The sequence below is a fragment of the Battus philenor genome, unplaced genomic scaffold (genome assembly GCF_028537555.1).
Source record: "Battus philenor isolate CCGP_79_NKW_IND1 unplaced genomic scaffold, ilBatPhil1.0.hap1 SCAF_29, whole genome shotgun sequence".
Lineage (NCBI taxonomy): Eukaryota > Metazoa > Arthropoda > Insecta > Lepidoptera > Papilionidae > Battus > Battus philenor.
In genome coordinates this window covers 7,184,755-7,249,684 of record NW_027181692.1, presented here as the reverse complement: position 1 = coordinate 7,249,684, position 64,930 = coordinate 7,184,755, and the positions used below count along the sequence as shown (strand labels likewise).

The 64,930-nt window shown below is 34.2% G+C and overlaps 3 protein-coding genes across 5 annotated transcripts; all 3 read right to left on the bottom strand.

Annotated features, from left to right (window-relative positions):
• Nucleotides 1-9,783: 9,783 nt before the first annotated feature.
• On the bottom strand, nucleotides 9,784-25,442 carry LOC137926137 (uncharacterized). Its single transcript, XM_068769666.1, has 11 exons — nucleotides 24,774-25,442; nucleotides 23,372-23,591; nucleotides 22,931-23,108; nucleotides 20,016-20,924; nucleotides 18,322-18,484; nucleotides 16,709-16,861; nucleotides 15,114-15,591; nucleotides 14,123-14,255; nucleotides 13,244-13,365; nucleotides 12,647-12,771; nucleotides 9,784-9,908 (listed from the first exon to the last, which is right to left on the bottom strand). Exons 1-11 carry the CDS (start codon nucleotides 25,440-25,442, stop codon nucleotides 9,804-9,806), a joined length of 3,255 nt encoding a protein of 1,084 aa, XP_068625767.1. The 3' UTR covers nucleotides 9,784-9,803.
• Nucleotides 25,443-30,053: 4,611 nt separating this feature from the next.
• On the bottom strand, nucleotides 30,054-35,927 carry LOC137926178 (dihydrolipoyllysine-residue succinyltransferase component of 2-oxoglutarate dehydrogenase complex, mitochondrial-like). Of its 2 annotated transcripts, none has more exons than XM_068769738.1 (2): nucleotides 35,799-35,927; nucleotides 30,054-31,539 (listed from the first exon to the last, which is right to left on the bottom strand). In XM_068769738.1, the coding sequence occupies exon 2, from the start codon at nucleotides 31,514-31,516 to the stop codon at nucleotides 30,128-30,130; it is 1,389 nt and encodes a 462-aa protein (XP_068625839.1). In that variant the 5' UTR covers nucleotides 31,517-31,539; nucleotides 35,799-35,927; the 3' UTR covers nucleotides 30,054-30,127. The 2 variants fall into 2 exon arrangements, with proteins under 2 accessions (XP_068625839.1, XP_068625840.1); XM_068769739.1 differs by lacking the exon at nucleotides 35,799-35,927 and adding an exon at nucleotides 35,603-35,784.
• Nucleotides 35,928-40,059: 4,132 nt separating this feature from the next.
• LOC137926305 (glycerophosphodiester phosphodiesterase 1) lies at nucleotides 40,060-64,201 on the bottom strand. 2 transcript variants are annotated; one of them, XM_068769905.1, is made up of 12 exons: nucleotides 64,119-64,201; nucleotides 62,588-62,683; nucleotides 61,196-61,286; nucleotides 59,731-59,925; nucleotides 52,434-52,648; nucleotides 50,043-50,221; nucleotides 48,577-48,682; nucleotides 48,010-48,102; nucleotides 46,774-46,874; nucleotides 44,170-44,298; nucleotides 42,187-42,322; nucleotides 40,060-40,446 (listed from the first exon to the last, which is right to left on the bottom strand). In XM_068769905.1, the coding sequence occupies exons 1-12, from the start codon at nucleotides 64,149-64,151 to the stop codon at nucleotides 40,396-40,398; spliced, it is 1,425 nt and encodes a 474-aa protein (XP_068626006.1). In that variant the 5' UTR covers nucleotides 64,152-64,201; the 3' UTR covers nucleotides 40,060-40,395. The 2 variants fall into 2 exon arrangements, with proteins under 2 accessions (XP_068626006.1, XP_068626007.1); XM_068769906.1 differs by lacking the exons at nucleotides 62,588-62,683; nucleotides 64,119-64,201 and having other exon boundaries at nucleotides 59,731-59,881; nucleotides 61,196-61,278.
• Between the last annotated feature and the right edge of the window lie 729 nt (nucleotides 64,202-64,930).

Below are 64,930 nucleotides of genomic sequence, written 5' to 3'. Positions count from 1 at the left end.
TGTTTCCCTCAAATATATCTATCGAGATATATACCATATGCGACGCATGGCAACAGGTTTTTTTTTTTGCCACCACTATTGGGTACTTCAGGAACAGGGATTGTATTTTTCTTTATTAAGTTATTCATTTTCCTGTTTTTATTTACATTCTCTTCTATCATACATCACATGGTGTGTCTATTTGTTCTTTTATACCACATTTTTTATATTTCTCTTCTATTCTATACATCCATCCAATAACTGCAGTTAGGTTTATTTATTTACATATTTAATGGAATCAGGCGTTATTTTGCGGAAGTCCATCCTAAGTAAGAAAAGGACCAATATTTAGCCACTTCCGCATATGAAGTGGTAGCCGTGCAACAAAGTGCGCATGCGGCAAATAATGCGAATCACACAACTGCCACCGTTAAATCACACAACTCGTGTTTCACCCCTCCACGGGGCATCCTCAGGAGTTATGTTACACCGATTAGTGCCAAACACAGACTCTGTGCGCATGCGCATTTATTAGTGGGCTGGCGGGCGGTGCATTTTGTTGCACGACTACCACTGCATGTGCGGAAGTGGCTAAATATTGGTCCTTTTCGTACTTATTTATTTATAATACATCAATGATTTTATTTTCACTTACTTATTTCTTTTTATTGTTACTTTTATTACCTTTCTGCAGCATCTGTGGAAGGATTCACTTTCTTACTTTTCTGTCATGGAGCAATCAGCTGTCAATCCTTTTGGCAGGCAGGTTGACAATCGCAGTGATGAAGATCACCTCTTGAAACTTGTTTGTGAACAGTGCCAATAAAATATCTGAACATGAAGTACGTGGACCCTCTTCCTCCGCACTCACACGAGGAGGAACCCTTTAGTCGAAATCAATGCTTTTTCGAAACCTTATTAAAGTCCACTACGGCTAAGATACCGTTATACAAAATTCTTGGGCGTTCGAATTTTGAATTCAATTACGACGCCATTACTGATGTGTTCGCTGCCGTTGCGCTACTACTACTACTACTCCGCTAGCTCAGTGACCCAATGTGGGTCTTGGCCTCCGAAGCGAGAGACTTCCACTTTCCTCTATCTTGCGCCATCGTCTGCCATTGGCTGACATTCAATTCGCGCAAGTCTGCCTCAACGCGATCGATCCAGCGATACCTGGGTCTACCCACTGGTCTTCGACCCCTCGGTTTTTCCAGGTACGCTACGCCGTTGCGCTAGTCTTGTAAATTGTAAATACACCTTCTTCACCTTCAGTTTCCCCGACGAATAGCCATCACCGCCACGTAAGCATCTTGGAGTTTTTAGACAGACTTGTCATCAGCTGTATTGCCTATCTAAATATCTCCGCCATTAAATTCAACATTGCGCATGACGTGTGATTATATTTCCTCCCTCAATACTTTAAGGGGGATTCATCACTATGTGGGGGGGAGGTGTAGTGTTCATTTAAGCTTCGTATAACTGGCCACTGCAGCCAAAACGCTTTTTTAAAAAAGATTATTGTGCGTTCGAATCTATTTGGAAAGAGGATTTGAATTTGTCGTATAATGATTAGTAGCGTGTAGTAATAAGAAGCATGAAAGTTTTACATCTTATTGCTTTTATTAATAAAGTTTCTAATTGATAAAACAGGATATATGTCGATTCATATGGTTGTGAATATAAAAGGTGGTGCATAAGTAATGTCATAATTTGAACATGCCTTAATTTTTACAAACGGCAACACAAAATCTATTGCTTATTGTCAACTAATTCTCTATATATTTAAATCATAACTGTCAAAGTGCATTGACATTTGGCGCCATTTTGTAAAAATTATGATGCGTTCACATTATGATATCACTTATGCGCCACATATTGTTAGTTTAATTATTACTAATTTTGATATCGTTGTTATATCAAGATGTTTAACAAATTATTTATATATTTACGTTAAAAATGTCGAAATAGAGTAACATTTGGCGACATTTTGTAAAAGTAAAGATACGTTTATATAATGATATTACTTTCGCGCCACCTATAATAAACAATACGTCAAATAATATTCAAATGGAGTCTTATTTACATGCAATGCTTGTACAAGGACAGTATATTGTTACGTTTTAATGTGTCATATGTAGTATTGGCTTCGGTTATTTTAATGTACATTGAAATGTGTTTTAGTGCGATTTTAAATTATACTAAACATGTATCTAATTTAGTACATCTGGTATGAACTCATTTATAATAGTCGTCGCTAAAATAACACAGACTACTAGTTAATATAAATAAAATGTAAAGTAACCAGTGCGAGATATGTTGAAATGACGAAATCAATATTGAACCTGTTTACCGCAAAAGTACTCGTGTTTTTAACTGCTTCGATTATTGTCGATCTTTCATTTACATGTGTTATTATTGGGAAAATATTTCATTTAACATTTTTATTTTCACTTTCTCTATCTCATCTTTCTAAATTTCCCTTTCTTCCTTATTCTTTCACATTTTCTATACACCTATCCCCCGATTTACACGGTACTTGTTTTACACGTTTTCGCTTTTACACGGTTTTCCAAATAAGTTTGTTTTTTGTTTTAATAACCGATTTTATTACTATCTCTCATAATGTAAATATTTCTGCTTCAAACATCGAATCGGCACAAATAACTTCGAGTGATGAAAGTGATTTCGAACCTTCGATTCCGAAAAAAAGTAATTTCTGATAAAGGATAATAAAACACCTTTGGTTTTATTTTTTGTTCTTCTGTTTAATGTATTGTAATTAAATAAAAAAATTAAATATTTTAACTTGCATTTTATTTTTATTTCTGTGTACACCTAAAAATTTTATTTTCATAAAATCACAACTGTTAAATAGCAAAATTATACATTTTATGTAGGTTTTTCTATTTACACGTTTTTCTCAGGAACGTATCTACCGTGTAAATCGGGGAATATGTGTAATTTTAGCATTTATTAACATTACATTCATTCATCGCCTCCCATCCGCTACGTTTTAAATTGTTATTATTCCCATTTTTTATTTGTGTTATTAAAATACCTGTATTGCCAGAATATAAATGAAAAAATTATATATGTTTTTGTATTTTTTATTGTTTATGAAAACTTCTTTCAATACAGACTCCTAGTCTCCTTGTGTTTTTTAATGCATTTTATTTTGTATGTTTATTTATATAATAATATTATTGCAATTGTCTAGTATTGACGCGTTTCCTTGTTGTATAAAGTACTCGAGTATCATGTATATTGCGATAATGATTATCTATTAAAGTTTTGCAAGATGTGTAAAGTGCAGACAAACATTGCACTTGTAATATACGTAAAAAACACTTATCACGCTAAACCTATATGGAATGATTTGTTACGGTATATTATTAAACGGTTTTATTTAGTTCGACCCGTACGGAATTTATTTGGATCAAAATTAGAAATTGAAATTTAAGCACCTTCCCATTGTCAGATTGATCTGAAATTTGGTACGCACATTTAATTTAGATGACGATACAATATAAAAAAATCAATAACATTATAAATCTAAGATGGCCGCCGATACAAAATGGCGGATTACATATTTTTCCTTAACCCCCTCAATATGGATATCAAATGAAAGGGCTGCACTAGTAAAACACGATGATTATGTCAAAATTTAAAATTCAAGATGGACGCCGTTCCAATATGGCGGACTAGATACATATTTTTCCACAACCACCACAACATGGGTATCAAAAAACCGTTTAACTTAAAAGTTTTTAAATGTATTTTATATTATTATAATTTCAACAATTGGACATATATTGCTTGTCAAAGGACTCTCCCATAAATTCCTAACCTTTATCAAACGTATGCCCATTTTATAAATTTAGTCAATCCCACTAGTGGACGAACGTCTCACATTGCCTGTCCCTGGTATTCTCTCCACTTTAAGACTAAAGCGACTATTTATTTTCCGAGCTATTTTGACTGCCAAATGCCACTACAACCTAATTTCAGGCTATGCGGTTCCATTACGTAGAGAAATGTCTAGAATAGCCCTCTCATAGTTCGTTAAGAAGCATTCTAGTTTCTTTCTTATATATCATTTTAAAGCCCAACCGAAAACTTAATTGAGACCACGTAAATGGAATTAATTTATGTATTTAACACTAATCATACCAACACTTATTAAGTACTTATTCCTACCATAATAGGTCAAATGACCCGACTTTGTCTCCTGCTTGAATGTATGAAATAAATTTTTAGGAAGAAAATTAAAAATAAATTTAATAAGTGTAATAGCTGTAGATTGATTAGTAACAAAAAGTCGTGATATCAAAATTTGCAAACTCAATAAGATGAACCCAAATGGGTCATTTTGACCCATAACGGTATATTTAGTGTTAAATCTTTCAAAAGCCGACTCCATAGTTTGTTAAGAAGCATTCTAGTTTCTTTCTTACCCGTGATCATTTTAAAGCCCATTCGAAATTGAGATTACGTAAATTAAATTAATTAATTTATGTATATAAATCTTTCAAAAGCCGTCTCCATAGTTTGTTAAGAAACATTCTAGTTTCTTTCTTACCCGTGATCATTTTAGAGCCCAATTGAAAACCTAATTGAGATTATGTTAATTAAATTTATTAATTTATATATTTAAATCTTTCAAAAGCCGACTCCATAGTTTGTTAAGAAACATACTAGTTTCTTTCTTATGTATCATTTTAAAGCCCATCCGAAAACTTAATTGAGATCACGTAAATGGAATTAATTTATGTATTTAAATCTTTCGAAAGCCGACTCCATAGTTTGTTAGCGTATAAACTAGATAATTATACATTCCAATATCCGATGTCGGCGCAAACAATTGATTGTAATTAGATACCGATTTGATATAGCTATGCCTACTTTAAATATATGTCAATGTGTTCAATGAATTTTTTTATCTAATAAATTATTTTACATAGTATATATATATATATATATATATATATATATGTATGTGTGTGTGTGTATATGTGTACCATAATCGTAACGCTCAAAAGGCGGGTTGGCGATTGGCAGTGGGGTATTATGGTACGAAGAGGACGATTTTTTGTTATGGACCCCACTATTGGGGGCCTCTCGTACCCCTATCTTTAGTGGGACAGGGACTATATGGGCAATTTTATTTATTCACATAATTATTTTTTTACTTTCATTCTCTACTTTCATACTTCACATAATCTTTCATTCTATTCTTTTATGCAACAATTCTGCTTTCTTTCCCTTTTGCTCTGTTTACCTTTCTTTCATCATCTTTTCATTTAACATTTTCTTAATTTCTATTTTTATTGTATCACATTTTTATCTATTCTATAACACAGTTTTATATTATTTTATTTTTTTAACTTGCCTTGTTAGTTTTTATTTGTTGTCTATGCCTAACTTTTATTTCTTTCTATTGCATATTGTGTGATTATTTTGCAATAAGAGAGGAATTCTTCCCTGGTATCCTTTCCGCTTATCAGGGAGGCTAGTGGAGAGCAGTGTGAATGATATAAGAATTATTTAATGGAATCAGGCGTTATTTTGCGGAAGTCCATTCTAAGTAAGAAAAGGACCAATATTTAGCAACTTCCGCACATGCAGTGGTAGTCGTAGATTTATTTAATATATGTATATTATAAATCTTATTATCGCATTCAATAGTATTCAGTTGATATAAATCTGTATAACTTTGTTTGTTGGTTCATTCACATGGTTGATATAATAATGTACACATCAAATATAATTAAATTTCATTTTAAAAAAACAACTGTTGAATTTATTCGGATCTTTTCAACAGACCAACGTTCCGAGTGGTACCTTCAATATCGCATATGTATGTGTAGACATATTATTTGTTGAATAAACATATTTTGAATTAATATGATGTAATAATATATTACATCCGGTTTCGTCATATAGTATGACTAGTAAAAAGATGGCGGTGTTATTTAAGATATATGATTACCAGTTGCGTCTGAACTGAACAAAAAACGAACTGTAATTTTATATGACCTTCAGTTTGTTTGCATCGAGTTTTAGTCGCTTTGTATATTTATCATACTATAACATATATGGTCAATAACCTTACTTCAATTTATATATATAAGGTATGTGTGTGTGCGTGTGTGTAGAATTGTGAAAAAATAAAAGCGTCAGCCCACAAGTATTTATTTTATTAAACGGTTTTATTTAGTTCGACCCGTACGGAATTTATTTGGATCAAAATTAGAAATTGAAATTTAAGCTCCTTCCCGTTGTCAGATTGATCTGAAATTTGGTACACACATTTAATTTAGATGACAATACAATATAATAAAATCAATAACATTATAAATATAAGATGGCCGCCGATACAAAATGGCGGATTACATATTTTTCCTTAACCCCCTCAATATGGGTATCAAATGAAAGGGCTACACTAGTAAAACACGATGATTATGTCAAAATTTAAAATTCAAGATGGACGCCGTTCCAATATGGCGGACTAGGTACATATTTTTCCACAACCACCACTATATGGGTATCAAAAAACCGTTTAACTTAAAAGTTTTTTAAATGTATTTATATTTAGCACCATATCAATCCTTTCAACCTATATTTCTTGTGACATTACATAGAGTTGAAGGTTAAACCTAAATAAACTAAAACAGATTAATAATGTACGTATTTAAAGTTATAAGTATTAAGTAGTACATATATATATATATATATATATATATATATATATATATATATATATATATATATAGATATGTAGATATATAGATATAGATATAGATATATATATATATATATATAGATAAATGTCGGTGTATGTATAATAAAAGTAATTAAATATATGTCATGCTCTTTTTACTTTTTTTTTCGATTCAAAATTATCAAAAAGGTTTTAATCCAAAATGTCTAGACAGTACAATAATGAATAAACAAAACATTTTAAATATTTACACGTATCTTGTGATAAACAGAAGTACAAAGATAATATATATCAGTGAGAAGTGGTGCAATCTTTCTTAATGTTACGTGCAACCTGAATAGTTTATGATTTATCATGAATTATTTAGATTTTGTTAATTCACTATGACTTACAAATTATTTTTATTGACAGCACGTAATCTGACGAGACAGATAATAAAAAAAATCACATCGATTTTTTACAACAGATAAAAAAGTCATCTCAAAACATTGACATATATTCAATATGGATATGGCTAATCCGTTAAACAGAGATATATTTATAATCAGTTTATTTTTAATCGAAGACATATGATATTGTATATTAGAAACTATGGAGAAGGCTTTATTTTCAGGTAATAAACGTGCACTGCAAGATATGGACCTCTCGTAAATATCGCTAGAATAGCTAGTTTTGCTCGTCAGTCTTGTCAATCTATCTGATGGTGAACCTGCATTTGCCTAGTCTACCACTGCCACTTCAGACGACACTGCCACTTCAGACAGGACTACAACTTCAGACGACACCGTTACTTCAGACAAGACTGCCACCTCAAACAAGACTACAACTTCAGACGACACCGCCACTTCAGACGACACCACCACTCCAGAGAAGACTGCCACTTCAGACACGACTGCACCTCAGACAAGACCGCTACTTCAGACAAGACTGCTACTTTATATGATACCGCCACTTCAGACAAGACTGCCACCTCAAACAAGACTACAACTTCAGACGACACCGCCACTTCAGACGACACCACCACTCCAGAGAAGACTGCCACTTCAGACACGACTGCACCTCAGACAAGACTGCCACTTTATATGATACCGCCACTTCAGACTAGACTACCACTACAGACGTACAATTCTTCGAATTATGTCAGTAACCTTGGTTCTTCGGAGCATTTCAGATTCGATCTCTCAGCGAAACACATAGTTCTCTCTGTTGCAGCGCTCGTGACCATGAGCGTTCTTATAACGCACCACCATGATCGACGGTGGATACCGCTTTCACCAGGTCTTGTTGGAAATCTACAAGGGAGTTTAGTCCAACAGTGGACGCTACAGCTAAAATAATGAAAGATAACGATATATACAATACCCGGCGACAAATATTGCACATCGACTTTTAGAAAGAGACAATCGGCTAATTTCAGTTTAGTAGAGCGTTATCTCTGCCGCACAAAATACGACTGACAAAATGTATATGTATATAAATGTGTGTATATAAATGTATATATATAAATGTATATAGTGTGAGATAGAGATAGTGCTCTAGGAAGCCGAAATTAGCCGGGTATTATAGATTGACAATTTAAAAAAAGTATTCAAAAGTAGGTATACAACACTCAGAAAATAGATATCGAACTATTTTTAAATTAAAACACAAAGCAGTTAAATATCTTTATTGACTTAACAAAGTAAACATGAGGGATTCTTCTTAAATGACAGTATGTCTTTACGTGTATTAAAAATATTGAAACAACCTTATTGTAATCTTATACAAATATCTATATTAGTATTTTTTATTAGTAATAATAGGTATTTTATTGCTTTTATACTAAAAATCATACTTATTTAAACATTTTATTTAAACAGTGTGAAATTCCCGCCAATACACAATTAAATATGGCGGCAATTTTAACATTTTAAAATTTGTCGACTTTTATTATACCTACTAATAGATAGGTTATAAATTTATAAATTTGATTAATAATTTATTGCTTTCATACCAAGAAAAGTTACATCTATTTAAAATTTTCATTTAGACAGTATACAAATTCGCGTCAAAACGGAATTAAATATGGCGGCAATTTCAACATAGGTGTCAATTTTAGCGTGTTTGAATTTTATCACACCTACTAACAGATAAGTGATTGTTTTTTCTTTGGTTTTACACAGAAAAAAAATATTCCTATTTGAAATTCTCATATAAACGATGGTTTAATTAAAAAAAAAACAAGTTGTCAAAGATGGCGGCTAATTTGACATTTTAGTTTGTGAATTATTGAGTAAAAATTTGGTGACTTTTAATATACCTACTAATAGATAAGAGATTATAAATGTATAAAAATGATTGGTAAATTATTGGTTTTATATAAAAAAGTTATATCTTTTTTATTTTAAATTTTCATTTAGACAGTGTAAAAATTTCCTTCAAAATATGTCACAAAATGGCGGCAAATTTGACGTTTTGAATTTTTGTATATAATTTAACCACCTTTTACATACTTTCTAAAAGATGAGTGATTATAAATATATATAAATGATTGGTAATCAATCGGTTTAATACAGAATAAAATTAACTATTTTTAATGTTCTTCTAAACAATGTTAAAATTCTCACCAATACGTCAAAAATGGCGGCAAATTTAACGTTCAATTGTTTAGACTTTTTAGTTAAATTTGACGACTCTTAAAACACTCACTAATAGATAAGTGATATTGAATTTATAAATTTTATCGTTTTTGTAATAGATTTATACAAAAAAAATAAGTGTATTTAAAATTCATTCGATCAGTTTTAAAATTCTCACCAAAATTTGTCTAAAAATGGCGGCAAATTTAACGTTCAATTGTTTGAACATTTTAGTTAAATTTGACGACTCTTAAAACACCTACTAATAGATAAGTGATAATGAATTTATAAATATTATCGTTTTTTTAATAGACTTATACAAAAAAATAAGTGTATTTTAAAACTTCATTCAAACAGAGTTAAAATTCCCACCAAAATACGTCAAAAAATGGTGGTAAATTTGACGTTTAATATTTGGAATTTTTCGGTGTATATGATTGATGATTTTTAGTTAACCTACTAATAGATAGGTGATATTTAATTTATAAAAGTGATATGTACTTCTGGAATAACTCTAAACTATTTTTCTCCTGCTTGTCGTTAGATAATCTGTGGACTTGTACTTCGTTCTGTGACGTCACGAGAGCCTGTACAAATAAAAAATTTTAACTTATCCTATTATTTATTACCTTTATTTTTTAGAAATTGATATTACTGACACATGTAACGTACGAAACATAGTTTTATGTAGCTTATTTTCGCTCGTTTCTTCTGCCAGTTCTATTCCAGTGCTGCCATGTTAAATAATTTATCTTATAGAGTTAATATGGTAAGACCGTCGTAAATGTTTCAAATATAGAACGTCCACTACTGTATATAGCCCCCCCCCCCCCCCCCGTTAAATAAATAATGCCAAAAAATGGGATTCACACTTTGTAAGCGGCATGTAAATTTATCTGCTATGGATAGAAATAACTTAAATTTTGACTTGACTTCACCTACCAATGCTGATATTTAAACATTTGCGAGTGTTTTTCAAACTAACATATTCCATATTAAGTTTCATGCAAATTTCTATAGTTAGATTTATTGTTTATATCGATTTTTGTCGAGTTTTGAAAACCAGATAAGTTTTGGAAGTGTAAAAGATATTAATAATCTAAACAAAATCGAAGTGATCGCATCTAAGAGAAATATTTAGCTTACATTTATACATTTAGTATCCAAGTGTTTAAAAATACTCAAATACTTCAGATGTTAATAATGCATTTTCCTCACCACAGCATCCAAATATCCAACGAACGTGGAGGCGTCCAAATGTACAGTGCGTGAACCCATGTCTCCATCAGACAGTCGCCAGGCGCGAACATCACCATCTCCCACCACCGCCAGCAGGTCCAGGGGGTTGCTGTGACACCACATCATCCACCTGACAGCCATCTAGAGCAGAACGAACATCATCAACTAAAAATTGATACACAAAGTCTATATATACAGATTTTGTACTGCTAAAAGTTACTGGCCTGTAGCATTAAAACAAAAAAATGTAAATTAATGTAATATATCTCGTAGTCGAATATAAATCAAATGAATATATATTTAATAGAATATATAGAAAATAAATACGAAGAAAAAAATACAAAATCTAAAAAATATAGTGATATACAAATAAGACAAAAGAAAATAAAAAACGGAAAATATAGAACAGTGTTACTGGTGATGTATGAAGGAAGTAAAAAATAAAAAAGTAAGAAAGAAAATATGATGAAAGACAGACGTAAGAGAGCGAAAGAAAATGTGATATAAGAAGGAGATGAATTAAACAAAAGAAATAGCTAAAAAAAAATTAAATATGTAAAACAGAGTCCCTGTACTTTTTAAGATAAGGGTAGATGAGAGGCGCCTATATCAGGGAGCATCAAAAAAAAGCAATTACTTTATAAAAGGTGATGCAAAAGTAATGTCATAATGTGAACGCGATCATTTTTTACAAATGGCAACACAAAATCCATTTTTTATTGTCAACTAATTCTCTATATATCTATGTCATAACTGTCAAAGCGCAATGACATTTGGCGCCATTTTGTACAAAATTAAGCAGCATTCACATTATGACATTACTTTAGCGCCAACTGTTATGTATATATATGTGTGTGTGTATGTATATATAAGGTTATATATATATATATATATATATATATATATATATATATATATATATTAACAACTATTTATCTATATATTTATATCCTAACTTTTAAAGCGCAGTGACATTTGGCGCCATTTTGTATAAATTATGTCGCGTTCACACTATGACATTACGTTTGCGCCACCTGTTATATATATATGTATATATATCATTTATTGACTGCTAATTCTTTACATATCTACAACATAAATGAAAAACAAGGTGACATTTGCCGCCATTTTGTAAAGATTAAGTCGCGTTCACATTATGACATTACTTTTGCGCCACCTGTTAAAAGATGATTATAATTAGGTGTAAAAACTTTTTTTTCTTTTTCCGACATACGAGCAATATTAAACACATTTATCTTTATAAATTTTACACCTATATACAATCACCCTATATTATAGTGATTAACGGTATGACTATATAGTTATTTTACCTTCTTCTCCATTTGAAAAGAGAAGGAGTCGGAAGGCGAGACCGTTGACGTACTGCCCAAGTAGCGTCCTTTGTGATCTGCTTTGTATTTCTCAGACGTTACTGGAAGCTTGCTTCTGCAATCAAAAACATATCTTTAATCACACAACAAAAAGAACAAACAAACGAAACTTACTGCTTTGTTTCTTATCAGTAATATTAATAACATCTAGGGATTCTTTCTTAGTCCAGTAAATCTTAGAGATGACAATATGAAGTTAAAAGTAGAAGTGTGTTTATTGACTATGCAATAGGTTTCAAGTTATTTTAGCCATTTTGGTTTTAGCTTCATTGTTTTTGACCTCGCGGAAACAGAAGGTCCGTGAGTCAAAAAGCTATTCTGGAAGAAAAAACCCCAGTTAAATCGAAGACATCTAATGGATTCAGGCGTTACTTTACGGATGTCCATCCTAAGTAAGAAAAGGACTAATATATAGCTACTTCCGCACATGCAGTAGTAGTCGTGCAATAAAGTGCTGCTACATAGCGGAAGTAGCTATATATTAGTCCTTTTCTTACTTAAATCGAAGACGTTTGCAAAAAGAGGAACTACATCCGTGTAGGTGTATAGTGTAAGTTTGCGAAGCGAGGACTACTAGGCGGTCAGGTGATGCAGACCATTTTTTTATACTCGTGGGTAAATTCAACGCTATTTGTTAAAACTACGCAGTTACAACGGTGGCCCAGTGTCTCGACTCTTTACTTGCGGCGAATCACCCGGACTCCGTCGCCAAGGCCATGATAAGTGAGTTGAAGAAAGGCGCGGTATAACACCCTCTGATATCCAGGTCTCTTGCGGATGAGGAGTTCAGACGTTCTCTCTCTCTCTCTCTCGGCAGCCTCTGTCGACATCACTTTTTCGCAGATTATACCGGCGCTTCATGACTGCTCGTTCTGTACCATCGCCTTAACAAAGCCTGATAATGAGAGGTCATTCGCCACAGTATCGATGACTTCCTGGCGCAGCTTTTCACAAGCTGTACACTCCTCAAGCGTCTGCTGTACAATGGCTGAGCACAGAGTGTTTGGCACTAATCGGTGTAACATAACTCCTGAAGATGCCCCGTGGAGGAGTGAAACACGTGTTGAGTAATTTGACGGTGGCGGTTGTGTGATTCGCATTGTTTGCCGCATACGCATTTATCAGCGGGCTGGCGGGCGGTGCACTTTATTGCACGACTACCACTGCATGTGCGGAAGTGGCTAAATATTGGTCCTTATCTTACTTAGGATGGAATTCCGCGGGGTAACGCCTGATTCCATTAAATACAGTGGCATATCGTTGACGGAACCCTGCCTATGCGACACAGGTACTTGCTAAAGCATCAAAGAAAGCACCTGCATCATCCGGAATGTTAGAGTTCCGTATCGCCTGTTTGTCCAGTTCTCTAGGTTCTGATGAAAAACCAGGATATGCAGACCACATCTGACCCTTGCTTGAAGGCGCCGGTATTATCAGTACAAGTGCAATGCATGAGATGTATATTGATCAAGTTAAGTCCTTATTTATATCAATTCTTAAAAGTTAAATTCAATTTATTTTCTTTCAAGTAGGCATTTACACATTTATAAATCGACGATTATCTTAAATAACAAACAGACTGAAATTCAACAGTTTTATATATACATAAAAAAGTAACATATAGTTCCACGCATTTCGATCAACTAAACACTCTTGAATGCTATAATATACTTTTAATTTTTAGTTCTAAAATCAAGAAAAGGAAGGTCTAAGACAAAGTTCTCCAAACTTTTTCGTGTCGTAGACCCCTTGCCATGTTTTTCCGTGTTGGGTAGACCCCCTACTTACCCGATATTGATTTCCTGTAAATTTCTAACTGTAGTGAAGTTTAGTATTAAAAACTTAAAGTAAAAACACATGTTATTAATTGAATTTAAATTAAAACTACTCAAAATAAAATTTTGTATCTGTTATGTAAAATATACGTAACATATGCTGTGTTGATATTATAAGATAGTATGATGTAAGTAAATAGGTACTATCAGTGTATGTGTTGAGATCCACTATTGTGGACCTCCATTTTCATTTCATGGACCCCTAAATTTTATTTCGCTGACGTAGACCCCTTGCAGGTTGTCATAGACCCCTAGGGGTCGACATAGACCACTTTGGGAATCACTGGTCTAAGATATCTTATGGAGGTTTAATATGCGAACAGTAAAATTACTTACCCACAATCCAGCGTAAGCAGGACCCTAGAGTCATAAATGGAGCAAATATTAAGGGTCCCAGACTCGGTGGCCGCTAGCACGTACGGCAAACAGTTTTTCGTTATTTCCAAACCAACTATAGATGACGCGTCGTCTGTTAAAAAATAAATAAATTTTATTTCTCTTATATATATTTACGTTTACATTTTACAAATGCAAATCTATTTCCCACAAACGAAACTTAATATTAATCGCGTAGACATTAACACAATTTTTAAATATATAATTTTTATTGCACATCGACCTTTAGAAAGAGACAATCGGCTAATTTCGGCTTCGTAGAGCGTTATCTCTGTCGCACGAAATACAAAGAGTCCGGTATCTATTAGGAGCTGTTACAACAAGTATCATTTGCTTCTTTTGATAATTATTTTTGGTGGCTTTAGGTTGGGGTAAATTTAAATTAAAAAAATATTCACATATCGCCGGGGACTGTAATAATATATAGTCTGGCAATGTATATTGTTATAATTAAAAATAAACAAAATATTATTTTTGAATTTGGAATCTGTCATTTAAATTTTCGCGCCAATACATAGTAAAATATTTCGTGACATTAAAACGGAGTAGGGTGACAAAGAAAACCGAGTCGCTGCGACTGCATTACATGCAGTAGGTATGGCGTAAAATGCAGTTTTTATAATCCTCCACACGCTTGATCTTAGTCAAATGTTTGTGTGCCTGGTTAAGGATAGGTGCAATGAAACCTCCTTTGTTTGTGACAGAAAAAGATCTGGCCGTCCACGTGGTGTTCAAACGAAAAAGGCGATCAAATTAAGGTAAATAGTTCAAAGAAATCTTGTCCGAAAGCAAAACATTTTATCTCGGTAAATGTGTACAAATATAATCGTAAATTCAAATTATTAAACAAATTTACATTCAATTGAATTTTTTTATATGTGTGAAAGAGAGAAAATATGGATAAATGTGCGACAAGTGTAGTATAACTTACTGACAACACAAATTCTGTTGACTTCGAAAACGCCTGCCCGTTTTTTGCAGCAAAGTATTTCGCCGAGATTTTTTGCTATTATATAATTATCTGAATATTCCAATCGCATGACTCTTAAATCGTTACAAACTATACCATTTTCCCAGATATTTTCAGAATGAACTGGCAACATTTTTATATTATTCGCACTGGCAACACGGGTTTTCATGTCAGATGATTTTACGCGCGAATTTTGTCTCGATTTGCCCGCTTTTCGTCTATTTGTGATTCTCGTTTTAGCGGCATTCAAATTGAATTTCTCACATCGATCCGTTGCATTCTTTATATGGTTGTCCAAATAATCCGTTAAATGTATCGTTTGAAATTTTTCCATTGCGAGTTTAGACCAGAAAGCTTTTCCGATGTCGCTGCGTGTTTTATCCTTTTGTTGTATTATTGACCATAAGGTCAATATACCGATCCTTTGTAATGAACACATCTGAGAAATATAAGATGAACGATAGTAGTTCCATTCATTAAATATGAAAGATTGCTAAGACTAGATATACTAAACTAGAATAAATAGCTTTATGAATGACAAGCGCCATCCCCTGCGTACCATAATACTACACACCCATCACTAACCTGTCAACCCTGGTGATGAAGGTATAACCTCCTCGAAGATATCTTTGGGTAATACCTATGCCCTGCAGTGGGCATCTATGGGCTGAAATGGCGACGATATAATTTAATGTACACCAATACCTCGCTATGCGTCGTTTCGTTTTGCGTTTTTTTCGAAGTTGCGTCGCTGCTTAATTAGTACTAATTTTCACTGTGCGTCGTTAGATTTTTGAATTTGCATCGCTTTGAGTTAGTGTTTAAATGTTTTAAAATTTTTTCTTTTCTTTTTGTAAGATTTTTTTTTAATTATGTATATCTGTTTGTTTTATCTGTTCACACATCTGACAATAAACTAGCTATAAATTAAACCCTTTAAAGATTTTAACAAGAATATCGAATTCTAATAAGATGATTAAAATAAAATATGTTACATTTATTCACGATTTATTTTGGAATCTGAAATGTCAATAGCTACTGACAGAAAGCAAGGACAAATGTAATACTGCTATCACAAAGTAAAGTAAATATGTTTGTAAAATGAAAATTCCTCATTTATTCTTTCAAATCAATTTCATCATCGCTAAAGTAATCACCGTTAGATGTAATTCAATTTGCGAACGTTTTTTCCCTCCAAGCAGTCGGAATAGTATTTTTTTAATTTTTTGGGTAAACAGACGCTTGGCAAATGTTACGTAAGAAAAAAATCACCTGTCATTATACAACTACCATCGTGAGTGATTTAACGGTAGTAGTTGTATATCGCATTGTTTGCCGCATGTGCATTTATCAGCGGGCTGGCGGGCAGTGCACTTTATTGCACGACTACCGCTGCATAGCGGAAGTAGCTATATATTAGTGCTCTTCTGACTTACTTTTTGATATCACAGCAGTATACCATATTTACAATTTTAAATCATTATTTTTATTAATCAATCCATATGTAATAGAGGTGTATAAAATAATAATATCAATAAAATTAGCATGAAATATACCTGAGCGATAACTCTCCGGCCGCCATCTTGACTTGCATTGGCACGGGAATCCCCCGTAAACTCCAAGCCCGTTATGCAATCGTACACGTCTCCATTTGCAACGCTAATCCCACTGCTGGTGTACGCACTCGAATGCATCGGACAATGCTCCGTCTAGAGTTAAAAAAAAGGTTTAGTTTGAGACCTGCGCGCTACAACACTACAGTATCCAGCGATAAATATTGCACATCGCTTCGGAAAGAGACAATCGGCTAATTTCGGCTTCGTAGAGCGTTATCTCTGTCGCACGAAATACAAACAGTTCGATATATATTAGGAGCTGTTACAACAAATATCATTTGCTTTTTTTGATAATTATTTTTATCCTTTGTATAAAATACACCAATTTTTAAACGGTTTTATTTAGTTCGACCCGTACGGAATTAATTTGTTTATTTATTTGGGTCAAAATTAGAAATTGAAATTTAAATACAATATTAATTTAGATGACAATACAATATAATAAAATCAATAACATTATAAATCTAAGATGGTCGCCGATACAAAATGGCGTATTACGTATTTTTCCTTAACCCCCTCAATATGGGTATCAAATGAAAGGGCTACACTAGTAAAACACGATGATTATATCGAAATTTAAAATTCAAGATGGACGCCGTTTCAATATGGCGGACTAGGTACATATTTTTCCACAACCACCACAATATGGGTATCAAAAAACCGCTTAACTTAAAAGTTTTTAAATGTATTTATTCTATAAGTGGTGGCTTTAGGTTGGGATTCATTTTAATACAAACATGCAATAGCTGCCCGTCTCTCGCTTTTACTTGTAAATTGCTACATAAGTCCATCTCTTTCTAACTCTGAGCCGTCACTCGACACGCAAATTGAGTCTTAATTATAAAGGCATAGAGATACAATTGCAACGCGCTGGAGAGTGATTATATCTTTTGCAAAGATATATATCTTTCTTTTCTCTAGCTCGCGAGCTACCCATCACAACGAAACTCATACGAAGTTCCTCTGTCCCCCACTAGATGGCGTTAGTTGTATCGTTGCCGTTTAGTTAAACAACTTAAACAAATATAGATTTTTACATTAATAAGGACATTTAGCTGAATTAGTGATTCATGTTCATCTTATCTTTGTTTTTACACACTAATAGTACTATATAAATCACCATAGTGTTTCAAATTGGTAATAGTATATCTCCTCACGCCGTTACCCACCCCTTATAGTTCTGTTGCTCACGGCACAGTAAAGCTACCGGTTCAACCAACAGCAAAAATGATAGTACAACAACTGTCAATAAATATTGCACATCGACCTTTGGAAAGAGACAATCGGCTAATTTCGACTTTGTAGACCGTTATCTCTGTCGCACGAAATACAAAACGTCACACAGGTAGTGTGGGACAGAGATAACGCTATACAAAGCCTAGTCGAAACCTCTGGCGAATCAAATATCCATTTTTACCAAGAATAAAACATGTATGTAAAATTTCAGTTTTAAATCATTTAAGAGAATTGTATCGAATTAAATGTATGTAATTATATATTGGTTATACAAGATTCATTGGTTTCAAATATAAAAAAACAAATTCAACATATACCTTCTCGAAACCCATGTGGCTATTCTTCAAATTCCACTCCCTGTCTAGTTCGGTTTGCGTCAAACGTTCCGTGACAAATTCTACCAAATTGGTAGGTTTCTCATTTATGGTATCATCTTGTATCCACGTCGCTTCTTCAGATAAATCCCACAGATGTATCGTTCTGTAAACAAATATATATATATATATATATATAATCTCTTTAATACGTTTTCATTTCATCATCGTTTAAATCAGAGTTCCCCAAACTTTTTTGTGTCGTAGACCCCTTGCCATATTTTTCCGTGATGGGTAGACCCCCTACTTACCTGATATCGATTTCCTGTAAATTTCTAACTGTAATGAAGTTTAGTGTTTAAAACTTAAAGTAAAAACACATGTTATGTTATTAAAATGTATTGCGACCACAAAGCGAATACCAACATCCTACAACTTACACAATTTTATAAAGATATATAATAATTCTTTTACTTCATAGGTACTTTTATAAATAACGTAAATGTTTTGATATTATAAGATAGTATGATGTAAGTAAATAGGTAATATCAGTGTATGTGTTGAGATCCACTATCGTGGACCACCATTTTCATTTTATGGATCCCCAAGTTTTTTTTCGCTGACGTAGACCCCTTGTAGGTTGTCAGAGACCCTTATGGGTCGATATAGACCACTTTGGGAATCACTGGTTTAAATCATAAGACGTCAACTGTTGAATATAGTCTCCACAACCTCAGAGATTTCCAATAGTAACAGTAAAAATCAGCCAGCACCAAGTGACTTTCAAAGACAAGATCGTCTGTCCAGCTTATAGGTGGACATCGTACACTGCTTGCCAGTTCGTGGTCTCCATTCCAGGACCTTGAAGTCCTAGTGGAGAAGAACTAAACCCTTTGAAGATTGAACCACCGAAATAATGTTACAAAGCACTATTCACAGAACCCTATAAACAATAAACACGGGACCCTAGAATCAAGGACTATCGTAAACACGCGTAACCTTGAAGTTATTTATAGATTTTTGTGTACGGTTCTCGGAAATTCTCACCGAGTACTATCTCGAACTTACTAGAACCTTATCCGTAGTATAAATAGGTGTACTTCCCATGTCGACAGTTCAGTGTTGTTTTTCGAGTTATAAAATTAAGATCTACGATCAGTGATACAAAGTGAGTATTCGGCAAGTTATTTGTACAGTGATTTCTTGAGCGATTTGGAAGCGAAGTTTGGACTAAGCGAAAGTATACTTTGTGTTAAAGTAGGGTGACCATCTGATTTGTGAATAAAGGACTCCTTGTGAACCAGTGGTGTTTCATTTCAAGTCACAACCCACAGTACGTAAGAATATGTTTTTATTTCAAGTTTATTTGTATAAGTTTTAAATGTATATGTATGTACACAATTTAAATATCAATACATTTTAATTTAATAATGGGTAAATTAATATGTTGATGTTGGTATGAAATGAATACGAAATGAAACACCATTTCGTGTACCAACAGTACGTAACAATACCATAAAACTCAAATTAAACCATGCCCAAGACATTTGTATGCATTTGTAATGTTATCTCTTATATATAATAAGACGTTAACAACAATTTTTAAAAGGGCTCAACTGTTTAAACAAAAGACTGCTTGGCTTACAAAATACTTAATAATAGAATAAAGAATATTCTAGAAGATTCTAGGATCTTACCCGTCGTTCAAAGCAGCAATAACAATGCCATCGTATCCGCCTCTAAACCTACCAATGGTGACATCATCTGTAGCTACCAATATCCTTAAAGATTCCTGAAGAGCATTCATATCCCATAAACATAAAAAGCATTTGATCAAAACACTCGATTTCTCATGAACTGTTACAATTAAATTGCATTTACTCTCCGAGAATATTACATTAGTAACTTTTAAATTTCGCACCAATGACGTTTTGATATTTTTAGTAGGAATGGTTACATAGCCTTTGCTGAAAGGGAATTTAGTGTTCTTTTTTAAATCGCACATATCGGTGTTGCCAGAGTTTATGCTTAGAATACTGCTGATTCTATTTTCAACTTTTTTTAAAAACTTTTTTAATCTGTTAACATTGAATTGTGATTGTTTTAATTTAGTCTCGTATGCCTCCTTTGGTAATATTTTATCACATCCTACGCCATCTTTCTGTTCTAAGTATATCCTTAAAGGATTATTATTGTATTCTTCATCATTATTTTCAATGTGATCAACTCCTTGATCGACTAACACTGTGAATCTCTTCAGGAAATCATCATCTATTTTGCGGACAATTTCGTGGTTAATATGAACATCATGGTTAGAGAAATCCACAGGGAATTGGGTCCATTTATTTGCATTAATTATATCATCAGTTTGAATTTCGACACTAACGCCATCTTCGAAAGTCTGCACCGATACTTGAGTGTAATTACTTCTGCCGAATGTTGCCATATACAAGTCGTACGGTATCGGATTCATTTCAAACAGCATATACGTCATCTCGTGCAATGTTACCATACTCAAAATTTCTCTAGCTCTATTCTCTAACTGTTGGAATATGCGACGTTTCCTTCTGTTTCTCTTAGACACTGTAAAATCTATAAATAGTGGCCTGAAAAAATGTACACACGTTTTATTATATACTGCTACTTGAAAATACAAGTGATCAATTGTTTCTTGGTGTTATTCTTCCAGAACTCCTTTATAATAGCATCCGTATCTTAACCCTTTCATTACCGCAGTACGTTCCGCCGAAGTGACGCTATTGAACATAGCAGCGCGTCGCAAACTGTGCACATTGCATGGCGGTAGGCTGATATTCGAATTTTCTCATTTGTGTTATATATTTAAATATTTTACTGGTATATTAATTAAAAATATAATTTAGTATATTTCTTAGTAATTTATTTGGCTGTGATAAATCTTAAAACAGAGATCTAAATATAAGTATATTACAAGATGGATGCCGACCAACTCCGGCGCTGGTAACGAAAGGGTTAAATCTACGAGAGTGCCAAACACACCCTGATTTGAGAAGACCTTATAACAAACTTAAACGGATTTTCTGTGATCACTTTTACAAAATTCAAAATACAGTGGTAGAGTCAATTGATTTCGACACAATATATTTTTTATCGATTATTAAACGGTTTTATTTCGTTCGACCCGTACGGAATTTATTTATTTGGGTCAAAATTAGAAATTGAAATTTAAGCACATTCCCGCTGTCAGATTGATCTGAAATTTGGTACACACATTTAATTTAGATGACAATACAATATAATAAAATCAATAACATTATAAATCTAAGATGGCCGCCGTTACAAAATGGCGGATTACATATTTTTCCTTAACCCCGTCAATATGGGTATCAATTGAAAGGGCTACACTAGTAAAACACGATGATTATGTCAAAATTTAAAATTCAAGATCGACGCCGTTCCAATATGGCGGACTAGGTACATATTTTTCCACAACCACCACAATATGGGTATCAAAAAACCGTTTAACTTAAAAGTTTTTTAAATGTATTTCTAGATAAAGCATTTGACCTCTGTTTCGCCTGATTTTAAGCGAAGATTAAGTTTACAATGTTACATGCTTTCCTAGAAGATACCTATTTAGTCTCAACTTGAAGGCTTCCAAGTTATATCTAGCAGGAAACAGCGACATCGGTAGGTTGTGTCATACCTTGGCTGTTCACTATAAAAGTGGTATCAAAAACTGAGGGTTGAAGGGATTTCAATAGTGTTTAGATGTCCTGAATCCACGGAGATAAAAAAATCTTTCTAAAAGGATGTTTTTTTATATATATGTAGAGATATATAAGAGAAATTACACAGATACAGATGTATCATAGTACACCAATAACTCGCTTTGCGTCGTTTCCTTTTGCGTGTTTTTTTGGAAGTTGCGTCGCTGCTTAATTAGTACTAATTTTACACTGTGCGTCGTTTGATTTTTGAGGTTGCGTTGTTTTGGGTTCGAGTCTTTAATTTTTTTTTCTTTTTTTTCTAAAAGATGGCAACACTTTTGTTTCTAATTGCGCCATGCCATCAAAACTCGGGGATTCTCTGTCTAACTAAAAATCAACGCAACTTGAATACAGTTTTATTTTCACTTTGTTTTGCTAATTTTAGAGTTCAGTTTCAATAACGTAGTGTGTTGTGCTTTTTTTTAAAAGAGAATAATAAATTTATATAAATTTTTACGTGTTTAATTTTATTTTTTACGTTTTTAATTTATTGGCAGAGTTACATTATTTTTGTTTTTTAAATGTTGACTTTGTTCAATTTTCATTTTAAAAAGTAGTATTTTCGTAACCCTGGAACCTATCTTTGATCTTTACATGGTTTGCTATAGAAAATCTTAATTCACTTTGCGGCGTTTCAATTTGCGTCGTGTTTTTTTGAAACGTAACCTCAACGCAAAGTGAGGTATTGGTGTACACAGTTGCAAATAAAACTTGTTTCCCTACTTACGGCCCACGCCCCACAGGAGGGCAATTTGATTGTTAAGTGGGCAATTCGAAAGTAAACTTTATGCGAGTTTAACTGTTTCGATTTAATATAAAAAATATATTACATAGGGAGTTGCAAGAATTTCAGTATCAAATACCTGTCTAACACATCAACATGCACCTTCATACTTGATACGCCACTTGAGGTGGACATCTCCTGGAACCCTTCATCAGTCAATGATGTCTTCTTATCACCTTCCTCTGTGCCTTCCAGAATGAAATCCAGAGGCTTCCCTTTCTGAGCTGATCGCTGAGGATCACGAAGATCATAGCTTCCTATGTAAATACAGAATAATTTGTTGAAATCAATAGTTGATATAATATAGTAAAAAAGTAGTTTTTAAATTTAAAATTACTACATATTAAAATTAATTATTGTTTTCCCTGTAGACTTTATACTGAATAAACAAATGTAACTGATTTGGTAATAATTACTATATTGTTAATTTTAAATATATATAGAAGGTATAAGACTTTTAAGAGATGTGTGAACAGATAAAATAAAGAGATATACAGATTATAATTAAAAAAGATCATACCCGAATCAAGCATTTTCTCTTCATTCTCTTTTACGCTTCTCTCTTCTATTTTATTCGAAACTGTTACACTTTCAAGTTCTACGTTTTCTTCTGTCGACTTCTCTTGATCCGTGCTCGTTCCACTTTGACATTCGCTTTGGTAAGAGTCGAAGTCCGATTCGTAGCTTTCGAAATCGTCTTCATAGCTCAAATCTTCCTCGCTTGATTTCTCCTTTTCATTCTAGAAATTAAATTAGAAATCAAAACTGTGATATTTGTCAAGACATCAACATACTTCAGAACGCTGTTTTAATTACGCGTTTATTGGGTATAGGTGTATAGAACCCGGCGATAAATATTGCACATCGACCATTGGAAAGAGACAATCGGCTAATTTCGGCTTCGTAGAGCGTTATCTCTGTCGCACGAAATACAACGACTGACAAAACGTCACATAAATAGTGTGTGACAGAGATAGTGCTATACAAAGCTGAAATTAGCCGATTGTCTCTTTCCAAAGGTCGAAGTGTAATATTTATCGCCGGGCATTGTAAAAGTCTTAAAGTAGGTAAATAGCCCATTTGTCAGCAAAAAAACAATTGCACTTATTTCCAATTATCCTATATAAAGTGATCACTCTAAAATATGTTACATTAGTTATTTTTTCACATTAAATGCTAGAGGTAAATAAGTTTTAGCAGTACAAACTCTGCAGGTTCAGATAGTAAGCAATAATTAGTTTTGAAATCCTAATTTTAAAATTCATTTTCTTATTATATTATCATTACATCATTAATTGATTATTTAAACCATTGATTGTTATTGTACCATAAATAAATACAGTACCCGATTATAAATATTGCACATCGACTTATAGAAAGAGACAATCGGCTAATTTCGGCTTCGTAGAGCACTATCTCTATCCCACACTACATATGTGACGTTTTGTCAGTCGTATTTCGTGCGACAAAGATAACGCTCTACGAAGCCGAAATAACCCGATTGTCTCTTTCCAAAGGTCGATGGTACTGTAAACCATAAGCGAGATTTACAATCAACCCTTTAAAATAATAGATTAATTTATCTGAATATAAACTCGTATAAACAATAAGACTGTATAAAAGAAATTTTCATCTAATGAAAGAAAAAAATTCTTGAAATTTAGTAGGAATATTCCTGATACCAATGCTAAGTTCGCTGCGTGATCGATTTAGAAATGAGGAAGATGCTAAGAAGAACCATGATCACCAGTGTTGGTCGTCTGAATTGGCACTTGGCACGAGCTGGTGAACAGGCCTTCCACTAGATGGACAAACAACGTATTTAAAGTCGCAGGAAGTAGATCCGGCTCAGGATTAATCATCGAACAAGTTGAAAATAAGTTAATTTAAGATAGGTTCTAGATATTATCATTAAATACAACCTTCGTATCATCTTGTAAATCGACGAAAAACGATTTCGGTGTAGCGCTTAGTTGTTTTGATAAATTCTTCATCTGTACATTATTGTGAACAGCTTCCGGTGTGAACACCTTCACTTCGTCTTCATCCAGGGTTCTTGTCTTTGAACGTTGTCTTAAAAACATATCAGATTTACTTGATCCTTCTATTGAATGTGTCGTTGTGAGTTGTGTTAAATTTTTTATTTTATTATCAATATTTTTCTCACTGACATTTGCGTTCAATTTTCTATTCTCCATTTGTGAATTTAATTTGACATTGCTTGATGATCTAGCTTTTGAAACGTGACTACTTCTAGACAGTTGCGTTTTAACATCTTGTCTTCTGTCTGTTTTGGTCGAACTGACAGAACTAACGCTGGTAGAAGACTGACTGGTAGATTTCAAATAACTCTTCATTGGTGATACATTACTCCTTGTGTTCGATGATACAGGAGTCTTTTTTGGTGCTTGAGGCGTAATGGATTTCTTCAAGCCGTAAATATCAGCGGTGCTGGACTTTTGCATGTAGTTTCTTGGTGTGGTGACCATCCTCTTTGGTTGCTCTTCGTCTGTTCTTCGAGAAGTTATGCTTTGATCGGTTTTTGTTTTATCGCGATCGACTTTCCTTCTAGATGCAGTATGTCCTTGCATCCTGGAACTTTCTGCAATGAACAGATTTCGAACTACATATATATATATATATATATATATTAGTTTAAAATACAAATTACAGTTAATAATCTCTGTCTGTGGGCACACACGCGTTCGCGAATATTTACGTACACGCAGCTTAACCTAGTTTTTATCAACTTTGATTTGTTAAATAATTATAATTATAAACATTAGATTTGAACGGTAAAAAATAACTTGTCGCGTTTTTAATAAATCAGGAATCCCAAAATTTTTCTTTAATCGCATTTTCCTGACAAGATGGCATGTCATAAAACAAAATGGCGCCTATATATTATACTTAAACGTAAATAAACAGTAATATGTTTCGAATTTTCATATAAAATACGTAGTAACTTTTTACAAAACTATTTTATGTTTATGTTTGAAAACAGTGGTAATCCTATATAATTAATATAGAAAGTGATTTATATAATATTGTATACCGAGAATTGAACCCTATGATCGCAAGACTTAGTTCTTTATTATATATATGGGATTGCCATTGCTCACAAAGAAGTATTTAGAGGATGGGCAGCAGCATTCTCCGCGTGCCATACCATCAAACTGCGATCGCCAACCCGCTTGCCAAGCGTGGCGATTATGATATATCTATTCATAGATATCTTTAGAACAGGCATTTGCCTTACAGTGGGCTTCTATGGCCTGAAAGGTCAAAATAAAATTTAAATTTAAAAATCCTGTGTATGTAAAGTTGTTTTAAAAACATTTTTGTTCGAAATTACTTTTGAAAAAATTCTAGATATTTTTTTTTATATATAGTTATTTTATTGCTTATAATGTTTATACAGGGTGTTACATTAAAACCATGCTATTGATACAAACCAGAAGTTCCACAGTAATCACGACTACCAAAAAGAATTTCACATATCAAAAAAAAACTAATGAATTAGAGAATATGTATGTATTATGTACTAGCTAATGAAAGACGTTTTGACAATTTAATTAAAAACATATAAATCTATATAACGTAATGGTATTAAAACACAAGAATATATATTAAATTTACATATAAATTTAAACATATAAAAGTAAATTAAAAATTATATTTACTTTATAAAATAAAACAGCTTACCAATTGAATCAAAAACGACACTGTTCACAAATATATATCTTATATATTTTATTAAATAAATCAATCACTTCTAGTATATTAATAATATTAAATATAATATATGCTTACATTAATAATTTAAACACAATATAATATAGTATTTCGAATAAATATTACATTAACATATAGGTTAGAACTATGCATACCAAGTTGCTATGGTTACAAATACTACAAACTTTTTAGTTATAAATTACATAAGTATAATAAAATTGTTTTAAATTAAATGTAATAGATTTTAAAAATTACTGCAATATTTTTTTAACAATTATTATAATTATTAACAAAAATATATTGAAGTTTTATTGAATTTTTTTTTAGTTATGGCTGTATGATCGTTTACCTTTGCCTTTTAAGGTTCATTTAAGAATGCTTCATATTCCTGGCGAGTATGACTACAATACTTTGTTTGAAAACATTCTTGTGCGTTCGAATTCCATTTGAAGGATGATTTGAATTAGAATGCCGATAGCAATGCTACTGGCTTTGCATTTGGGCTAATTTTTAGTTACAAATAAAATCATGTCAGCCGATAAATGTCCACTTCAAGGCATATGCTTCTCCCAGAATCCCACGAAACCAGCGTTGCGGTACCTAGCGGCTTCCCACGCCTTTGGCTGGGACGTTAGTCTACCTAGTGGTCGTCATTCAGGAACCTTTTTGTTTCTTTTGCCATCAGTTCCACAAACGATTTTATTTATTTTATTTAATTTTTTTTTTGTACACGTTAAGATACATTTAATAAGTTTTACAATAATATACAAAAAGGTACAATGGGCGGTCTTATCACACAAGGCAATCTCTTACAGACAACCATAGTAAGGAAAAGGTAAAAGTACTAATAATGGGTAGTTTACGTGTACAAAAAATACATATTCACAAAGAAACGAACAACTTACTTAGACATAATAACAAACATACATAGACATACATACTTAAAAATACATACATATGTATATAACATATATACTTATAATAAATAAGGTTTAATACAACGATGTGCTTCGCAAACAGTCAATTCAGACAAGAAACTTGGAGCTATGTATGTGGCCTTAGTTCTTGTACGGATCTCCTCATTTTAATACAAATAGATCACACCAGCGATGTCAAATGTATCATTTCTCGAAATTTTATTTAAACAAAGCCACTAAGTAATATTATTATCAAATAATACCTGTCAATGTTTTAATGTAACATTTTTGAAGTCCAGAAAAAAATAATATTCCGTTTCATTGTGGCAACATTATAGTTTGACAGTTGAGCATTTAAAAAATAAATACGTATTAAGGCCCCAGTTTTCGTATGGCTCCCGTTCCTCTGCTTTGTTTGGAGCAGATACGTTACAATATCGTTTTAATATTTTTTTTAGCTTTTATGTTCTCTGTTTTCTTTCTACTTACATTCTTCACAATTTCTTTAATTCATCACTTTCATCTTTTATTCACACATCACCTTATTTAATATAATATGGTTCTTATTACAACGTTTTATTTATTAACAATATTTAATTTATTAAACAAATTTTTACCCTAACGACAAATCATAAAATGTAACAGATGTCACACGTGATTTATGAAACTCCTGCATTCGGCGCTAGATGGCGCTGATGTTATTTTACACCACGCCACCATTATGTTACGTAACTTTGACATATATAGGTTTATATCAAATGCATTATAACACAGCTCTAGCCAATGCGAAAAGGCGACTCCAAGGAACATCCTGCAACTATTGAGGGTTCTCCAAATTCCCGCAGACTTCGCAAATGCAGTCGCCGTGCCCTGGTGCCGTCTCATCATGGACTAGACCCTTGCCAGGAACCTAAATCACTCGGACCTTTGTTCAGACCTTCATAAACCACATCCAAGTGGTCAAGTTGGGGATAGTAAGAAAATTAGTCTTAAACCATTACACCATACCTGAATGTCGTACGTACTATTGAATTTTTCAGCAATACACAGCTGTTCGAATGTAAAGAAAGTGGTACTGCTGATCTTCTATAAAAAGGCTTCTACACTGTGTACCTATTTCTCCCCCCCCCCCCTCGTCTTCTTTTGGAGGCCTCTCTTATATCAATCTTAATATCTTACTAAATCCTTTTTTATCTCATTCCTTTACCTTTCATACATCGCTTCTCTTCATTCACCATTCATTTCGGATTGATATTTTACAATATGTCTTTCTATATTTATTTAATATTTTACAATTCTTTAATTTCTAATTTTTCTTTTATATATAGCACAAGACGTCAGCACGGTGAACAGAAGACTTCGTTAAAGTCATCTGAATACAGGATGTTTCACATTGGACTTTTTGAAGAATTATAAGACCTATGATCTCTTGTTTACACACGTCTTCATAAAAGTTGTTATATGGATCAGTATAAAAGCCTTTCCCAAAGTGATCTATATCGACCCCTAGGGGTCTATGACAACAAATGAAAATGGGGGTCCACGATAGTGGATCTCAACACATACATTGATAGTACCTATTTACTTACATCATACTATCTTATAATATCAAAACATTCACATTATTTATAAAAGTACCTATGAAGTAAAAAAATTATTATATATGTTTATAAAATTGTGAAAGTTGTAGGATGTTGGTATTCGCTTTGTGGTCGCAATACATTTTGAACAAAACCTGAGAGTCGCAGCATAAATGTATAAATTAACATGTGTTTTTACTTTAAGTTTTTAACACTAAACTTCACTGCAGTTAGAAATTTACAGGAAATCAGTATCAGATAAGTAGGGGGTCTACCCAACACGGAAAAACATGGCAAGGGGTCTACGACACAAAAAAGTTTGGGGAACTCTGATTTAAATGGTATCAAAACTATTTATTTTTTGAGTTTTCTAGATAAATAGCAAGTAAGGATGTTTTTCTTATAAGGGTTCATGTTAAACATGTCTGTTGTTGAACGCAGACAGATGTCAACTGAATGGCACTTGACAGTTTCCTTACAAAACGTGACATGGACATATGTAACATGAAAATGTAAGTATCACTTAATAATGAGTGTAATTAAAATGAACGAATACATTGTAACATAAGTTTTATTAAGCCGTGATTTAACGAAATAAAAAATAAACGTATATATAATTCAACGAATGAAACAATATTATTTAGTCACGGGGTAATGTACTTATTTATATTATATTTATTTTAATTCAAAATAATACGTAAACGGACGTATTCAATAAATACAATAAACAAAAAATGGCGCGTAAATCTCGACGACTGCGTGCTTGAGATGACAGATAATGTAATAATACATTATCTGTGGTAAATATTTCGCTTTTACGACACTACAAGCTATCCGCCATATTTCTTTGACAGATATAGGTAACTTCGAACGATAGAGTAGGAAAGCGTAACCATATAGATAATATAAAGTTTTTTTTTAATTAATACAGAGTATTAAATTTATTTTTTATTATAAATAATTTAAAAATTTTTGATGCTCGCCTACTCAATCTACGTCGGAGATGATTTCGTCTTTTTTTTATTTATTTTGTTAATTACTAATTTAAAGTCCAGCAATGATGGTCGCCGGGTCTTCAACCCCCTCCTTGATCTTTCTGAGGAAGAGTACAGCTTCGCGACCATCGATCAGTCTGTGATCATAAGTGAGGGCAATGTACATCATCGGTCTGATCACAACTTGACCATTCAAAGCAATGGGACGTTCGAAAATCCCGTGCATGCCAAGGATGGCGGATTGTGGGGGGTTTATGATGGGTGTGCCCATTAAGGAGCCGAAGACGCCGCCGTTGCTGATGGTGAATGTTCCTCCGTCCATTTCCTCGATGGTTAATTTTCCTGTTCGGGCTTTTTCGGCTAAGCCAGCGATGGTCAGCTCTATGTCGGAGTACGTCATTGTTTGGACGTTGCGTATTACAGGTACCACGAGGCCTTTAGGTGTGGCGACAGCGACGGATATATCAACATAGTCACGGTATATGATCTCGGTTCCGTCGATCACAGCGTTCACGACCGGCTGATCCATTAAAGCATTGGCAGCTGCCTTCACAAACGGTGACATAAGGCCAAGCTTCACACCATGTTTCTTGGTGAAGGCGTCGAGGTATTTCTTTCGGAAAGCCATGATATGGGACATGTCGATCTCGTTGAACGTGGTCAACATGGCGTTGGTGTCCTGTGCGTCCTTCAGGCGTTGGGCGATTCGCTGCCGCATCCTGTTCATCTTGACGCGTTGTTCGGTGCGAGTTCCCGAGATCTCTTTACTGTAATCCGCTGGAGGGACTTTTACAGTGGCTGTTTCTATCGCTTGTGCGTGACGGATAGCTGCGACTGGGATGGATGAGATCGGTGCAGCTGGTGGTGGTGACGCCGGTGGAGGCGTTTGGGGAGGTGGAATTGGTGCTGATGGTGGTGGAGGTGGAGGTGGAGGAGCGGCAGCTGGAGCAGGAGCTGGAGGTGGAGGCGGTGCCTCTGCTTTAGGCGGCTCTGGTGCAGCGGCAGCTTTCTTCGGCGCTTCCCCAGTGATTTCCAGCCGGAAAAGCTTCTGACCAGCCTTCACTGTATCTCCATCACCGACGTACAACTCCTTGATGATTCCATGACTTGGAGCCATTACTGGAATGGCCGTTTTGTCGGTTTCAATCTCAAGAACAACTTCATCAGCAGCTACCGCGTCTCCGACTTTTTTATCCAGCTTGACATCACCCTCGGACACAGAGTCGGGGAATCCAGGAGTCATGACATCCTGCTCTTCGTATAATGGTCGTGTGAAGTGGATTGAGGCGATTTGTTGTCGAGCGGTTACAATCCTGGCTTGGACCTGCCTGTTAGCCAGGGTGCCCAAGATCCTGGGCACGTCGTTGGACTTGAACCGGAGACTCTGTCCTTGTCTCCGGTACAGCGTCTGCAGATGCTTGGAACAGCGCCGCAACATTTTTGATTTTGATCAGGTTTACCCTGAAACACAATAGATGTCTCTGTTAGATGAAAATACTTTAACAACTGACATTATTAAAAACAGATCTAGTTCTTAAATTTACGCGAATTACTCTAATATTGTTGCTAAATTTATTGAAAAGACCGATGTCCAGTAGTGAACCTGGATATGACAGTGGGCAGGCCAAATAGCATGAAGAACCCATGGCTTCGGATCCTAAAGGTTCTAGAGGACTATGGACCAGCAATAGTGGGGGTCTATGTCCAGGTGTGGATGTAAGCTGAAATGATATGAAGTAATTAATATAGCTTAGAGAATTGGCACATAGAAGTTATAGTACAGGCCAAAACATAACAGATGGCCACGGGGCCATGTTGAAAGATCTCAAAATAAGTAGCTGAATTCTACCAGTCTTATTGTAAATTAATGGTGGAGATTGTCCATCATTGGACATATAGCGGAAATGATGATGGTATATGAAGTTTATTGAAAAATGTGCTATCTGTATTTCTCTGTGAGTTTATGTAAACAATATACGTCATATGTTTTTATGTGCAAAAACATTTTGAACATATATAATTATGTGTTCATATATTATAATAATTGTTTCAACAATAAATTCAATGATACATTATGAACTCTGTTATGTACTATATCATATGCAATTTATTATTTGTATATTTTTAAACATGGTATATTTAATTATTAATTTCTTTATCTAACTCTTAATCAATAGTGACTTAACATATTTTATTTGTAAGAAATCTCTTATTAATGAAGCCTAAAAAAAGAAATGAGTATTAAACATAAAAACACGGTGTATATCTCTTTAGAAATCGCATTAGTGTCCCATAAATCAACGTCAAGCTGATATCGTACAGTAAGGTACATAGCAGTTACTTCCACAATATAATAATAAATACTGACACATTCTAAAATAGTTAATTGAATGCACCCTGCAATGTTCACTGTGTAACTATGTATGATACCGTTGGTTGGATATGGGTATATTGCTATAAAGGGGTGAATGTATGTCATAAGAGATAGAAGACCTCCACTGCAAACCAAGTGCTACCCCAAATATTTAAACAATGACTCGTCTAGACCAGTGATTCCCAAAGTGGTCTATAACGACCCCTAGGGGTCTATGACAACCTGCAAGGGGTCTACGTCAGCGAAAAAAAAATTGGGGGTCCATGAAATGAAAATGGGGGTCCACGATAGTGGATCTCAACACATACACTGATAGTACCTATTTACTTACATCATACTATCTTATTCTTATACTATCTTTTGAGTAGTTTTAATTTAAATTCAATTAATAAATGTATATGTTAACATGTGTTTTTACTTTAAGTTTTTAACACTAAACTTCACTACAGTTAGAAATTTACATGAAATCAATATCAGGTAAGTAGGGGGTCTACCCAACACGCAAAAACATGGCAAGGGGTCTACGACACAAAAAAATTTGGGGAACTCTAGTCTAGACTCTGATGATAAATATTACACTTCGACCTTTAGAAAGAGACAATCGGCTAATTTCGGCTTCGTAGAGCACTATCTCTGTCCCACAGTACCTATGTGACATTTTGTCAGTCGTGCGACAGAGATAACGCTCTACGAAGCCGAAATCAGCCGATTGTCTCTTTCCAAAGGTCGATGTGCAATATTAATCGTCGGGTACAGTAGCTCATTTGCAGTCATTTAATGTATGGTATACCCTTTGAAAAAAATAACATAATAATTAGAAAAGCATTTACAAAATCTGACTATAGGAGATAATAAATTAATTAAAAAATTTAATAATGACAGCAAATTATGTATGTAAAAATATTTCTTATGGCCAAATATAAATGCTGAATAAGATAAAAATATTTCATACATCTACAGGATGCACTGATAAGAGTTTTTATACATTTATAGCAACATTTATCTTTCAGTCCTAGCTACATGGGGCTACTTTGTCCAAAATTAATAATTAGTTGTACAGGGTGATAGGTTTGTAGCATTCACCCTCCATGTTGCATGCAAATAATTCTTACGTGTTCTAATTCAAAATCGAAATTTGAATTCAGAAGCCATCAGTGATGTTGATTCATTGCAGTTGCATTACGATCATAGGTTTGTAGCATTCAGCTTTCATATTGCTGGTCACTATGACCACAGTATTTTAAAGTCAAATAATTCTTGCATGTTCTAATTCAAAATTTGAATTTAGAAGCCATGATATATTCATTGCCATGTAGATATGTGAATACACCTTCTTTGATCACTCTTGGCAGTATCTCCAGTCCACCCATTAATGGTATATATGTTCTAAGTGTAAAAGGGTTACCGTCATTTGTATATGTTGCCGTATATACAAAAATCAATGATTTCAGAAATAATAAATATCATAATGTTAAAATAGTAAGAAAAATAGTTCTCTTAATTCAATTTACTAAATATATTAAAGTTAATTGTTGTTTACTATTTGTTCCTGTAGATCTAGTTGTATGCCTATCTCATTCTGTGAGAAAAAATAAGTTAATGTAACATATTTCAGTGTGACCAATTTATATACAATGATTAGAAATGGGTATGAAAGCTGCTCTATTCTGACAGAGCTATATATTCTCCACTTTAAAGCATGTATATCTAATATTGTTTCTAAGAAGTTTTCACTATTAATCCGGAGTGCTTTTACAGGTTTATCAGAATTGAGTTCACAGCGCAGAAAGGTGCAGGAACTTGAAAAAACTTTTACTGGTGAGTGTATAGCATACATCTGTGGCCTTGAATGGCAGCATAGACATTTAGGCATTCTAAAGAAAGATTGCCCACATTGTTTGAAGTTTGGGAACAGAAGGCGGTTCTTGGAAACAAATCAAGTTGTTTTTACATCTATAATCAATGAACCTGTATATACTAGATGACCTGATTAACATTGGTCCATACAAGTTATGAATATTCAATTCAAACTTTATAAATAAAAATGATGTCATTTAAAAAATACAGATACATGTTTCTTGCAATGTTTTTGCAAGAAAAACATGTATTATCAAGATTAATGACACAGATACTCAACATCTGCCCTTGCAAAGTACTTATTCACATTGCAAATGTAAACCGCACTGGAAATTGTTATTTTGTCTTTAAGAGACCTCTACAAATTATTAAGAAATTTATAAAGATTATTGAAATCCGTAAAATCATTTGCAAGTTATGTAATGACCAAGGAAAAGGATTGATTTTTAAATACATAGATTATAGTTTCCAACTTCAACACAACTGAAAAGTCTAAAAACATGCTACATCTTGCCAAAACTAAGTATCCCATATTAAAAATGCACTGAAATCTTGTCTAGATATAAAAATAAATAGACTATACTTTTTTAATAATTGCACTATGTAAAATCTTTGGGTTAACATTCTAATTTATAGGTAGCCAAGGTGAAGGCTGTTATGGGATTATTGGGGAAAACTAAAGTTAAATTTACAACACTGGCCATTAATATTACAGATAAAGCAAATAAATTATTGATTCTTTTACTTGACCTAAATTAAACATATTAATTATGTAGTAGTGTTGTAATCATTATTATAGACATTATATCATTTGATTACATTAAATTAAAAGTATAATTAAACAACCATTTTGGAATATAATCAGTATTTCATATGTTAATAAAAATACTCATTAAAAATATATTATTTAAAACATAGTGAATATTATCGAAAATTAAATAATAATTATTCTTTTTAAATAAAAAAAAATATGTAAGGAAAAAAATATAAATTATAATTTTTTTCGATGTTAACCTTCAAATGAATATTAACTGTATCCAATACAGGCCGAAATTAATTTATAAAAAGTAGAAAACTGTAAAATGACATTACATCGATAACTGACAGAAGGCAAGAATGCGCGAAAATTAATCTGATAAATAATAAATAAACAAAACGTCAATTTATCAACGAATCAATAAAATATTGATGGACAAAATTTCAATTAATATTGGCCCAAATCGAAAGCACGAGATAACATGCGACCAAATCAAGGTTAGATAATGATTCATATAAAAATAAAACATGCCTTACCTTTCAGGAGAGGTAAACAACGACTGTATGCTTAATGTTTAATTATTTCAATTACAAAAATGTTACATAAGCTTCGGTCTCATGACAGATTCGATCCGCAACCGTGTTAAATGAAGATCGAGTCTCAATCGATTTTGTTAGCTGTTAAAGCATAGCAGAAGAGATGTGTAGAGAATGTATTGAACTGATACTTCACTGGGTATAGACGCTGGGGTACTTTAATTTAGACGCCGCGGCCCAACGTTCATTGCAACTGCTCCTTGCCTTCGCACCGAGAATCCAGTTGGTGGCACCTGTCAAGATGGTTGAGACCTTCGAACAGTGTGACTACGTTCGGAAATTCACTATGGTAATGGTCAAAGGTATGCAACAGATTCTAAATTATTTTATATTCTTCCATCCTTTAATATTTTTTGTAATATCGATATTGAAAACGCAGATATAATTAGAAAATTTTTAGTTAAAGTGTTTTTTAATAACAAAGTATTACAAACTTTTAAAAAATAAATAAAACCAGGAGTATTAACATTTTTATATATCAATGTTTTTTTTTAAAGAAAAAGACCCACTATACCTATAATAATTTTTATCTGCTTATACTGTATAAGCTGTTTAAATATATTTATTTAAAAACTTAAGTTTCTCTGCACGGACAAATTATTCGTTAAATCGTATATAAGGTCTTCAAAAGTCGGTTTATTTAAATTTAAGCATGACTGGCAGACCAATATTAAATTTTTTAACCCTTAAATGCATGACTTTTATTTAAAATTAAAAAAATATATGTCTTACAGATACGTACACTACAATACAGAGAAAAATAAAAAAAAATATATATATTTATACAATATCTTTTGTAGTTATTTATTTTAAAAAAAACCTTATGTTGCAGATATACAACGCTATGCATTTATTTTTTAATATAGGTAGTACTCATTTTACGTTAGACTAGTATGTTGCAGTTTTCATCGTTATGCATTTAAGGGTTAAATTATAATAACAACATCTATGACAGGAAATAGGATGACATAAAAAGCATATTTCTCGAATGAAAAAGAGCCTTATTTGACCAGGATGCGGAGTAAAGGGCTCGACACATTACTGTATGTCCATGATACGGTGCAGGTATGAATAGGACCTAAATTCCATCCCAGAATTCATGTCTCCAATAACAAATTGAGCAAATTGAACCCGAGGAATGCGTTGGCCAGAAAAGTCGTATGGCCCAAATAAAATGTCGCTTGCTGGAGGTCTCTACATAAGATTAGATAATTTAGAAATAAATGTTGTTAATAGAACAATACAAAAGATTACACAAAATAACTTTACGAATAAAGATCAATGCCGTATAATGGCAAATAACTTTATCATTGTCATTTCAGCCATAAAACGACCACTACTGAACATAGAACTGGTCAAAATGACCTGCTCCCAGCGCTTTCCTATCCTGAGAAATTGTTCTCAAAACCAATACGCTTTTAAATTTGTATGCCTCTCTGGTTTGCTCTATAATTTATGGAAGTATTTTTTTTTATTTACGCGACTCTTTCGCTAAATGAATCTGATTGACTGTACGTAGCGTGTTAAACTGGCTGTTAATATAATCTTAGTGTCGATAAATATATAAGATCATGTTCATATTTATCTTTAGTTATTGTTACATAATTCTAAACTGCAGGAATGTCTCATTGATATTTTTAAATTAAATATTTAATGTTGGGTAACAAAGTTTTTTTATCTGGTAACATTTTTTACTTGTCATTATCTATGTATTATAGTGAATGAATTAAAATTTTGTGTAATATATATAGATGAGAGACCAGATGCGATTGCATGATTCGTCGATGTGAATACGGCAACCGCACAACTTGAGGATGGCAATATGGAGTACGGATGAGGAAGTGGTCGCACGAAACTTAATTTCAAAAACTGAACATTTCAACTCAAAAACTTAAGATTTAAGTTAGGAAATAGTTAAGACAATTAGTAAAAACTGTGACATGCAAAAACACAAGGAAAAAAATTCGGAAATTATTTAAATTAAGTACTTGAAAAACAAAGACACGAACGCTAATGTCTGTGGAAGTTAAAAAAAAAATATAAAATTATATATTAGGGGCGCCGGAAAGTAATATCGTTTCTGTCGACATATTTTACATAAAAACAGATTGATTTGTTATCGCTCCGACATTGATTTGTATACTAGACGGTAAAAGGTTTGTTGATAACTAAGGTGAATATACTGTTGATTAGAAATATAAACTTGTTAAAAATGTAGTCGTGTGAATTTAACTTAAGAAAGCGACATTACTTTCCGATCCCACTAATATGTTTATATATTTGGATTTCTCATATTTTCATTGCATCCGTTGTAATTAGTATTACAATATATAGGATGAATGTCTATAAGGATAGACAGTAAACAATATTAAATTTTAATGTAGCAATACAAATCTTATTAGCTTTTACATTTACATTTGGAAAGAGACAATCGACTAATTTTCTGACTTTTGACTAAAATTTTGTAACGCGTTGTCTCTGTCGCACGAAATACGACTTGCAAAACGTCACATAGGTAGTGTGGGACTGAGATAGTGCTCTACGAAGCCGAAATTAGCCGATTCTCTTTCCAAAGTTCGATGTGCAATATTTATCGCCAGGTACTGTACATTATTTCTGAAACCAATGATTTTTTTAATTTTGAATTTCATTTCATGGACACAAATTTTTTTTTCGCTGACGTAGACCCTCTGCAGGTTGTCGTAGACCCCTAGGGGTCGATATAGACCACTGGGAATCACTGGTTTAGGTTGTTGAAATAAAAAAGTTCTGCAAAATAAGCTTTATTGCAATACAAAAAAAACAACTCACAATTTCACAATGTCGTCACGCCACCAAAACAATACAATCACAAACATTTTGTACATACAACGCAAGTAAAAACACACTTTCTAACCTAGAAAACTCCTACATTGTTGTGCAAAAATAAATTACAATTAAAATTCTTTTGGTACGGTAATACTTTTATATACTAACATTAAAATGCATTTACTCCATGGACAATAATTAAAATAGATTTTTGTTCAAAATATATTTTTATAGGTTAGTTTGTTTATTGCGAACAAATGTCACATTTTTTAAATACAATCTCTACGAATTTTCCCGCCATAAGTGACAGGTCTGCCATTATTTTGCATATTGCAATTTTAATTTATTTATTTTCAACATACACTAAAATGTGTAAACAATTATTAAGATTTCATAGATTTAGACAGAAAGCAAAATATTTTTTTAAATACGTATATATTTTTTCATCTTTGTAATCAATATAAACAAACACAAAGATTAGTAATAATTATAAATAAACACATTTCAACAAAAAATAAAATAAAACTTGCTTTGAAAATATCTTCTTTTTATATAAATGAAATATGATACAAGCAATAAATAAATTGCAGTCTTTTTAATACAAACGCTTGTATCCAGTTTTTATTATATTTCACACTACACTCAAATTTCTCTCAAAGCATAAAAATAACATTTTCAAAAATAAACATGTCAAACAATGTAACAAATCGTAAAAATATAAATAATAATAATATTAGTCAAATTAGAAATAAATATTTAGCCTCTGAAATTTTAACGCCATATAATTAAAAAAAAAAAACTTATTCAAATAAAGAACACGCATTCCTTTATCTCTTGTATTGTTCAACTCAATAAATATATTTGCATTAATATAACGAAATTTACGACTGAGATATAAATGAAAATGCTTAAAATTTGATATATTAGAAAATGAAAAGGAATGTTCTCATTTGGTAAGACATAATAAATAGTCTGTAATAAATAAATATATTAATATTGAGTTCAAATAAGACCGCAAACTTGTGCACATTGATTTATATGTAAAATTGCTTTAGCTCCTTTTATTTAGCAATAACATTGAAGCTTTCTCCATAATTTCTAAGCAATTACTTCATGATTTAGATAACATGTGTATACAATGATTTAACTGAAGTCCACAGCTGGACCTCACCCATAAATTTCTATTATGACCTATTGAAAGCGGCTTGCATTCAGTCCACCCTTTGGACTATCCGTTATGAAAAAAGACGATTTTTTTTAATTTCAAAATTTAATTAATATATACTTTTATATATGGAAATATAAAAGTGATGTAAATAGGTGAACATATCAGAATATACAGGATGATTGATTATATCATAGGATTGAATCTATACAAACTTGCAAAAAGCCTGTATGTCACATTAATTTATTTTTTTTCTATTGAAACGCCACAAGCGCCAACTCGTATAAAGCCTTGCAAGGTTATTTTTATTATTTCTGTAACCTTTGATTTTTGTATAGCGCGTACAATACATTCAATCATCCTGTATACAAGAATTTAACTTTTCGTTTAGTTTTATTCGTGCTATATAAGGGACTTTTTTCCTTTTCGACTAGGTGAAAATATATATTATATATTAATATATCGTATCTTTGTCAGTTATGCGACTACTCGCATCAAGCGATAGCGCGACAATCGACTACCAGCGCCATCTATCGACGTTGTCATTTATATTTTTTAAATATAACGCTTGATTATACTCTGTCAGACTAGATTAAAAATTAAAAAAGTAAATAATAAAATTATTCGGTTTTTTTTGGTAACATTACAAACACTCGAAAAAAACTTGCACAAAATTGTACTGCTTCGTATTGTTAGAATAAAAAAAAATCACAGAAACCGATTGGTTGGCTTTAAAATATAATACGCGTGTAGATGAGATCTAATCCATTTCCTTCATTGGCCGCTTCTCAACGCGCCTTTGTTCTTCGACCTGAAAAAAAAAAAACATGCAACAGCTGTCAACATATTTACGCGCCAAAATTAAATACATAAATATATTCTATTTATTAAGTTTTAAATCTAAAATTAACAGTATATACTTAAATAAATCTTATTATAGCGTTTAATAGTTATTAGTTGGTTTGTTGGAACATTTACATCAGTGATTCCCAAAGTGGTCTATATCGACCCCTATGGGGTCTATGACAATCTGCAAGGGGTCTACGTCAGCGAAAAAAAATTTGGGGGTCCATGAAATGAAAATGGGGGACCACGATAGTGTATCTCAACAGATACACTAATAGTACCTATTTACTTACATCATACTATCTTATAATATCAAAACATTTACATTATTTATAAAAGTACCTATGAAGTAAAAAATTGGTTTATTTAATGTTACGTATATTTTACATAACAGATACAAAATTTTATTTTGAGTAGTTTTAATTTAAATTCAATTAATAAATGTATAAATTAACATGTGTTTTTACTTTAACTTTTTAACACTAAACTTCACTACAGTTAGAAATTTACAAGAAATCAATATCAGGTAAGTAGGGGGTCTACCCAACGCGGAAAAACATGGCAAGGGGTCTACGACACAAAAAAGTTTATGGAACTCTGATTTACACGGTTGATATTATAATGTACACATCAAACATTGTTAAATTTCATTTGAAAGAGCAACTGTCGAGATTAGCTCCGGTTCGTTTCAGATCAGCATTAAATAATGTTAAAATAATTAAAATTTCTTATTTTATTCTGCGTACAAAAAGGTGTGATTTATTTGCATTTAGTGTCACAAGATGCTGAAACACATTGATCATATCAGTGTATGTCAGTCACGCGCCACACTCCGTACGGAATGGACGTCCCGCGAATTCTAATCGCAGACAAACAATAAATTCATTTGCGAACTTTGAATATTACATTTTTAAAAAAAGGTTACTTCTACACTCTTTGATTCAAATAAAGTGTTTATAAATACATTTAAAAAACTTTTAAGTTAAACAGTTTTTTGATACCCATATTGTGGTGGTTGTGGAAAAATATGTACCCAGTCCGCCATATTGGAACGGAGTCCATCTTGAATTTAAAATTTTGACATAATCATCGTGTTTTACTAGTGTAGCCCTTTCATTTGATACCCATATTGAGGGGGTTAAGGAAAAATACGTAATCCGCCATTTTGTATCGGCGGCCATCTTAGATTTATAATGTTATTGATTTTATTATATTGTATTGTCATCTAAATTAAATGTGTGTACCAAACTTCAGATCAATCTGTCAACGGGAAGGTGCTTAAATTTCAATTTCTAATTTTGATCCAAATAAATTTCGTGCGGGTCGAACTAAATAAAACCGTTTAATAAGATGAAAATCGGAATAATAAAGAAAAATCAGCTCGCATGGAATTGCAAGAGAACTCAAACTACCGTCATGTTACATCTACTGCTACATGCTACAGTGGGTAGGTTTAAAAATGTGGTCAAAAATCTTAAACGGTTTTTTAATTACGTTCCAATTTAATTAGAACCCTCAAATACCGTTAAACTACCGTGAATAATTAAATAAATTTGCCCGTAAAGTCCCTGTCCCACAAAAGATAGGGGGGTACGAGAGGCCCCCAATAGCGGGGGCCAAAGAAAATACCGTTAAACCAAAGAGAGAGAGAGAGAGAGAAAGAGAGAGTATAAGAGTTTGTTTTAAGAAAGAGTGTAATACTCACGTCAGGCTCGCCAAGCAGCGTGCTGGCCAAATATGGCGCTCGCAACACGCCGCGCCAGTAAAGCTTCTCCAGCGGCCTGTTGACAGACCAGCCGGCGCAGCGCACGCCGTACGACCTCCAATACTGCACCTCACTCCTGGACCACCACACCCCACAAATGGAATTTTTATTGCTCCAGGGGTTCCCCGCAAGGACCTCTACTTGGTCTGCTATATTACTTAATACACCCTACAAATGGAATTTTTATTGCTCCAGGGGTTCCCCGCAGGGACCTCTACTTGGTCAGCTATATTACTTAATACACCCCACAAGTGGAATTTTTATTGCTCCAGGAGTTCCCCGCAGAAACCTCTACTTGGTCGGCTATATTACTTAATACACCCCACAAATGGAATTTTTATTGCTCCAGGGGTTCCCCGCAAAGACCTCTACTTGGTCGGCTATATTACTTAATACACCCCACAAATGGAATTTTTATTGCTCCAGGGGTTCCCCGCAGAGACCTCTACTTGGTCGGCTATATTACTTAATACACCTCACAAATGGAATTTTTATTGCTCCAGGGGTTCCCCGCAGAGACCTCTACTTGGTCGGCTATATTACTTAATACACCTCACAAATGGAATTTTTATTGCTCCAGGGGTTCCAAGCAGAGACCTCTACTTGGTCGGCTATATTACTTAATACACCCCACAAATGGAATTTTTATTGCTCCAGGGGTTCCCCGCAGAGACCTCTACTTGGTCGGCTATATTACTTAATACACCTCACAAATGGAATTTTTATTGCTCCAGGGGTTCCAAGCAGAGACCTCTACTTGGTCGGCTATATTACTTAATACACCCCACAAATGGAATATTTATTGCGCCAGGGGTTCCCCGCAGAGACCTCTACTTGGTCAGCTATATAGACCAGAGGAACATGAGCCCAAAAAATTAGTTGCTCGATTTGATGGCATATTATATTAAAATGGCGATGGACTTTGCACGGCGTGTCAAAGAAATGGAAAGGTTCGATTGGAAATAGAATAGAGATAGACGACGGTGGATGGTGAAGATAAAGTTCTAGATAAGGATGTATGGAATACACTGGAGGTCTAATTCCATAGGGTCCCCTAAATCAATGAAAAATCAATTAGTAATAATACTAACAATAATTAAAAGACTTTATTATTGCAGATGGCACACAGGACACTTGGTTCACTACATTACGAAAGGATTGAAGTGACACCAACATTTTTGGTCACTGACAGATGTGGGTACTCCATAAAATAGTTTCGTTCGCTCTTGCAGCGTTTACGTAATGTTACTGGCCACTGGCGAGATTTGAAATTGGAACACCGATTTGATTGACTGAGCAGCAACACTGGCACTGGCTGCTATCGCGTACGCTTCAATTTTTTTCTCACTTGAATTTCATTTTCATCACCACCGAGGAAGGAACAAATACGATGGTGATAAAAATGATTTCTCACCTTTGACTTTTTTGATGATTTCCAATTTTAACATGGTGTGACAAAGTTCAGAGAAATGGAATTTCTGGTGATGTACTTTATGAAGTAGACGAAAGAAGGTAACTGATATAGCTCTGTTTGGCAACTAGACTTGAAAATGTGAAGGTAGCTGGTTAAGTAAGAAAAGAACCAATATTTAGCCACTTCCGCACATGCAGTGGTAGTCGTGCAATGAAATGCACCGCCCGCCAGCCCGCTGATAAATGCGTATGCGGCAAACAATGTGAATCACACAACCGCCACCACCAAATCACTCAACACGTGTTTCACCCCTCCACGGGGCATCTTCAAGAGCTGTGTTACACCGTATTAGTGCCAAACACAGAGTAGCTGGTGTCAAGCGCAGCGTAGAACATCTGAACTCTGGGAGGTCTATCTAATTCTAGCAGTTGAGAAGGAAGGTGAGGCATGGGAGAGAGAAGGAAATGGTAATGTCTCATGGTGGAAGAGTAAAATGGATCTGGACTCACGGACTGACGATGTCCTTGTGGAGAAGCACGGCGGAGGCTCCGCACCAGCGCGCGCTCAGCCGCCACAGCAACGAGTGCACCAGGTCCGCCACTCTCAGCGCGCTGTGCACCACAACGCTGTCACCATACCTGCAGCTCACAGAACATTGCACTTGGTAACGGATGTCAGCTTAAGTAAGAAAAGGACCAATATTTAGCCACTTCCGCACATGCAGTGGTAGTCGTGCAATGAAATGTGCAATGGATGTCAGCTTGTACAATGCGATTAAAATAAGAATAGGACGGGCTCTCGGCTAACTTCACTCATATAAGTACGGTCAGCATTAAATATATAAAATAAAAAAATAATAATAATTGTTTAATTTGTTCTACAATGAGCAAAAGAGGTAGTGTTTTACATCGGCGAGCTCGAGAGATTATCAGCAATGTTGATAAGTACTTCGAGGAAGAGAAAAAACGTGCCATTATGTTGTTGGACCAGTTAAAACAAGCAAGAATTGTACCAGGGCCAGATGGCAATATTCATATATCGCGTGATGTATTTGGAAGTTTCATTAAGCATTTGGAAACTGCTTCGAAGGTAACCGAGCGAGTGACTTTAGCCACTGGTATTATTTTTTAACATTGCTTTTTTTGCACACTATACAAAGTTTCCGCTGTGACGTCACAACATGGCGCTAGGCCGGTCCTATTCTTATTTTAATCGCATTGTATGGTTTTTTTTATCTAACTTGGATATGCATGTATATGACTTGATATATGCAGATTCCCAGTGCGAGGGAACAGGACGCTTGGCTTAAAACCTTTTTTATGGTATCTAATGGATTCAGGCGTTACCTTGCGAAAGTCCATCCTAAGTAAGAAAAGGACCAATATTTAGCCACTTCCGCACATGCAGTGGTAGTCGTGCAATGGATGTCAGCTTGTATGGTTTTTTATTTATCTAACTTGGATTATAGACTTGGTATATGCAGATTCAGCCAGTGCGAGGGAATAGGACGCTTGGCTTAAAACCGTATTTAGGGTATCTAATGGATTCAGGCATTATTTTGCATCCATCCTAAGTAAGAAAAGGATCAATATATAGCTACGTCCGCTATGTAGCAGTAGTCGTGCAATAAAGTGCACCGCTCGCCAGCTCCCTGATAAATGTGCGGCAAACAATGCGAATTACACAACTGCCACCGTTAAATCACTCAACACGCGTTTCACCCCTCCACGGGGTATCCTCGGAAATAATGTTACACCGATTACTGCCGAACTCGGTTTTTGGCACTTTATTGCACGACTACTGCTAGATAGCGGAAGTACTATATATTTGTTCTTTTCTTACTTTTTTAAGGTAGCAAAGTTCGAAGTAACCTTGGACTAGCGGAGGAGTACCAACTCGGTAAATTTCAAATATATATATATATATATTTAAAAGTTGTCTGTTTATTTTACAAAAAAAAAACCGTGCGAGCTATTAATAACTTAAAGAGAATCACTTAGAGATGCTTTTAAAGAGATTGGTATTCTAACCGTTGTTTCTGAAGACATTTTTAATATTTACTTAGGCGCCATAATTCAGGCGGTCATAAGACTCGACGGGATCATCTGTTTGTGTGACAAAAAATGTGGGGGGGGTTCCTAAGTGGTTCACGTTGATTTATCTGCTATCCGATAGAGAAGAACTAAAATGTTGGTTAAACTTGTCTAAAGTGCATCTTGTACATCATATTTATTGCTTACAGCTTGTATAGCGTCTGTACCGTGTGCTCCGTGTTCAGCCTCTATACCGTGTGCTCCGTGTTCAGCGTGCATAGCGTGTATTCCGTGACCAACGTATACATCGTGTATTCCGTGTTCAGCTTCTGTCCGTGTGCTTCGGTGTTCAGCGTGCATATCATGTATTCCGTGACCAGCGTGTAAAGCGTATGCTCTGTGGCCAGCGTGTACATCGTATGCTCCGTGGCCCGCGTATATATCGTGTACTCCGTAACTAGCGTCTGTACCGTGTGCTTCGTGTTCAGCGTCTATACCGTGTGCTCCGTGTCCAGCGTGCATATCATGTATTCCGTGACCCGCGTGTAAAGCGTATTCCTCCGTAGCCAGCGTGTTTAACGTTGATCCGTGGCCAACGTATGTAACGTTGGTCCGTGTCACGCGTTCATAGCTTGTTCTCCGTGGGCAGCGTGTATATCGTGTGCTCCGTGACCAGCGTGTACATCGTGTGCTCTATGGCCAACGTGTGTAACGTTCCCCCGTGGCCTAAGTTTTAGCGTGTGATCCGTGGTCAACGTGTACAATCGTGTGTTCCGTGTTCAACGTGGGTAGCGTGTTCTCCGTGGGCAGTGTGTCTAACGTGTGCACCGTGACCAGCATGACTAACGTATGGATATCTTACAGCGTGTGTTCCATGGCCATAGTGTCGTGCGCTCCGTGGCCAAGGTGTGCAGCCAGTGTTCAGTGTTCAGCGTGTGTAGCGCAGACTCCGTGGCCTGTGTGTATAGCGTATGCTCCGTGACCAGCGTGTATAGCGTGTGCATGTTTAACGAAGTACAGCTGCAACACAGTGTGCTCCGAGTGCAACATGTACAGGATATTCAGCGTGTGCCACCTCACCTGGGATTGTTGGGTCCATTCTCAGCGTCATAGTCCTGCGCGCTGAAGCAGTACGGCCGGTAGCTGATAGCTCCCACTATCTCGGGATTCTTATTTCTAATCTGAAATCATATTCATTGAAAAGTTCATTAATACATATATATACTTTACACTGCAAAGTATATATATATATATACTTTACAGTATAAATGTAGTTAGTAGTTTCACCATGTCGAGTTGTATTATCACCTACTGGATATAGACCTCTAAGTCTTCCAATAACACCATCTCCAGCATCTTCCAACTTTAACAAGTTGGTGTCTTTTCATTTGGGTGGGTTCTATGTATATAGATACTAGCTGATCCCGCAAACGTTGTTTTGCAAAAAAAAATTAAAGATTTTAATTAACAAATGTAAGATAAGGGTTGATCGTAGAGGGGTGAAAATTTAATTTAAAAACCAAAAAATTGTCTAAAAAATTAAAAATAAAATTTAGGGGTGGACCACCCTTATCACTTAGGGGTATGGAAAATAGATAGTAGCCGATTCTCAGACATACTGAATACGCATGTAAAATTTGGTAAAAATCGGTCAAGCCGTTTCGGAGGAGTTCAAGTTCGAACACCGTGACACGAGAATTTTATATATTAGATTACATTTGATCATACCCCAAACTTAGATCATGATTTTGATACATAGTACGTTCACTATTTTACATACACCCCCCCCCCCCAACGATTATTAAAATGACCAGTATCGAGTAATCGAAACCTTTTCAATGCCGCGTGTGTGTGGATCTATCTTTTGTTCGTCTACGTATCTCCTCTTCACTGACCACGTTAATTCACGACCGAGTGAAGAAAAAAATATAATAATAAAATTATTTTTTACAAAAAAAAAACATTAAAAATTTTTATTATTAAAGATAAAAATAGTTATTATTAAAGAGTCTTTTAAAATCTACTTTTACCAATAGTCTAATTTTTATCTGCTATTTTTAATCTGTTGCAAGCGTCAGTTTCGAATGTCAAATATGGCGCGTGTTGACGTAACGGCCGCGTGCATTAGTCGACAATATTTTTTGCCGGGGGCCATCTTGTCTTTGTCTCCATTACCACACGGTACATGGTAATATAACTAAAACATATGTGAATGGCAAATATTATTAAATAAAGTTATATAAAACTTTTTTTGTTTTTAATAATAATTAGCGTTGATTTATGGGAAATCTAACTAAAAATACAAATGTAATTTACCTTGTAAAGTACAAAAGGATTGAAGGTGGTGACAACAGCACGCTGATGCAGCAGCGGTTGGTCAGCGAAAGCCTTCACTATTCCATTCACCACCTGATTTTAAAATACAAAATCGTGCACAAGCCTTACATACGACTGACAAAACGTTACAAAGATAGTGCTCTACGAAGACGAAATTAGCCGATTGTCTCTTTCCAAAGGTTGATGTGCAATATTTATCGCCGGGTACTGTAATAGCCTATTCAAATAAAGAATACTTTGACTTTCATACTAATAATATATGTCAATATTATGTAGTATATAATATGCTATCAATTTCTTTTACATAATAACAGCTGTCTTAGATTTAAGATAAATTCTTGTTATAATTTCTATTTTTATCTACTTTAGAGAACATGTAAACGAAATAAAAATGACATATGATTTTTAAATAATCTGTGAACACAGAGTATACTATTTTTAATCTAAACAATCTATTTATAATCTGTATATACATTTGTTTATTTTCAAAATACATTTAAAAAAAAGCCCACAGATTATATCAAGAGAATTCTATATCCAACTCACCTCTTTGTCTTCTCCTTTCACATCTATGATCATCCGGACATTATTCGAAAGCAAATACTCTATGGCGTCTTTGAACAAACATAGGTGGACTTCCTTGAACTGTTGTCTGTGACAAAAAAAAAACAAATCAAACTAAAAATACAATATGCAAAATGTAGAATTCCAATAATAATCAATAACATGTAGGCCACAGATGGACCAAGACTGGAAGGAATCCAATGTCAACCTTGAGGGTAGACATTTTATGTAGTGTTTGTGGTCTCTGTTCCAGAACCTTGCACACTGTCACATTAACATCTCCGAGTCCATATCCTCTGGGATATGTATGTGTTTATTATTTCTTTTTATATGTTACCAATAAATGAGTGATCACTCTGAAATATGTTACATTGTGAAGTCCTGATGAGTGAGAAATACTGTACCTAATATAAGCAAGACCACAACACCTATTAGGGGGACCGGAAAGTAATGTCGTTTCTCTCAACATATCTCACAGAGAAACCGATTGATTTGTTACCATTCCGGCATTGATTTGTATACTAGACGGCAAAAGGTTGTTGATAACGAAGGTGAATATATTGTTGATTAAAAATAAAAACTTGTTAAAAATGTAGTTGTGTGAATTTAACTTAAGAAAACATTAGTTTCTGGTCACCCTAATACAGACAACATAATATCATCTAATATTTAGCCACTTCCACTGCAGTGGTAGTCGTGCAATAAAGTGCACCGTCCGCCAGCCCGTTGATAAATGTGTATGCGGCAAACAATGCGAATTACACAACTGCCACCGTTAAATCACTCAACACGTGTTTCACCCCTCCACGGGGCATCCTTAGGAGTAATTTTACACCCATTAGTGACAAACACAGAGTCTCTGTCGGCGGTGCACTTTGTTGCACGACTACCACTGCATGTGCAGAAGTGGCTAAATATTGGTCCTTTTCTTACTTAGGATGAACTTCCGCGTGGTAACGCCTGATTCTATTAAATATTGTCCATTGATTATTAAAGCTGATAGTGACGGAATATCATTTGTCTCGGTCCAAACCGTTTTGAAGGATGTTTTTTGTCTCAAATGCATCAAGTCTCAATTGGTCGATTACATACTGCATTGATTCTTTGTGATTCTTTTGCCAAAAACTCGACTGATATCGTTCTGCAACCACCATATTTGCCTGTCTTGGCTTTGTGCTTCTGACTATTTAGCGAACTCAAAAGTCTAATACAGGGGACACCATTTTGTTAGATTGAGGAGATAAAAACCAAAGTGAATAAAGTTTTGAAAAGCTTTACTAGAAGAAGACTTCAGACAGTTTCAAAGACTGGAAGAAGCATTGGCAAAAGTGTGTTCTATCAGGCGGTTATTTACTTTAAAGTTGATGAAGCTGATGAAGAATAAATAAATAATTTACATTTTATACACAAATCCAACTTATTTTGTGATTTAGTACTAAAATATTTACCTATTAGGATGTGTGGCACCAACATCAATGTTCTTTATATCATCCCAATTCATGATGTGCACATTGGTTATATCAGATCCAGTCAGCCTCTCCAGACCCTGGTCATGCAACAGCACCAGCTGCCCATCCTTCGACGACCTCACATCTAGCTCCACAAACAGACAATCTCTGTCCACACACTGAAAATATATTTATATTTATATTTCATTAAGTTATATATATACATAACACTAACATGCAGAATATACTACTGTGATCAAAAAGTATGATCAAATTGTCATTTAAAACTCACAGGCACTAGGAAAGCAGGTGGATTTTTGTTCCTAGGTTGGTAGGACTGTCTATAATATATGTGAAGTGTCTGTATTACAAAAGTTTGAATATCATCTGCTCAGTCCATTTTAAAGGATGTTTTGTGTATCAAATGCGTCAAGTCTTAATTGGTCTATGTCATGGTTGCACAGACTTATTAAGACTAGGGGTCACTCCGGCAAATCATGAACTGATGGCGGGCCGGCCGACAGAAGTATAGGTAATTAAAGATAATAAAGAATTGATAATAATTTATTAAAATTATTCTGGAATAGAATTCATTATTTTTTGAATGTACAAGAGTATTATTTTGGATGTCGGTGGGCCACCAGTATTCAACGGGCGTCTGTGCATCCATGGTCTATGTCATACTGCATTGGTACTTGCAACTTTGCCAAACACTCATCTAATATCATTCCGTGATCAGCTTGATTTGGCTCCATCCAACTTTTAGCAAATTCAAAAGGTCAATACTGAGATGCCATTTTGACATGAGGTGATAAAAACCAAATGGAACAAGGTCTTGAAGGCTATATTGGATAAACACTGTTCCGACAGTAAGGACTGGTAAAAGCCTTCTCAATAATGCGTTTATTCGAGCAGTGATTACTTTGAAGGGGTGAAATTTATTTGGAAGAATAAATAAAGAATTTATACATGATAAACAATTCACCTTGGTTTTTGATCACAGTATTATAATATTACTAGCTGATCCCGCAAACATTGTTTTGCAAAAAAAATTTAATTATTAAATTTAATTATTAATTAACAAATGAAAGATAAGGGTTGATGGTAGAGGGGTGAAAATTTAGGTTTGTATGTATTTTTGTATGCTGTATCATAATAAAATAAAAACAAAAAAAATTGTCTAAAAAATTAAAAATAAAATTTAGGGGTGGACCACCCTTATCACTTAGGGGTATGGAAAATAGATAGTAGCCGATTCTCAGACATACTGAATACGCATGTAAAATTTGATAAAAATCGGTCGAGCCGTTTCGGAGGAGTTCAAGTTCGAACACCGTGACACGAGAATTTTACATGTTAGATTCAAATATTAAATATATTAATGAACTATTTTTTTTAGCTTTGGACAAAATCTATGTGGTCTATAGAAATCTAACACCATGTATATATATATAACACCCCCATTTAATCTCAAAAATAAAATAAATAAACTTACAAATACAAGATATTTAAATTGGAACATTATAAAATAATCAAGTTACCTACATAAGATGGATAACTAAAGCATATTATTATTTAAAAAAAATAAAAGCCTTATGTAAATTTGTTATACAATGTGCACAAGGTGTGTATGTCACTATATGTATGATATACTAAAGGAATTGTCTAATGTTATATGTTAATTAATAAACATAAAAGGCTCAGATCTTTTAACACATTCCATGCCACAGCAATTTTTATAGATTTTCCATTCAGGCTGCATTGAAAAATATAATAAAAAAAGTAGTTTAGGACATATACACTTTCCACTTTTTCAATACTGCAAACCTATAATTAGCAAGAAAAAGTTATCAATTTTATATGCATTATGTATGCCCATATGTGATGTGATCTATATTCTACCCTACAATTCTGACTGCAAATGGCCTGAACGGAAAGCTCAGTGCAGGTTGTATATGCCATGGCGTGGAATGTGTTAATTACATAAATAGGAGATTGGTAAATGTTTAAAAGGTGTATAAAGAGCTCATTTATTCAACCTAAGGTTAGGTCACCAATCGATTTTAAAAATTACGTAATGCTTAAAAAAATTTTCAAAATTTAGTTTTCTATATATTAAAGTAATTATTATTTCTAACACCAGAAATATTGTAGTAGAAATAAAATTATTGTAACACATATTTAAGGATGATGATGGGATAGGGTGGTTGGAAATAGATGCTAAAGGCATAAAGCTTTTCGCAAACAAATGAGCAGAACATTCACCTCTAAAACCAATGTGGACAATAAAAAATTACGTCAAATTCACAACTAGAAGAAGGTTATTATATTTTAATATTAAACTTAAACACTCCAGACTTAAATCTTAAGTTATAAAAGCAAAAAACTTACATATTTAAACGCTTCCAATGTATTTTCGGGGGCATCCAAACTGGCTCCTCTATGAGCAATGCATTTGACCACTTTATCTGGATTCAATTCGCTCTCCCTGCTCCAGGGATCAGGGCCGAACACGTGAACCACATTATTAGGGTCTGGTTTCTTTAACCTCGTAAATAAATAAGCCGCAACCCCAACTATTCCAACGTCGAGTCCAAGCGGTAACACTATGTGTAAAAACGATACAGATATATAAAACATATATATAGCATAGTATAAACTTTGGTAAATAAATTTTAATGTCGCTAAAAACATTTTTTCGTTCGTTCGATGTGAATTTAATGTTAATGTGTGTTATGTTTTTCGAAAATAAATAAACCCATCTCAGTGGGCGGGGCTCCACTTGACAGCTACGTTCCAATATCCTTACATGGTACTTGTCTAAACCAAAGAATATCGATGACGAAATTCAAACAAATAAATTATTTATATAAACATATGATTGAATAATGTATATATTTAACAATTACTCACTTTTAACAAACCATGCCATAGTTTATAACTTCAAGCAACAGTTATAATAGATTTAAATTTAATCAATATATTAATTATGGTATAAAAATACAATTTTCAAGAATAATTATTGTAATAAAAAATGTCGACACGTGCTTTCAATAACAAATCTGATTTCATGTGATTCTAACAGGTTAAAACATAGAGACATCTGTATTTCATTTTGTGAAATACATTATTTATTTTAATAAAACAATCTATTCGATTTATCAAATATATTTATTTATTATGAAGATAAATGCAAGAAAAATTGCTTTAAGGGCGTAATGAGATTTTTTAAAATTTATTTGTTTATTTTTTTAAAGATTTGACAAGATTTTATATACACATGTCTTTATTATATCTTCCAATTCGACTCTTGTAAAAAAGTGAAAGTGGCGTTCTGTGATAAAGATGGGCAAAATGTATCGCTGACAAGAAAAGAGTGATTTATATGTTTTCGATCATGGTATATATATCACCTTTAATATCTTTAACTCATTTAGCTTTAACAAAATTGAACTTAGTAGTTTTGATGTCGTTAATAATTGATTAATAATATATAAAGCATTAAGTGTTTTAATCTATATTAATTTTTTTATGAATTTATAAACCTAATTTCAAGAAGAACTGGTACGGATTTTATTGGATTTTACCGATTTGAACGGTAAAGGCAAAATATTCATGAAGAAACGATTGCCAGGTTCTGCAAGTCACAAAGGCTGAGAGAAGTGACCAAATTGGAAGGAATGGAAACCTGGTCTGTTAAGACCATTATTGAGTAGGGTCTGCAACAAAAAAGACCTCGAGAAAGAAGGGAAGGCCCAAGAGGTGGCTGGAAAGTGAAGAATAAGATCCAAGGATAATATCAGAAGAATAGAACGAGATAGAAGAGGATCGAGGAAGAGGTTTAGACGCACAAAGGATAGCACATGAAGAAGAAAAATAAGGATGTACAAGTAAGAGATGATTGCTGGGTTGAAATTCTTGATTAATAATACACCTTTTTGCACTACACATATATTTATTTTCATCTGACATGATTATTGCAACGATGTCAGATACAATCGTACCAACCTTAAAGTTAAAAACAAAACTATCGGTGCTGCCAACATAAATTGCTAGAATTGTCAACAATTTTAAGAAAATTAATATCTACGATTTAAGTTAAGTTTTATTATGACAATTTAAGATCCAAATTGTGTATTATTTTACCAATTTTTGTATTAAACACATAGTCTACCAAATAGCGAAGGATGAAGAGCACCGTCTCAACAACTGTCAGAACACTGGCGCCAACGAACAGTGCTGTCGTTCCTCCGAGTGAAGCTGGCATTCAGACATTAAAAATTATTATAAAATATATTTTATTATAATATCACAACTCAATATTAGAATACAATTGAATTAACATATAAAGCTACGTTCAAATTAAAGACACGAAGGATCTAAACGCACCCAAATCTATTGACCTGTGGCGTGCATATCGCGCGCCACTCAAACACGCGTTGCCTAGCAACGAGCTCTTACCCACGTGACCGTCGATCGCATCGCGGCGGCGGCGGCAATGAAACGGACAAATAACAGATGGCGCCACAGTAGACGCAACAAAAGTTTGCATCGCGCTGTTGAGAGTCTCCGCGCTCATTATAAGTGCTAGCGGAGGTGCGGTCAACATTAACAAGAAGCTACCGAAGAACAAGAAGCTACCGAAGAACAAGAAGCTAGCTACCGAAGAACAAGAAGCTACAGTACTACGACCACTCCTACAAACCCACTACAAATTCTGGCGTGTTTATGTGACCATTTTCACAAAACCTTTGATACAGTGGTAGAACATTTTATTCCCATACTTTATTATATTAGAGCTATAGGAAAGTAATGTCGCTTCTGTCGATATATTTCACAGAAAAACCGATTGATTTGTTACCGCTCCGCCATTGATTATGTATACTAGACGGCAAAAGGTTGACAATGAAGGTGAATATATTGTTGATTAGAAATAAAAACTTGTTAAAAATATAGTCGCGTGAATTTAAATAAAAGCGACATTACTTTCCGGTCACCCTAATAACTTGAAAACACTCGCTATAGTAGCATTTTATTATAAGTTTTTATTCAATGAACAAAAAATTTTTAGAAGACAACATAGGCCAAACCTACTACTACTACTGCAGGAAGGTGGTGATAAATGCAATAAGCAAAATAAAACACAGTAATAGATTCAAATAGACCTGAATATAAACAAAAAAAAAAGTAAAGCAAACACTAAAATATAGAAATAAAAGAAATAAAGTAGTACCAAAAATAGTGCAATAAACAGTATAATATAAGATGATAATGATAAAGAAAACGTGTGTTAAATATTTGAACAATAAATGTAATGCTGCAAAATAAAATAGTAAGGAAACCTAGAATGTAGTGGTTGAGGATGGATGTATGGCTAATGGAATGAAAGAGAAAGACTGGGAAAATTGTAGAATGAAAGAAACAGTACGACAGATAATATGATACATGAAAGAGGAGAATGAGAATAATAAAAAATATGAATAAATTATTAGAAATAAAAGTCCCTGTCCCACACGAGATAGTGGAACGAGAGGTCCTCAACAGCGGGGACTATAAAAAAACATTGGCCAAACTGCGGCCGCCGAGTCGCATGCGGATTATTTTTAGTCCCAATTGTTTGTCGAATAATTTCAATATTTAAATTTATATAACCCATGTCAGCTGCTGGGAAATCGACACAAATTACTGGCGTGAATAATTATTATTATTATTGCAGCACAACATTAGCGAAATCCAAACAGCGATCGTAATTAACTAACCGGCGTCTCAAGTATCATTAGGAGTGCTGTCATATACGTGTGCATATATATAACTTCAGTGCACATGTTTTGTACTTTTGTCATATAATTTCAATAAATATGATTTTTGTGAATAAAACATTCTTTTGCGTAAGAAAAGGACCAACATTTAGCCACTTCCGCACATGCAGTGGTAGTCGTGCAACAAAGTGCACCGCCCGCCAGCCCGCTGATAAATGCGTATGCGGCAAACAATGCGAATTACACAACTGCCACCGTTAAAAAACTCAACACGTGTTTCACCCCTCCACGGGGCATCTTCAGGAGTTATGTTACACCGATTAGTGCCAAACACAGGGACAACCCTGGCACGAACACATTCTGTCAACTACCGGCGCTCCCCGCTCTGACCTGCTGCCGCCTGACCAGTCCTGGAAGATCGTGCGGCTGACCACCACCACCATCAGGGGAGTACCAATCTACCGTGTCAAATCAGACCAGGTCTACTACCCACTTCCCTTTCAATTAAAATATATTTTTACTCTGTTGCTGAGTTCGCTGTTTCTTTTTACCTTATCACACACAGTAGGAACCCCCATCCCGTCTTCAAAAAATTATTTTGCATTCGAAATTACAAGCTAGATAATTTATAAAGTAACCAATAAAAGCAATAAAACTGTTTAAACACAGCAAAAGAAAACATGCAATGAAAATATTGATTTCATTTATAAATGTGGTAGTGAATCAGGCAGGCGAATAATAGATGTTTTTAGATATATTTTAAACACTAATTTTTCACTTCTTACATAGTTCATACAAACCGGCCCGTTGCCATCTTCCCAGCGAATGCCATAATTCATTCCCACTCTTCATTCATCCATCAATCAATCGCTCACTTCCTTCACTCTTACGTTCCGTTCCCACATAAATGTGTATGTCACTCTCACTCAAGGTTGAGTGTCTATTGATGTAAAAGCTGACGGGTGAAATAACTAATTTTCTTTCAAATGTATTGCACTTCCTATTCAAAAGTTATTGGTTTTCGAAATAATAAATAACAATGATAATAAGAGATTAGTAAGAAAAAATGTTTTTTAAATGTCGTATTACTACATATTAAAATTAATTATTATTTACTATCTGTATACAGACTTTGTACAGACAAAAATTATTGGTTCGACGCATAGATCAAATACTGTAACATATTAAGTAAGAAAAGGACCAACATTTAGCCACTTCCGCACATGCAGTGGTAGTCGTGCAACAAAGTGCACCGCCCGCCAGCCCGCTGATAAATGCGCATGCGGCAAACAATGCGAATCACACAACTGCCACCGTCAAATCACTCAACACGTGTTTCACCACTCCACGGGGCATCTTCAGGAGTTATGTTACACCGATTAGTGCCAAACACAGAGACACTTTTCTTACTTAGGATGGACTTCCGCGAGGTAACGCCTGATTCCATTAAATACTATTACATATCTCAGAGTGTTCACCTTATAATGGTAATTGTAAATAGGAAAGGTGTAAAATATTTAAAGATTTTTCCTAAAAAATGCACTATACATTCACATATGCGCATATTACTTTCCCTATTATAACATACATAGATATATCAGGGAGTCGAAAAGTAATGTCGCTTAAAGTTATATTCACACGACTGCATTTTTAACAAGTTTTTATTTTTAATCAGCAATATATTCAACTTCGTCATCAACCTTTTGCCGTCTAGTATACAAATCAATGTCAGAGCTGTAACAAATCAATGGGTTTTTTTCTGTAAAATATGTCGACAGAAACGACATTACTTTCCTGTTCCCCTAATAAACACATGCCACAAATGTCACACATGCAGTGTGATAGCACTATTTTTTACTTATTTTTACTTTTTAATTATTTTTATAAGGCGAAGGACACACAATTTATAAATAATTATAATAGATATTTATCGATGTAGAGAACAAAACCACAATATATTCACTCGGTGATATGATTTAAAAAAAATATATATATTCTGGCAACACTGAACACTTAAAGAACTCAACGTGAAACCAACCGAACAAATCTTCGAGGCTAAATATCACATCCCTGTGCAGCCTGAATCTCGGCGGCATCAGGTTATATCTGGCCATGGCTGCGGACTCTTCGTCATCAGTTTCATTCCTGGTCGCATTCCAAATTCAATAAAAAAAATTGCAACATTCATCATCAGCTTTGTGACACAATAGACACTCACTGCTAGATATAGACATTTTTTGTTTCGGGGGGAGGAGGGGGGGGCGATCTTCCGGACGTTCAAAATGCCTCGCTTTTGGGGGGAGGACAGGGGTACCGTACGTATCGCAATTAAAGAGCAATTTTTATACGATGAATAGAGTTCCGCACAGTGTTACGTAGAAATAGACTATAAACATTACGAAATAACTAGAAATAGATAAAGGTAAAACTATTATCATGCATAGTCTGACAGTACACGAAGTTCTTCGCGTCAAACTGGTTCAAATTATCTTTCATCACTCGCACATTCAGAGCTGACTTTTTTCCAAGTACCGTGTAGTCGATGATCAGTTTTGAACTGAATCAGTAGCCAGATATCATTATCACCATATCAGCCGCAATATATCAACTGCTGGACCCTCTCATTTCCAATAGGAACGGTAAGAAGCTTGCATCATGCGTCTTCTGATCTTAACAACATCGTCTGACGACCTTGACGTGGATGATCGAGTCTTAAATATTTAATGGAATCCGGCGTTACCTTGCGGAAGTCCATCCTAACTAAGAAAAGGACCAACATTTAGCCACTTCCGCATATGCAGTGGTAGTCATGCAACGAAGTGCACCGCCCGCCAGCTGCTGATAAACGCGCATGCGGCAAACAATGCGAATTACACAACTGCCACCGTTAAACCACTCAACACGTGTTTCACCCCTCCTCGGGGCATCTTCAGGAGTTATGTTACACCGATTAGTGCCAAACACAGAGCGAATCTTAAAGTCAGTGACCATCTTACCATTACCTTAAAATCCAACCCGCTAGGCTATATATAATTTATTTCGACTACGTATCTCTCCATTTATGATTTGATTTCATACAGAAATTCCCAGTATAGCTAGTAATAACCCACATTAGTGAGAAAAGGACCAATATTTAGTCACTTCAAAGTTGTGCACTTTGTTGCACGACTACCACTGCATGTGCGGAAGTAGCTAAATATTGGTCCATTTTTTACTTGGGATGGACTTCCGCAAGGTAACGCCTGATTCCTTTAAAAACCCACATTAGTGGTTGACTTTTGTCTTAAGTCACTGAACAATATTGAACGAGATATATATTTATTTATTTATAAAAGCACACCGGAAATTGATACGTTATTATCATCATATAAACGTCCACTGTAAGGAATAAGCCACGAATATTTTCTTGCGGTGCCTGCATCTACCGTATTCCGCTGCATTTTCAATGCATCTGCTTATTTAAAGTGTGTAAGATATTCTAAATAATGATTATGTACGACAAAAAATAAGAAAAGTATGTTAGAATCCTTGATGTTTCGTAATTTAAATTTTCCACAGAGTATACATATGTATTTTTTATGTATATACTAGCTAATACCGCAAAAGTTTTTAATTAACAAATAAAAATAACGGTTGATCGTAGGGGGTGAAAATTTAGGGTTGTATGTATTTTTTTATGCTGTATCATAAAAAAATAAAAACAAAACATTTTTGCATAAAAAATAAAATACAAAATTTAGGGGTGGACCACCGTTATCACTTAGGGGTATGGAAAATATATAGTAGCCGATTCTCAGACCTACTGAATACGCATATAAAATTTGGTAAAAATCGGTCAAGCCGTTTCAGAGGAGTACGGTAACTAACACTGTGACATGAAAATTTTATTTATTAGATATTTTTTAAATACAGATTAATTAATACCTTACCGAACAATGATCTTCTTTGTGTGAGAATAGTAGTTGAGTTCTGCGCATTGAGGTAAACAGGAGCATTTTGCCAGGTTTTTAGGCAAATTGATAAGAATTTCGACATTCCGTCCGATACACGCCATCCCGTGAGCATCACAGACGTCGCCATCTTGGTTTTGCACGAAACAAAATGTCCTCTTGTCAAATCGAACGCTATATGTATATTATTATTATTTACAATTTATATTATTATTAAATATAATATCACTTTTTTAATATTATATCAAAAAATAGTTATTAGCACGTAATTAATTTTTACGAACACTTGAAAGGATTGTGACAGATATTTTTGACAAGCGAATAATTTGAAGTTGTGATATATTTTTTTTAATTTTTCTTGACGTATCCTATCAAAAGAGGTTATAATATTTTTAAACTTGACTGTATATATATAGGTACATTTATGCAAATACGAAATATCTATATTTAAGCAGGTATTTAAACTTGAATTACATATTTTAATATTATTAATAGTAAGCTACCCTTGGCCAGGATTTCAATCTGCTGAGAGTCAACCAGAAATTCAACAGTTGCTTTTTTTAAATGAAATTTAATAGTTGATGTGTACATTATAATTTAAATTTTGTAAATGAGTTAACAAATCAAATTTCACACATTTTGATCAACTAAAAACTTGTAGGGACCACATTACGTCACTCACAACTAGACGAACTGTCAAACTATTTGTATGTTTCGCTTGAGAAGGAGTGATGTAATGATAACATTATTGTCAGCGGCGCATCGAAAAGGGGAATTCCACAGAAATATAATTGTTTATTTACTTCGGTATTATGGCAGCAATATTACGTCACTGTTGGCGGCGCATCAAAAAGGGGAGTTCCACAGATATATAATTGTTTATTAACATCGGTATTACAGCAGCAACATTACGTCACTGTCGGTGGCGCATCGAAAAGGGGAATTCTACAGAAATATAATTGTTTATTTACATCGGTATTATGGTAGTAACATTACGCCACTGTTGGCGGCGCATCTAGAAGGGGGAATTCCACAGAAATATAATTGTTTATTTACATCGGTATTATGACACCAACATTATGTCATTGTCAGCGGTACATCGAAAAGGGGAATTCCACAGAAATAAAATTGTTCATTAACGTTAATGTAAATACGGGTGAATTTCGAATGAATAAACATACTTCTACTTAGGACTTCTTTTTGTTAGTACTTCAAGACCTACCGGCCCTAGGAACAATCTAATTTTATCACGGGGTCACCAACATTTTTCGACGCACCGCTGGCGATGTTAATGTTGCCGCTATGAACTATTAAATGCTATAATAAAATAGAGTTATAATGTAAAAATGAAAAGTAAATATCGGATAACCTTTAAATTTAAATAACAAGTATATCGAAAGTCAATATAGGTTTAATAAGATTTTATGCTCGTTGTAAATCTCACCTCCTATGATATTGAAATACGGTCGACATCCACAAAACATGAGCGCCATACGATTTCGGCATTGCATTTGACATAGGCCGAAACTATATGCCTGCAAAAAAAAAGTAAATCGGAGATAAATAGTGAAAATGTTTGTGATCTATTAATATGATCATAATGAGCAGTGGTAGCACATTGGTAGAGGAACGATTTGTGATCGTGGCAGGTTTGATTTCAGAGATAAAATTTTATATAATTTAAACTTTTTGCATTAATTATATAGTAAGAAAAGGACCAATATTTAGCTACAGTTAGTCAGAGATAAATGTCACATATACACTCTGTGTTTAGCACTTATCGGTGTAACATAACTCCTGAAGATGCCCCGTGGAGGGGTGAAACAGATGTTGAGTGGTTTAACGGTGGCAGTTGTGTAATTCGCATTGTTTGCCGCATGCGCTTTTATCAGCGGGCTGGCGGGCGGTGCATTTCATTGCACGACTACCACTGCATGTGCGGAAGTGGCTAAATATTGGTCCTTTTCTTACTTAGGATGGACTTCCGCATGGTAACGCCTGATTTCATTAAATATTTAATTATATAGGAATGCAAATACACATAAATAAGTTACTTTATATCAATATCTTTGGCGGAGACCTATGTTTTACAGTACAACCATAGAACTTCTACTGTTAGATAGATACAACCTCATAGATTTTCAAAATGAAAAGTTCAAAGTGATCTTAGAAGCGAGTCTGGAAGTCATTGGATACAGGTCGCTTCTTAAGTTTTATTTTAAGTCAGAGTTCTCCAATCTTTTTTGTGTCGTAGACTCCTTGCCATGTTCTTCCGTTTTGAGTAGACCCCCTACTTACCTGATATTGATTTCCCGTAAATTTCTAACTGTAGAGAAGTTTAGTGTTAAAAACTTAGAGTAAACACACATGTTAATTTATACATTTGTTAATTGAATTTAAATAAAAACTACTCAAAATAAAATTTTGTATATGTTATGTAAAATATACGTAACATTAAATAAATATAAAATAAACTATAAATAAAATACATAAGCAATAAGTCAATATTTTTAGTGAGAAAGATGAACCTGATGCTTTAATTATAATTTATCAACATTTGGCGTCAATTTTGTAACGGTTAATCTTAAATCTCCTCGGCTAATGATGTCCAGTCTGTGGACCTTCATTTTCATTTCATGGACCCCCAAATTTTTTTTCGCTGACGTAGAACCCTTGCAGGTTGTCATAGACCCCGTGGGATCGATATAGACCACTTTGGGAATCACTGTTTTAAGTATATGGAGGAAGCCTATTTCCATGATGATGATAAGTTTGTAGGATTATATGATTACTAATGTAGATCGTTTCGATGATGAAACTGTGCAAATCATCATACCTTTATGGAGCTGCTGAGCCATTCGTCCGGATACCTGCACCTCCTCTGTTCAGGAGTCAGGGTCTTCACACGCTCCGCAGCTTGGATCTCCACGACCTGTATCGTTTCACACTACAGGTTTATTGGCTCTAGACGTAAATTTTTTTAGCTAATCCTGTAATTAACTTTATTTAGGCAACCAATCACAATCCATACTTTACAACCAATCACATGCGTCGTTTGTATGAGAGCGACGGAAGATGTGTGCGACAGAGAGATATATATACGTATTAGGGGGGCCGAAAAGTAATGTCGTTTCCGTCGAAAATTTTTACAGAAAATCCCATTATTTTGTTACTGCTCCGGCATTGAACATTTGTATACTAGACGGCAAAAGGTTGTTGATAACGAAGGTGAATATATTGTTGATTAGAAACAAAAACTTGTTAAAAATATAGTCGTGTGAATTTAACTTGAGAAAGTGACATTACTTTCCGGTTTTACTAATATTATATATACGAACGCTTCCAGTTTTTTAGCCGTATGGTTTCAGAGATTTATGATCGTCAGTATATAGATGGAAATCTCTTTGTATATAAAAGCGTTTCTAAAACTTTTAGATAAGCGGAAGCTTATTTTGAGGTCACTTTAATTGTGGAACTGTTGGTTTCTTACAATATTATGCTTTTTATGTTACATTCTGTAAATTATAAAACACCTTAAATTTATATTTAATGATAAAGATACTAGTCACTTTGTATCGATAGATCGTAGATCTTAATCTTATAACTCGAAAAACAACACTGAATTGCCGACATGGGGAGTATACCTATGTATACTACGGATAAGGTTCTAATAAGTTCGAGATAGTACTCGGTTAGAATTTCGGAGAATCGTACACAAAAAAATCTATAAATAACTTTAAGGTCACGCGTGTTACGGCACTTTGATCAGGCACACAATTGATCCTAGGGTTCCGTGTTTATTTAGAGGTTTCTGTTATTCTGTTTTCTAACAGAACTCGTCAACATTTTTTAATCTATTTTATTTTTGACTTTACTCTGCTTCGTAAGGTGTTACAGTCGTGGAGAAAAAGCAGGAAGATACACGTGACATATTGCTTTCAATTGTAATGCGATAGTTCAATTAGTTCTGGCAGTACAAAGTCTTCAGGCTCAGAATTTGATTGATGATGTATCTAATGGAATCAGGCATTACCTTGCGGAAGTCCATCCTAAGTAAGAAAAGGACCAATATTTATCCACTTCCGCACATGCAGTGGTAGTCGTGCAACAAAGTGCACCGGCGACGGACTGAGCTCACTCTGTGTTTGGCACTAATCGGTGTAACATAGCTCCTGAAAATGCCCCGTGGAGGGGTGAAGCACGTGTTGAGTGATTTGACGGTGGCAGTTGTGTAGTTCGCATTGTTTGCCGCATACGCATTTATCAGCGGGCTGGCGGGCGGTGCACTTTGTTGCACGACTACCACTGCATGTGCGGAAGTGGCTAAATATTGGTCCTTTTCTTACTGATGATGTATCCTTACATACCTTATAATCGATAAGCAGCTCCTCATTCGGCATCACCTCGCCCGTTGGATTTGATATAGCAGTCGCAATGTCGAATGGTGAATGTACAAAATACTGCAAAGGTTTATGGAAAATTATTAATCTCGGATCTATTTTCCACAGACAATAGCGTTAGTTTCTTTGGTTCTACAATTACGTTATTGCATGTTATAGTGTTTAACTAAATAAATACATTTAAAAAAAATTAAGTTAAACGGTTATTTGATACCCATATTGTGGTGGTTGTGAAAAAATATGTACCTAGTCCGCCATATTGGAACGGCGTTCATCTTGAATTTTAAATTTTGACATAATCTTCGTGTTTTACTAGTGTAGCCCTTTCATTTGATACCCATATTGAGGGGGTTAAGGAAAAATATGTAATCCGCCATTTTGTATCGGCGGCCATCTTAGATTTATAATGTTATTGATTTTATTATATTGTATTGTCATCTAAATTAAATGTGTGTACCAAATTTCAGATCAATCTGACAACGGGAAGGTGTTTAAATTTCAATTTCTAATTTTGACCCAAATAAATTCCGTACGGGTCGAACTAAATAAAACCGTTTAAAAAAGTACGTATCTTAATGTATCTTAACCACGCCCTAAAAATATCCAGTTTTCTCGTGTGAACAATTCCACATCCTTACTCCATATTGACATCATCAGGTTGTGCGTTAGTATTTGTGGTTGACGTATTCACATCTATGAACCTTGCGATGGCATCTTGAGTCTCGTCCGTGGAATATATGCACATGTGTGACGTGATATTGCTACCATATGATGGACAT

Bases quoted from the DNA above. Each gene is read 5' to 3' on its own strand.
- LOC137926137 (XM_068769666.1), bottom strand. From the start codon at position 25,442: ATGCAAGGACATACTGCATCTAGAAGGAAAGTCGATCGCGATAAAACA. The intron at 18,485-20,015 runs GTAAGATCCTAG...ATTTGTTTACAG, and splicing joins ATTGCTGCTTTGAACGACGG to AACGATACATCTGTGGGATT. The intron at 12,772-13,243 runs GTACCTGTGTCG...TGATGTCGACAG, and splicing joins TTTCTTTGATGCTTTAGCAA to AGGCTGCCGAGAGAGAGAGA.
- LOC137926178 (XM_068769738.1), bottom strand. From the start codon at position 31,516: ATGTTGCGGCGCTGTTCCAAGCATCTGCAGACGCTGTACCGGAGACAA.
- LOC137926305 (XM_068769905.1), bottom strand. From the start codon at position 64,151: ATGCCGAATGAGGAGCTGCTTATCGATTATAAG. The intron at 48,683-50,042 runs GTAAATATTTTA...TTTTTGTCACAG, and splicing joins GGTGCCACACATCCTAATAG to ACAACAGTTCAAGGAAGTCC. The intron at 46,875-48,009 runs GTAAATTACATT...ATATGATTTCAG, and splicing joins ATCCTTTTGTACTTTACAAG to ATTAGAAATAAGAATCCCGA.